This window comes from Magnolia sinica, chromosome 17 (genome assembly GCF_029962835.1).
Source record: "Magnolia sinica isolate HGM2019 chromosome 17, MsV1, whole genome shotgun sequence".
NCBI lineage: Eukaryota > Viridiplantae > Streptophyta > Magnoliopsida > Magnoliales > Magnoliaceae > Magnolia > Magnolia sinica.
Genome location: NC_080589.1, coordinates 50,735,890 through 50,807,978, shown reverse-complemented (window position 1 = coordinate 50,807,978; position 72,089 = coordinate 50,735,890). Strand labels below are relative to the sequence as shown.

The window sequence follows — 72,089 nt, the reverse complement described above, 5'->3', positions numbered from 1 at the left end:
AAAAGTCTACTATTTTATTTCGGTTGGTAAGAAATCTAGGCTAAAAGTTCATCATTTTGCCTCAGTTAGTAAGTAACTGAGGCTAAAAGTAAACTTTTTTGTCTCAATCATTAAAAACCGAGGTTAAAAGTTTACTTTTTTGCCTAGGTTGCAAATGAACTGAAGCTATAGGCCTGCTTTTCACCTCAATTACGCCTTATAAAAAACCGACGCTAAAGTTGAGAATTCTAAATAAAATTGATGAATTTCGAAAAACTAAGAATCTTGAAAACAATTGAGAATTTTAAAAGAAATTGAGAATATTGAAACAATTGATAATTTTTAAAATTTTGACAATTTTAAAAGCAAAAAATTGAGATTTTTGAAAAAACAAATTGAATTTTGAATTTTTAAAGAACTAAGAATAAAAATGATAATTACGAAAATTTAAGATTTTTTAATTGAGAATTTAAAAAAATTAAGAATTTTGTAAAAATTTGATAATTTCAAAAATAATTAAGAATTTTGAATTTGAGAATCTTGAAAAAATTAGAAAATTTTAAAAAAATTAAGAATTTTCAAAAAATCAAAATTTTTAAAAAAAAATAAGAATTTTAAAAACTAGAAATTATTATTATTTTTTTGATAATTTCAAAAAAAAAAAACTTAGAATTTTTTTAAAATTGATAAATCTCAACTAATTGAGAATCTTGAAAAAAATTTAGAATTTAAAAATTTTAAGAATCTTGAAATTCTTTAAAAATAATTTTCATAAAATTCATAAATTTGAAAATAATTAATAATTTCTGAAAAATTGATAAATTTGGAAAAATTAAAAAAAATAGAAAAAATAATAAGTGAATTTTAAAAAAATTGAGAATTTTAAAAGAAAATTGATATTTTTTTAAAAAAGAGAATATTGAAAGAATTGATAATTTTTAAAATTTTTAAATATTTTAATAGGTTTTTATGGATGGCATAGCATCATTGTTTCCACTATTTTCTGTGGTGGGGTCCTCGAGATTTGGCTTTGTCTTATTCTTTGGCTTATGACCTACAATGATTTCTCTCCAAAATGATGGACAATGTGGATACAATACAGTCATTATGCTATGCTCGCAAAACTTAACTTGGTGACGTCACTTCAGAAGCGAACCTGGCTACTCCATCTGTTCCGTGTCCTTTACATAAACGGATGGGCTACTCCCCTTCCACCAGCCAATCGCTAATGGTCGGTTCTCGGTGGCCCCACCGTGATGTATATGTTTCATCCATGCTGTCCATCTGTTTTTCTATATCATTTTAGGAAATGATACAAAAAAGAGAAATTTAGGACTGTGGACCCCACCTTTTACCCAGCTGTTTTTATGAAAGAAGACAAACCTTCTTTTGCAACTTAGACCTGCACATGCGGATTACGAATTTCAGGACGAAAATACCCCTCCTTTTCACTGTTGAATGGGCGGAGGATTTTAATGGTGGATGTCCCATCACTCTTGTTTTCTTGTGGTGTTGTCCCTCTGAAATTTATATACATTTAATTTTTTAGATGAAGCTATAAAATGATCTTTAAAAATGGATGAACAGAATGGATGAAACACATACATCATGGTGGGGCCCACAGATCAGCGACCACGAGCAGCAGCCGGTGGGGATCGTAGCTAATCCGTTTCCATCCTTTACTTGGGAGTTGATTAGGTACGCCCCGGCCTCTGGGTGAGACACTGGCCGTCGGACTCACCTTGATATATGAATTGTGAATCCACTCGGTCCATGTATTTTTCCAGCTCATTCTAGTGCAGAACCCAAAAATGAAGTAGATCCAAATCTCAGGTGGATCATACCATTCTAAAAATGACGATTGACCGTTAAAAACTTCTCATGGGACATAAAAGTTTGGATTATTCTGGTAATTTATTTTTCCCTTAACATTAATTTATTTTTACCTTATCAACAGATTAGATTGAAAATAAATACTACGGAAACATTATAGTGGGCCCTATGAAGTTTTTAACAATGGGCGTTCAATTACCACTATTTCGTAGTGTATATTACACATGAGATTTTATCTTAATAATTTTGTTCCCATGCCTTGAAATGATCTGAAAAAAAAGGATGGACGGTGTGGATATACATTACACATATCAAGGGGAGCCCCACGGCCAGGTCGCACTATGTTGGGTGAGTTATGTGCTTCAATTTTGGCTTCAACCACGGAAAACGGATGAACGGTTTGGAAAAATCACATACATTCGCGGTGGGCCCAGCAAAGTTTACTGAGTACGATAAGATCATACCAAGTAACTCAATCGGCAATCCAATTTCTTCTCTGCTCACCGCAGGAGGCGGATTGAGAAATTTGCCCATGTAGAGACCACCTTTTATCCGGTGGTTTTTATGAAAATAAATCAAACTTAACTTACCAACTTATACCTTCATGTACGGACAATGAATTTGAGAACGAAAATACCCCTCTTCACTGCCGTTGCTTTTACTTTCCCTTTACACTAAGAAAGGCAAAAAGACCTATTTTCTCCGGCACGAAAATCCCTCTACAGGATTGCACCATTCTCCTATTGGATTGCAATCTCTCCATACATCAATATTTCATCGTCTTCTGAAAATCGCCAGTCCACTGAAGAAAGCAGACACCACAAGTATATTTTCATATATTGCCTGTTAGATAAAGCTTGCATCCGGGCCGTTGGTTCATCTATGCATACATCATCTGATGAACATGAAATTAATTAGAAATAAAACATCATTGTAGGGCGTAGCAAGCAAAATCGGATTTTGGGCTCAAACCATTAATATAGATAGAAAAACGGATGAATGTCATGGATAGTCCACATACATTTAAGTCAAGGTAGGCCCAAATTAGTTAACTCAGCACGATAAAAGCATACTGATCAAAATGATATCAAATTTCAAGAGTTCTTGGTCTATTTGACCTACTTCTCGGTAATTTGCTCGAGTTGTCGCCGACATTCCCAGTTCATGATTGGTTGAATTCCCCGAGTAATACATGAATTTGATGTTTGGCTAGTTCAATTGCATTTCAAGTTCATTGAAATTCATGTTAGGCTAGTTCAATTACATTTTAATTATGTGTTAGGCTAGTTCAATTGCATTTCAAGTTCATTGAAATTCATGTTACCCTCATTGAATTTCATATTAGCATTGCTACATTTCAAGCTAGTGTCGCTGAATTTCATGTTTCTTTCACTCAATTTCTAGGTTTCCTTGTTCAAATTGCAGTTTGCCTTGCTCATTGTTAAGTTTGCCCCACTCAATTTCCAGTTTGGCCCGCTCAATTTCTAGGTTTCCCTGCTTAATTTTCAGTTTGCCCCGCTCAATTTCTAGTTTCCCCAGCTGAATTTTATGATTGCCCTGCTCAATTTCATGCTTGCCCCGCTCAATTTCTAGTTTGCCTTGCTCAATTTCTAGTTTGCCCTGCTTAATTTTTAGTTTGCCCCGCTCAAATTTTAGTTTGCCCCGCTCACTTTCCAATTTGCCCAGCTCAATTTCTAGTTTGCCCCGCTGAATTTCATGTTTCCCAACTGAATTTCTAGTTTGCCTCGCTCAATTTTCAGTTTGCCCCACTCAATTTCATGTTTGCCCTGCTCAATTTCATGTTTGCATTGCTCATTTTTCCAGTTTGCCTCGCTCAATTTTCATGTTGCTCTGCTCAATTTATAGGTCACCTCGCTCATTTTCTAGCTTGCCTTGCTGAATTTGATAGTTTGCCTCACTTACTTTGATAGTTTGTCTCGCTCAATTTTCGATATTTCCTCGCTCAATTTCTATCTCGATTTCATATGAAGCTTATTCAAATTCATGAAATGCTACAATATTTTCAATTATGTCTGATTTTGTACACTATGATTATCTTATGAATTTTATGTTTGATATGTTTTTCAATTCATCTTTGCATGTGACGAATATTTTGTTGTAATCCCAAACCCAAACTCTAGGTGTACACTGAAATGGTGGTTTGACAAGGTTAAGGTTGGAGTGGAGAAGCATGATAGGCGGTTAAATTTGTTTAGTCAATCCCCATTTTCATTTTTATTGCATATTACATCCTTTAGATTTGTAGGGGCTTTATTTCACCTTCTTTTTCTAAGATATAAAGGTGATCTAGTATTTGAGATTAGGGGGAGACGATTGCAGTTCGCGGAAATGGACTTCGCCCTTATTACGGGCATTAAGACTGGAGAGCTTACAGTACCGAAAAATCGTTGCACTATGAGTACATTAAGAGACAAATACTTTAAAGAATATCCTATTTTAAAGAAGCACTTAATGGATGTGTTTGAAAGATTAGTTGACACCAATAAACATGAGGATGTCGTGAATGTTGCCCTACTTATGGTTGTGGAGTGCTTTGTTAGGGCAACTGAGCCGAAAACCCCATGCAACATAGATTATATTCACATGGTCGACTCACTAGATGATTTCTATAGCTATCCTTAGGGTAGTTTGACATATTTTACAATGTCGCAAGGAGTTGAAGCTGGCGTTGTTGCATTAAGTGCCCATCGCTACACTGTATGTGGTTGCGTCATTCCTCTACAAGTAAGAACACTTCTTCTTTTCTATATGATTACAGTCTATAGTCAATTGTGGATTTTTAACCTGGTGCAATTTCACTATATTAGATATGGGCAGTAGAGAGATTACCGGCCTTACGAGAGTGTGTTGTTTCGTATGTTCCTCATCAAATTCCACGCTTCATTCAATACTGAGGCTGGAAGGGTTGGGGGTACAACAAAATACATGCTATTTTCGAAAGTAAAGCTGTAAGTATATATATTTCTTTGTTCTTTTGCAGACATTGGTAGTAATGAAATTAGAACCGACCCTACGAGAATGGGAAACGAACACCGTTCACTTAGTCTGTGACAGCTTCCAGGTGAGATTTTATGAAAAATGAACTATATTTTTTTTGTCATTATAAAAGTATCCTGACTCTTACATATCTATTAATACATTTTGTAGGTCATATTGACCCAGGAAGATGATGAGGAGGGTAATGAGAATGATTACGAGGAGGATGACGAAGCAGATGAAATGATGAGAAAGGCATGAAGGGAGAGCGACCGAGAGAGGTTATTATGAAGAATGTTCTTTTTATGGAGGAATTTTATGGATGAATACAGGGTTGAGAAAGAAGAGCTGCAGAAGGAGAGGGAAGAAGTGCGGAAAGAGAAGGAAGCCTTGAGAATGAAAGCCGAGAGGTTTGATGAGAGGAAGACGTTACTGAAAGAGAAAGAAGCATTGAAGAAGGAGAGAGAGGAGTTGAATGAGAGAGCACAATTGAAGAGGGAGAATGATTTATTTTTTGAGGACAAGGAAAAATTAGTGAAGGAGAGAGAAGAGTTTAATAAGGAGAAGGAAGATTGTATGAGGGAGAAGGAAGGTGAGGAGTTGAAGAAGAGAAGTAAATGATATTGAAGAGAAAGAACTTGGACATGAGGAGTTGGATGTGCAATCGTATAGTATTGCCGAGGGTAATATATTGGATGCATCCATTTCTCATCCCTTCTATCAAAGGAGAACTAAAAGGGTACTGAAGCCCTCATATTATAAGGTTTCTCTGTACTTTTCCCTGTCTGCATTTGATACAACCACCCTTGGTTCCCGAACCCGAGCAAGCAACAAATTTTGCTACTTCACTGATACCATTTCCTATACAGATGGATCCATTCAGGATGTTATCAGTGCAGGAATTAAAAGAACTAGAGGACTGGTATGAAGCGAACAAGGGCCCGATAACGTCTTCTTGGTTCAGTAACATATGGGTGAAGGATGCGTGGGTTGATAACGTGGTAAGCATTACTAATTCTGATGTTTTATGCATTGATTTACATATATTTATTTCTTATATTAATTTATGGCTAAATCATACTATCCTATTTATTAGGCTATCGACAAATATATCAAATTCCTTGAGAAAAGGCAATCTAACCTGTCAATAGTATATCCTCAGGATTTAAAGTTTTGTCCCACGTATTTTACGGTAACTGTTTAATTTGGACAATCCTTAATCTGTTTTCCATTTTTATTTTCTTATATGTATTGATCTTTGATCATGTTTATAACAGTAATTAAGACTGGAGAGCTTACGGATCCGAAAAATCGTCGCACTACGAGTACATTTAGAGACAAATACTTTAAAGAATATCCAATATTAAACCATATGCCAAGGCAATTTGGTGTTATGAACGGGTAATGCATTCGTCACAAAACATCAACTCTGGCTATAATGTGTTCTCTCGTGTTTTGACTAATATATTATTGTTTGAATCATGCACAGGTGTATGCGCCCGTAAACCATGAAAATTCGCATTGGTTCCTGATAGTCATCTATCCTAGAAAAAGAGAGATCGTTATTGTGGATAGTTTAAGCACAAATGCATTATTAAAGTACAAGTAGAAGATCAAGAATATGACCGAGGCACTACCCATTATCTTCCATGCCACTGGAGACAGCACTGCGCTTGAAGGGAAGAAGTGGACCGCCAAAGTTGATGAATCTGCGCCGAAGCAGGACAACAGTTATGACTACGGCATATTCCTAATGAAATTCATGGACATATTATGTAGTGGTCTCATCTTCACGGAAACAAACATGCAAAAATTCACCGCCGATTGGAGGAAGTCAATAGCATATGATTGCTTATTTGTATACTGTAGATAATATTTGTCAAGGGTATGAGAGGAATTTTTGTGAGATGTTGTATTATATACATTGTTTGATATACCTTGTACCATTTTAACAGAATAAAATTTCTAATCAATGAATATTTATTACGTGTAATTTATAGTCAATAGCATATGTTTGCCCCGCTAAATTTCTTGTTTGCCCCACTCAATTTCATGCTGGCCCTGCTCAATTTCATGTTTGCCTTGCTCATTTTCATGTTTGCCCCTCTCAATTTTCAACTTGCCCCGCTCAATTTCATGCTTGCCTTGCTCAATTTCATGTTTCCCCCGCTCAATTTTCAATTTGCCCCGCTTAATTTCATGCTTGCCTCGCTCAATTTCATGCTTGCCCTGCTGAATTTCATGTTTGCCTCGCTGAATTTCCAGTTTGCCCCACTGAATTTCATGTTTGTCCCGCTCAATTTCCTGTTTGCCCCGCTCAATTTCCAATTTCCCCCGCTGAATTTCATGTTTGCCCCGCTCAATTTCATGATAGGGAGTGGGTGAGTTCAAAGGATTGTGTGATTCATGACAGGGATGGTCTTTTTAATTCGTGGTTTTATGTTCTTGATAAAGATTACAAAAGTGACTTGCTTCAAATTTTCGACTCAGCTTTTGGTGTTTCAATGGTTCCCTCGACCAATGACTATGTCAACCTGTGGAACGACCAGGAATTAAATGATCAACATGAAGTGAGTTTGACGAAGTATTGCTCCTTTTGGACTCATGTAATTGAAAATTGGAACTCGAAAATCGAAGAGATTCTCAAAGAGAAAATAACCAAGCTGTCATCTTAAACTGCCTCTGGCAATGGAATTCGGTTAGTAGAGAAGGATAAGCTCTTTATATCGATGACTTACAACTGAAGAAAATTGTACAAGGTTTACAATTATCTTGGAGTGCAGAAAATTTCCAAGTCTTAGTGGCTTTTCAGTCTGAGTGCAAAAAATTTTCAAGTCTGTGTATTTCAGTCTGAGTTCTTTCTCTAATCACGATAGCCTTAAGAGGGTTGATCTGAGGGATGGATTGATTGCAAAAGGGCTGATTAAAACTATATTAAGTTATCTTGCTGGTCCTCAAATCATTATGCCAGTAAAAGAGAGGCACAAGGCTGCACAAGCTCTTATTGATCTTGTAGTTTTCAAGACAGGAGAATTAACTGTCGATGTTTACTTGTCGCTAACTTCGAGGATGAATGGCAAAATTGTCCAATAACAAAACTCAAAAAATCGATGAATTTTCGATATTATCGACCATGGTTCGATAATATCGATGTGCAAACATCGATATATCGATCAATTATTGATAATATTGAGTAAGGACATTCTTCTATACGAAAAATTTGGCTGTCGATATTATTGATCTATCACCGATAATATCGAGCATAAGTTATTGATAATATCGAGCAATGATCGATAGTATTGATAACTAATTATTTTTGTGAATATGTGATGGAAATAATGATAGGCTATAGAAATATAGATATGATGGAGAGATGGATTGTAGAATTTCATACAAGCTTAGAGATGGGTTGTAGATTTTGATACAAATAGAAAATTCCATTATGACAATTCTATCATGTTTCGAGTTTTATGACAGTTCCATATCTGAATTCCATTTACCTTCCAGCAGTGCAGCCTGTTTGTCTTGGATTATGTAATTTATCTTTTCCTTGTACTGTGAGATTTTGTTATGTAGAAAGGTGGGGTGGATGGTCTCTATAGAATGTGGTTATGTTTTAGAGTTCTCTATGCAGTCTCTTTCTTTATATGATGATACGAGATGTTCTACTCTTGCAGATAAATCCTTCATAAATATATCAGTTCTTAGTTCTATGACTGTACTTTATAATTTCTCAAATCAAAATTCAATGAAAATTCATGAATTGGCCAGTTTATGGATTTATTGAATTTATGTTCTCATTTCCTTTGTCTGAAAAAGGCCCTAACATCCAAACAGTCGTAATGCTGAAGGTGGTTGAGTAAGTCGGGTGATCATGGTCCTTGGGTTGGGTTAGGGTTGGAAAAATCCAACCCAATTTGAAATCGAGTTTCATTTGGGTCGAGAAAATTCTGGTAAAGCAAGGTTGGATTTCCAGTTTGCACCACTTAATTTGTAGTTTGCCTCGCTAAATTTCATGTTTGCCCCGCTGAATTTCCTATTTGACCCACTGAATTTCATGTTTTCCCCACTCAATTTGTAATTTGCCTCACTGAATTTCTAGTTTGCCCCATTGAACTGGAAATTGATGCTAGGCTCGCTCAATTTAATGTTTGCTTAGCTCAATTTCATGCTAGGCTCACTCAATTTAATGGTTGCCCAACTCAATTTCATGTTTTCCCCGCTGAATTTCATATTTGCTAATGGCCTTGAAATTACAGCTAATATATCATGATACTAGAATTCAGCAATAAAGAAATTATCAATTCTATGATTGTGTGAATGGCTACCCTGTGACAGATCCCATAAATCATCTCCAGATACCTATGCATGAAAGTTTTGGGTTGCTTTGTAGATAGGACTAAGATAATTTTTCTAAGGCATGCATATTTAAAAAAAAAATAAAAAAAATTTAAGTGGGGCAAAAACAGCAGCACATGAAAATATCACAAGATTATGTGAATTTGAGGATTAAAGCTCTGTCTATATACTATAAAGTTATCAAGCCAATTCCAGCAAAATGTTAGTTTTTGAATTCTTGGTTTGAGGGAAGCTTGAAAATCCCTATGAAAACTAGAATATTTCTTGAATTTTTCATATAGGTAGACATTCCAAGGTAATGAATTCCAAGTTCCCAAGCACATTTCTAGAATCTGCTGAATTTTATTCCCAGTTTCCAGACATAACCAATTGATTCAATTTCTCGGAGAATTTGTTTCCTGGAAATAAATTCTTTAGTAATTTCTAAATTCCATGTTGCCAAATGACCCCTAAAACACATAGCTAGCACAATTTGTGATGTACATGAAAAAAGAAGACTATATAAAGAAGCTAGTAGTTTAATGGTGTTTATAGGTGGTCCCCACAATTTAGGTTACTTGAAGCTTTTAAGGTGGATATTTGGTGCATTTGTAAAATTTTTGTCTTGATTGTGGTGCAAAAGTAGTGATATAATTTGGATTGGCATTTGTTTATATTTCGCTGATTTATTGATTTTCTGTTGATTCTTATGTGGAAGTCTGGTGATTAATGATGAGAATTATCTTAATTGCAGGTCAGTTTTTGTTTAGTTTTCTAACTTGGCCTTCATTCTTGGGTGAAGAGTTGGATTAGTGAGGAGAATTTTGATTACTTGCTAACACGTAGTCATTGATTTGGCCCTTTTTGTCTAAATAGTAGAAATGTGGTAGGATGTGTAGCTAAAATGAGGATGTCGAGATGCATGGTTGCAAAGACGAGGAAAGATAGAATTAGAAATGAATGCATTCATGGCAACTAATTAGCACCACCAATAGGAAAAAAAAGATGAGGGAAAGTAGACTTTGATGGTTTGGTCAGGTGCAATGGAGATCAGGAACTACGCCGATTAGGAGTAAGTTGGTGCACGTTGATGGGATCTAAAAGAGCAAGGGGAAGGCCCAAAAGGATGTGGATGGAGGTAGTAAAAAAAGACATGATGACTTATGGTTTGATTGAAGTTATGTCCCATGAAAGAATGGAATAGTGGAATAGGATTCATGATTGGTGAAATTCCCCAAGCAATTCATGAATATGACAAAGAAATGAGAAAAATATGAGCGGGAACTTCCACATATTCATGTAATATAACGGAAAATATTATGAATCACTGTCAAATTCACCAAAGAGAAACTAAATTTCATGTAAAGCTCGTTCAATTATGTGTTAGGCCAGTTCAATTTCATTTAAAGTTCATTCCAACTCATGTTTTTTGTTTGTATTTGAATTTTGATAGGGAGTTATGATTGTATAGATTGATTTTGATAATTGGGTTTCCAATGCTTAGAGAGAAGTGCCACATTCATTTAATTGACTCCTCGAGTGGAGACATCTTAGATCATGTTACTCTTTCTCCATGGACTGCCTTTCGCTTTTTCAAATGATGGAGTTCATTGCATAATTATTCTACAAGTTGAAACAGGAGAAGAATTTCCTTTTAACTCATCATGATTACTCCTTTGCACAAGGCAGCTATGCTATAGGCCCAGCGTAATTGTCTACACAATAGTGCTGCGGATGTACGGCCAGGTTGGAAAGATCCAACTTGCTGAACAGACATTTTTGGAGATGCTTGAAGCAGGATGTGAACCAGATGAAGTTGCTTGTGGTACTATGTTGTGCACCTATGCTAGGTTAGCACAGAAACGTCGACTTGCTGTCCACTTCCAAAAATTTCTTCAACCAAGGTATCAATGTTAACCTCATGGAGTTTGTTCATCAACAAAGCAAATGCCTTCATTTCTTCATCATTTATATTCCTTTGAAGAACCATGTTCCACACAATGGAGCTTTAATGATCTCCTAACACTCTTCTACCATAGAATCTTGTCTAATCGCTAAGGAGAATAGACGGGAAAGAGCTAGCAAAAGGAATCCTGTCTACCTGCACATCCTTCCAAAGCTGGACCACGTTTCCACTGACCAACAACAAACTGGGTACTGTCAAAAAAGACGCTGCTCACTTAACCTGGGATTGTCCAACCATCACAGAGGGATTTTCAACAAATGAGACTAATTGCTTTTCATGCATTTGAGCCAACTTTACAGAAGGAACTCCGGGAAAGCATCCTCTTTCCCCCTAAATTTCCAGCATTACAAGATCCATAGCTCTCAGAACTATAGTAGTTTAAGCAGTTGATAGGATCACAGAATTCTGCTAAGCGATTCAATAGTGAAGTTTCCCACTATAAAATTAAAAATTGGTATTTTTATCAGCCTCCATCAAGATTTAAAGCTGACTGGAAACCTTTTAGATAATTTCACAGAATTTTAATTCAAAAGACAAAACGAATGGAGCTTGCTGATAATTAAAAAGACAAATATAATAATGGCAAGCACCAACATCAAGCATCTGAAGAGCAGTAGAAAAGATGATAGTGCAATTGAGAAAGAAAAGAACCTGCAAGTTAACTCCTGCGGAATCCAGAAAGCACAATCCACCAGCCACTCCTTCTTGAGTAACAACTTGAGAGGTATTAGCAAAAAATCACTTCTACAAAAGACACTTGAAGCAGACTAATCAAACCAGTTACAACAAATAGAGAAAATGAAGGAAGACTTATTAAAACTTCTAACTACATGAGCACCGTTGCAAGTTTGAATTAAGTTTAATACATATTTCCTTCTCATTTCCAAGGAATCTAGAAAACAAATCAATCAGCCTTTTTGTTTATCTTCTCATTCTCAAGTAGACCTTTTCTTTTCCAATTGAAACTGAAATATAACCTCCTAATTTGGAAAGATCCTAAACCTAACCCAATTTCCCTTTCTCTATGATCTTCTCTCCAATCCAAGCTGTCAAACACATCATAGAGTACAATTCAAACCTTAATTAATCTAAATATGAATACTAGTCCAAATAAGGCTGCCACTACACATGATTTTACTAAGTTGATATCTAATAGGAAATTAGAATGCCTACATTTTCTTGAAAGTAGCATTGTCCACATCTAAAGCGTAATAGGAGTCAGTAACCCACTTAAGGCAGGCTGCAAAACTACAAAAATGGTGGAATCCAAATAGACCCAGATTGAATATAGAATCAAAAGAGCAAGTTTTTTTCTTGTTGCATCTAATGTACTCAACATTCCAAATTGAAATTGCATTACTAACCAGCTGGTCTTGAAATAAATGTAACAACAATTTGAGGATGAAACTTCAAGATTGATTTAAACTAAAAGTTTACAATTCGGCTCAATTAAAGTGCACATCATATACTAAAACGGACATTGTCACTAGTCAAAATGGAAATTCAAACATGGGTGGTTACAATTCTTGCACACGAAAACTACAACCTAATCAAAGATGAAACTGGTCATTACATGCCAAAATGGAAAGCGAATCCTAAGTACTTGAATATTAAGTTAGTAACTGTCATCAGTACTAACTACTAGTCATCAAAGTCAGGCGAAGGAGGGGGCGCTCCCTCCTTCTGGACACAACACAATATCGCTTTAATGGCGCGATACATCTTCTCACCCCTTCCTTCCAATTTCCTCTGGTTTTCTTCTATCTTGTCCATCTGAGCGTTGAGTGCGGCCAGGCCCTCGTGCACACTTGTAGTGGTGAATGGCTCCTCACCAGTCTCTTGGATTTCTTCCTCAGCTCCTTGTTCATTCCGTTCTTCCTCATCCTCTTCTTCTTCTTCTTCTTCTTCTCATCTTCCTCTTCTTCTTCATCCCTAGATTCTTCAATACGAGCCCGGGGCTATTTAGAGCTTATTTCCATACGATTTATGGTATCCCGGTTGATCACCTTAATCGGGTATGGGACCGCGTCCCGATGGTTGAATCTGTATTGACATGCCAACTTACAAATTAGACAGCCAAAAGGAAGTGATAAATTTTCACAGTGTCCTAGTGTGGCCTTCACAATCCGTCTCAGCACAAGAGTGTGGATACACACCTTTTCTCCTTGCCCCACCTGGTAGAGGAATTCTGCCATAAACCGAGAAATTTCAGAAGGGTTGGTGGATCTTAGGTACACGTTATACGTACATATGTAGTGGAGTATGCGTTTAGCAACGGATTTAATCCGTCGCTAACGGAAAAAGTCCGTCACTATCCCGTGTTTATCGAAAATCTGTAGTTCAGCGACGGACCAAAATCCATTGCTAAAATCTGATTTACGATGTATTTGCGACGGATTTTGGTCCGTCGTTAATAGGCGATGGACAAAATTCGTCGCAAAATTTGATTTTGTGACAGTTGTAAATTCCTGCCCAAAACACTAAATGGTGCGCTTTTCAGTTGCTTTTGCGACGGATCATGGTCCGTCGTAAAAGGACTTTTGCAACGAATCATGGTCCATCTTAAAAGGACTTTTGCCTTACCATTAATTTTTTTCATTTTTTTAAGAATATGGTGGAAAATTAAGTTTTTTTTTTTTTTTTTTTTGTAGTCTAATAGTTGTTTTTTAATAGAATTTCGGTGGTTTAATTGTACATATTTATATCTAAGATTATTTTTTAACAATTGATTGAATGCAAAAGGAAAATTTATTCTGTCTTTATATCAAATGAGTGGAATTTTTATTTTTATTTTTAAATTTAAAATTAATATTTAAATGGTTTGCAATATCACATGAAAAAGAATGTTGAGAAGTTAAAAATTTTTAATAATGTTTGAGAAAAAAATTAGATTTTGAATAAATAAAAATCGTAATTTAATAAAAATCTATTTTGTGGTAACAAAAGTTGATAAATTTGAAGAAAAAAAAAAAGCATTTGATTTTGAGAAAAAAATATCCTGAAAAAGAAAATTAAAAATATTTTAAAAATGTGAAATTTTTCATGATGTTGAAAAATGAAAATATTTTAAAAATAAAATGAGAGTTTGAAATTTGAAAATTAAAATAAAATTTCATAATTTAAAAATGTGAATTTTATTTTTTTTTGGAGAAGTTAGAAAGGATTGAAAATTTTCAAATAAAACGCTATTAAAAAATTGATACTTTTACAAAAAACAAACATTTTGAAACGAAAAATAAAGAACTTGAAAAAATTTGTGATTTTGAAAAATAATTACAAATGTTCAAAATTTGAAATTAAAAGAAATAGTTATTTATAAAAACACTGAGATTTTGAAAAAAAAATATCATTTTAAAAAAGAAAATTTGAAAACAACATGATGCTTTTGAAGAAAAAAAAAATCGGCATTTTGGAATTTTTGGGAAAAAAAAAATAAAATTCGTGAAAATTTTAGATATTTTAAAAATAAAAATTTAGAATTTGTATTTTAATTTATTTTTTGAAATATTTTATAATAAAAATGATATTTTGTAAGTTTTCAAAGAAAAATTAAGAGCAAAAAAATATACATTTTGAAAAAAAATGTTATTTTTAAATGGAACTTGAAATTTATTTGTGAAAAAAAAAATTAATAAATTATTAGGCACATCCACTAATTGAAGATTTAATCGTTTTTGGATAATCGAATTAGTCCAGATTGAAGAGTAAATATGTTTAAATCAAATTTCACTCAAATTGTTGATCAATTTTGTATGCCCAATATCTTTCTCACATGTAGTTAGCCTAATTGGGGCGAGTAACTAGTTAAATTGAGGGTATTGATCACTAAAATAGAGTGAATGGACTAGACATATAAAATGGGCTAAATATTGTTGTCAAAATTGTGACCCAACTTATTGACCTTGCGAGAACCTAAGAATTGATGTTAATAAGTTTTGTGGGCCCCATCATGATGTGTGTTGAACATCAACACTGTGCATTTAATGTGCATTATGTTCATCCATTTTTACTGATCATTTTAGGGCTTGATCAAAAAAAGATAGGGATATAAACCTAAGGTGGACCACATCATAGGAAAATAATATTGATTGGATATCCACCATTAAAATCCTCTTCTACAGGTGGGCCCCACTATGATGTACGTGTTTCATCTCTTCCGTTCATCCATTTTTTCAGATTATTTTACAGTTTTATACAAAAATTAGCGGGACATAAATCTCAGGTGTACCACACCACATGAAAACAATGGTGATTGGATATCCACCATTAAAATCTATCTTAAGGCCCATTGTACTTTTTATTTGACATCCAATCTGTTGATTAGGTCATACAGGACCAGATGAAGGGAAAAACCAAAGATCAGCTTGATCCAAAACTTTTATGGCCCCCAAAAGGTTTTTAATGGTCCACGCTCATTCAACACCGTTTCCTGTAATGTGGTCCATTTGAGATTGGGATATACCTCATTTTTGGTCTTATACCATAAAATTTTTTGGAAAAATAGATGGACAGCGTGGATGAAACACGTACGTCATGTTGGGGCCCATAGAGCACCGACCACCAGCCATTGGCTGGTCGCCACTTTTTAATGGGACACGGATTTCCTGCTAAAGCCCTTGGCGTCCTGCACAAGGATGCTAGGTGGGGCCCACCACTATGTGTTTGGAAAATCTACTTCGTTAATCCGTTTTTAGAGATCATTTTAGGACAAGAGACAAAAAATAAGTTGGATCCAAAAATCAAGTGGGTCACACAAGAGGAAACAGTGGGGAAACAAATACCTATAGTTGAAACCTTCTAGACTCCACCTTGATGTTTATATGCCATCCAAACAGTTTATAAGGTCATTAACACTGGGAATAAGTGAAAATACAAAAGAAAGAAAAAAGCCTGAAAATGGCCGTAAGAATGTTTCAACGGTTCTCACTGAATCCCCACTGTTTCATCTCGTGTGGCCCACTTGAGTTTTGGATCCACTTCGTTTTTGGTATCTTTTTCTAAAATGATCTCTATAAACGGATTAATGGAGTAGATTTCCCACAAACATGGTAGTGGGCCCCACCCAGCATCCATACGCAGTAACTTATCTGCGAAAGGCTTTAGCCCAACGCGTACGGAAACGGATGGGCTACTCCCCCGCCACGGCCCCGTGGCTGATGGTCGGTGCTCTGTGGGCCCCACCATGATGTATGTACTTCATCCATTCCGTTCATCCATTTTTACAGATCACTATAGGGCTTGATTCAAAAAATGATAGGAATATAAATCTCAGGTGGAACACACCACAGGAAAACAATAATGATTGGATATCCACCATTAAAATTCTCCTAAGGCCCACTGTATTGTTCATTTGACATCCAATCTCTTGATTAGGTCATAAAGACCCAGATGAAGGGAAAAAGTAAATATCAGCTTGATCGAAAACTTTTATGGCCCCCAAAATGTTTTTAATGGTCAAAATTTATTCAACATTGTTTCCTATAATGTGGTCCACTTGAGATTGCGATATACTTCATTTTTTTAATCATATCATAAAATGATATATAAAAATAGATGGACGGATTGGATGAAACATATCCATCATGGTGGGGCCCATAGAGCCCTCCCCTTTCCAAAGCTTTGTTTACCCTTTTATTTTTCGGTAAAAAAATTGTGAGTTTTGTACAGAATGTAAAATAGTGGTGACTCGTTCATGAAAATGGTGGCAATGATATCAAGTTATCCAGAACATTGAAATAATCCTTCTAGTTGTATTTGTTTAAAATTTATAATTTTCTTATGTAATACGATCTTAACCATCCAGAAAATAGTCCTTCTTGCATGTACGATTGTTAATAGGGTATTTGTTATAAACAGTGGTAAACGCATACTATTTCGTATTTCAAAATTTTATAAAATTCAGAAAAGGATTTGCAAAATAACGAGCGCCTTCCTCTTCTTTCACATTTTCACTCCTTCCTTCGAGCGGCGAGGCGTCTTCTTCCTTCGAGTGGCGCGGCTTCTTCTTCCATCGAGTGGCACTTGGAGACGGCCATTGCACTGACCCCCACCAACAGGATCCACCTATCATAACTGTTGGTGCTTCTACATTTACTACTGGAAAACACACATCTACCTTCCAAAAGGTATGTACGCTCCTGATCCTTTTCTCTGTGGGGACCACTTCTTTTTCTTGGTTGGGATCTTCCGATTGGTGTGTTTTTTCGGTTTGTGGTACATTGTAGAGGGGATTGTTGTTTTGATGGTGTGTATTGGTTTTTCTATTTCTGAATGTGTTTGGCTGATGGGGCTGTGATGGTCCACTGGTGAGCGGGTACCTCTATCTGAACCATCCAAATCCCGATTCAGAGTGGACGATCATAAATACACGATCAGTTGCAGTTGAATGGGTGATTGAGATGAAAAGCAGTTGATCGTCTGGATTTGACAAACATATCTTTGTTAATCAGATGTTAAGGTTTCTTTTTTCTAATGTGGTTGTAAAAATCATTCATCAATATCCATATTCGATGGAGAAAACTACCCAAATTGGATGTGTAGGATCTTACACCCAGATTTTTTGGGGTGTGGTCTATCTTTGGAGAGCGAAATCATAGACTCCACTTTTTAGTCTCAAGGCTCTGGTATAGAACGCATACCTTCAGGCAAGAATAATGCAAGTCCTATGTGGGGAGTTCTATTAATACTCTGGTAGAGTGTGATGGTTCACATGCATGCACTCAAAATTATGGAGTACATGTAAGTAAATCAGATCAAACATTCCCAAGTGGACCCCACTGTTGACTGGGCATGACCCCCAAATCAGATTGACCCAATAATCCTGACCTCTAATTAGTGGAGATCGGAGAATTGGGTGAAATTAGGGAATTTTTTTTCTAGGATCGCGGTTCTTTAACAATCTTAGTGAAGGTACTTCCGAGATTGATGCCTTAGCTCAGAGGGAATTGTTTGTTTGTCCCTCCTCTGTTCTAAACAGGGGTGAAAGTGGGCCCAGTTGGCGCGCTCAGCTGGATTTGGTCTGATGGTGAAATTCCAAGGGCTGAACTTGGGCATGAGTTTTGAGGCCAGAGAACTAAGTCGAAGGGACTGTCATCTTGATGTGCATAAAGGCTTGACATGATAGCCTGTTCGGGCCCGACTCATTTAATGCCATTCGAAGGCATACTCAACTAATGGGCCAGATCGGGATTGCTTGTTGGGCTTGACGTGGACCAGAATGTCTTGCCCACGTGCTAGGCTGGGACCGGCGTTGGCCTGTCCATCTTGGCTCATTTACACCCCTAGTTATAAATGTCAATCTCTTCTTTTTAGTGTGCACGAATTGGGATAGCTCTCGAAGATCTTCCCGAGGTGGGAAGTCAACTGATTCCTGTGAGTTATATAAATTCCTATAACAAATTAAAACTGCTGATAGCCATGTTTTTCTTAGTTTCCAGTCATGCTTTCATCTTATTTTGCTAATTCCCACACGTACCAATGATTCCCACACATCAAGAACATCCAGGCTGCCATCAGATGGGCAAATGAGCGGCTACAATCTTATCATCTGTTGCACATCCACACATGTGCCTGCATTGGCCATGTATGGAATTAGCAAAACAAGTCTGTCATATACGATGTTTGCTGTTATCCCAGGCTGGTACCTCAGCCCGCAAACTCGACATAGGATGATTTTTGGGGCACCTCCTGTCCATTGTTGGATCCCCATTTGAACGAGTTGGATCCTCTTCCCAACCCATTTGAACGAGTTAGATCCTCCGCCCCTCCACGGGATAGGCATTGTGTGTGTTAGTGATGATCAATCACACTAACATTCTATGCATGCACAAGGAAAATGATAAGGGATCCACCTTTCCTTTTCCCAACATTTGAAATCCATACTTGCTTGGGGTATTTTTGCACCTTTTAATACAAGTTGGTTTTACAAACTCAAGTACTTCCATTTACACTTGTCCTTTTGGTGATGCTGTTAACAAAGATAAACTATTGCAAATGGTGAGATTTGGTGCTGAGATGGTTTTCGGTTTAAGGTAGCACTATGAGAAAGTACAAGTTGATTTCCCTAATTTTGATTTTTGAAGATGGGCACTATGAGTTGCTGCTGATGTATTTACTTCTTTCACGAGTTTTGTTTACTGTTTTGTGTGTCTATCATCTATTTGCTTTATTTTCTTTTATAGGGTTTAGAAATCATATCATGACCTTATAATGGTTGAATGTAAACAATGTGTATTGTTGATTTTAAATCTAATGCAATCATTTCTTGGGTAGAGAGATTTCATGGTATGTTTCATCTTTCAGTTTGTACATGAAGTGAGCCAAGCTCCTGTTCATAAGTCAGATTGATTGAATAATTCTGACCTGATTGGGACACTTGTTTGTCAAGTAAGACCATTGGACATATTTCAGTTTTGACTGCCCAATTAGGTTTGTTTTGAATCTTATATATATATATATGTATATTATCACCCTAATTCTAAGTTCACCCCAATTGCAAATTGCACCCTTTAAGTTCCTTTAAGTTTCTTTTTGCCATTTAAGTGTCTGGTCAACAGGAGAAATGTTTCTTCTACTTCTACAGCTCATGATTCCAGCTCATTGCCCATTTGATTGCAAGAAATAACTATTCCAGTTCTGCAGGTTTTTATTCCAGATTACAACGTCTCTGTTGCTGAATTAGTAATACCCGGGAGTGACCTTTCACAACACATCAGGTCTGAGAAGAATGCTTGCAAGACTCTTTTTTATTCATTTGATGGAAGATTGACAATTAGTAGGAACCACCAGTATTTAGCAAATATTTTACCATTTGTTAATTTCCGTGAGGAAAAAAAAAAAAAAAAAAACAACGCATCCTATAATGGAAGGTGTATCCCAGGACTCTTTCTGTTCAGGTGACTCTTATCCATTGCCTTAGTGGATAGAGTTCTCCCCCTTTTACCAAAAAAAAGAAAGAAAAAAAAGAAGAAGAAGCATTGCTTATCAAAAGGGAAAAGGGAAAGAAAATAAAAAATAAAAAGAAGGAAGGACGTATGTTCTCAATCTGCTGTGTTCATTTTCACCAGTAGCCTATCAAAGTGTGGAAATACTTACACTGAGTGAAGTTCCCAAGCTAGTAAACATAATATCTTTCACTTTTAGGAGTACAGTAGCTTCCAAAAGGAACAATTTTGCACATGTTCTCTATGCTTCATGCATTCTTCCTTTGACATGCAGTGTTTTCATAACTGTTTGGCAGTACTGCTGGTCATGAGGCATCAGGCACTGGCAGCATGAAATTTTTGATGAATGGGTGTTTACTCTTAGCTACATCTGATGGTTCCACTATTGAAATCATTGAAGAGATTGGAGAAGATAATATGGTAAGTTCCATGAAATAGACTTGTTAAATCGTTATCTACATGGATATGTCGATGAATGCAGTAGAGGATGGGAATTCCTACTTGTCTTTAAGTATAGATTCTTGCTTCTGTTGTCAATATGAATCATTCTGGAATTCACCTACCTCAAATAGAACTTAGAACTTAGTTAACTTGCTGGACTACTGAGGGCCTTTTAGCTATTTAAGCAGGTATGAGGCCCTTTTGCTCCTATATGTCTTCTATTTGCTTGTTGATGAGAATGTATTTGCATGATATGCATGTGGAATACTGATGAAACCCCAGCTGCCCATGGTTTCCCATAAGGATTATTGTCTCCGATAAGTCTATAACCTATAAAGGGTAACAATCTCAGCCAGTCTCCTTGTCCATGCCCTTAGTCTGTTTTTTTTGTGCATATCTAATGCATAAACCTCTATTAAGGGCAACGGCCATCCAAGATCTGAAGAAGAACAGGATATTGTGGATCTCAATAAACATACTCATTACCCTAGATAACGCCAGAGATGGCATCCAATGTGTTGGTAGCGAGCTGGCAATGATGTGCTGAGGCCGAGTAACCTCAAACTATGACGCTAATCCAAACTACTTTCTATAAACCTTAAATTAGAATATTTATCTTTAAGTAATAGAAATGTGATCACTGGCATTTGATCCATCAATGTACTCTTCCCGGTTTGTTTATAGATTTTATCTCATACTCTTATTTCACATTGTTTAGTTTGTGACAATCAAAACTAGTCAAACTCCTTTTCCAAACCGTTAGGTGACGACGAAGGAATTAAATTAGTAATATGGACTGTCATGAATGCTTCCAAAACACTTGATGTCCTATGGTCTAACTGAGGGTATGGCCCTTGGTAGAGGGGAAAGGTGGATTCATGTAGCCGACCCCAATTAATTGGAGTAAGGCTTAGATGATGATGATGAAAGAATGCTTCCAAAAGATTGCCAATAAACTCTCTTTGGATCCACTATTATAACAATGACAAACTGCTATTCAACTCATTTGTTTCCTCTTGATAATTATTATTATTATTTTTATATTCTAATTCGTGTGATCTTTGTGCTATGGACAATTAAGAGTCTGCAATTACAAGACTATAAAACACCCCATCAATTCTAAAATAATTATAAGAGGTTTCCAGGTATGTTAATCTTCCTTTTTGCTGCACACACAAAAAAATGGATCAGAACAATCTTGCTTCTTTTGTTGTCCACATCAAGTGACAGGGTTTTTCCGCTTCTTAAAAATCCATCTGCTTAAACATTTTTCTTTTCAATTTTTTCCACTAACATCGTTAGTACCATGCTTCCTAATGGCTAGCTGCTTATCGCTTTTTATTGTGCTGCAGAAATGGATTGAAATTATTGGACAGGCACGCCAAAATGTTGATTTTCTAACAAATCCAGATGTGATCAAAACCGTGCTCAACATATTGCAGGTATTAAGCATGGTTACACATGACACTTTCTCATTTTATTAGCCAATCTCAGATTATTTTTATTTTTATTTTTAAAGCGAGCAGGATAATAGCCCACCCTAATAAGTTATAGGATAAGACAATGATAGCAATAAGTGACGCTGTGTGTATGCGTGTAGCCCACACCGACTATCTCGCTGTGTGTATGCGTGTAGCCCACACCCTCTCCCTCCACGTGTTGCATTTGTCATACCCACCAGTTCCTATAAATCAAGCTGTTATAGTTCCTTTCTTACTAGTTGCTTTATTGCTGCAAAATAACTTTTGGTTGGTTGCACTGTTGCGGATCTAGCAATTTTATTGCCTTTTATTGTCATGTGTATGGCTATTGTATCTTATACCTTGTGACTTGTGATTATCATACATGAGTAAAATGAAGTGTCTCTACTTGGCAGACTAACACCAGCGTAGCCAGTGCGCTTGGAACGTACTTCTTATCACAAATATCATTGATCTTTCTGGACATGCTTAATGTGTACAGGTATGTTATTGGTGTGAAGAGAATCTTATGACACTTGTTTGGTTCCATGGGTTTGTAGATGCTCTAGTTCTTAATAATGTGTATATTTGTTTTTGAGAAATACTAATAATGCGCATATTTTCATGACTAATGCTTGAAACAGAATGTACAGCGAGCTTATATCAAAGAAATTAGCAGAAGGAGGGCCCTTTGGCTCTAAAACATCATATGTAAAACTTCTGCGGTAAGATCAATGTTTGGGAATTATTTTTTTTCTGGGACAACTTCAATGTGCACAGTGAGCACTGAGAATTCTACACGTTATCTTCCACCATTGAAGGATGGATGGAAACTAGAAAGCATTTCAAAATTCAAATTTTCAGACGCCTATGCCGAGATTCCCGCCCACTAATATTTGATTGTGACTCTGTGAGAGATATTGTGCATCAATTCTCGGTGCACACTGTGCATACACAATCTTTACGCTTCTATAATGTGCATACATCCTTTTAAGGAATGATAAATGTATTATTCTGGCAGTACTAAATAAGATTTATGTCTAAACAGATCGGTTAAGCGGGAGACTCTCAAGCTAATTGAAACATTTGTGGACAAGGCTGAAGATCAACCGCAAATTGGAAAACAGTTTGTGCCACCAATGATGGACCCTGTTCTCGGGGACTATGCTAGAAATTTACCTGATGCCAGGGAGTCTGAAGTTTTGTCACTCTTTGCCACAATTATAAACAAGTAAGCTTGGCCATATATCATGGTTATTGTTCCTCTTCATTTTTTATTGTATGTAAAATGATATGAAGTTATATCTGTGGTTAGCCATTTGGAAAATCCATTTGTTATATCACTTAGCTGGAATGTGGAGGACTTCAACTTCTCAGCCCAGGTCTCTAAAATCCTCCCCTCAGGGGCCTCTCTTGCAATGTATCCGACAATTGGACTATCAGACAGAGAGTGGACAGCCTGGAATATCTCATCCATTAAAGCACTCCCATCATCACTCTTTGCCTTGATGTGTATCATGATCTCAAGGTTGACAGCCTCCCTAGCAGATTTCTTCAGGGTTCCTAACAAAGAAGCCTTCTTCTGAGTACACAAGAAATGAATCTGTTTCTCCATGAAGACCATGATTGTTTCTGGGAACTCATATCCGAGCAACCAGACGTTCAACGCTGAAGATTTCAGATAACGTAGATCATCAGACGCTGGGGGACTAGCAATTACAAGCACATCAGAAGCACCCCAGAACTCAGTTTTGTGTTCCTTCCAATGAGAGTAGAACACTTTCAGCCGCTTCTAGAAGTTATCAAGATTGATCATGTAAGCACTGGGTGCCCCAACAACATTTTTGTCAGAAGGTTTTGCATTGCCATTTCGGTGTTCCGCCATTGAAGCTATGTCGGATCTAGAACAACTGAAAGCCACAACAAACCAAACAGAAAAATGCAGAGATAACCACAAATTTCAGAGAAGGTATGTCTCTTCTTTCCTTTCTCTTCTATTTCACGAACAGAATGTAGTTCATCTGCAAATTACAGTTCTTTTTTAAGGATTTAGAACTATTAAAAAAAATGAAAACCATTGGTTGAAAAGAAAAAAAAATAACATTTTCATTATATATATATAAAAACCCATGATCCAAACTTCAATTCCTGGTTTCCAAATTCCTGTTATACAATCATCATCTGAGCCTTTCTTCCATTGATTTGGGGTTGGCTTTAAGTGGTAGATTGGCAAAAAGAAATTATGATTGGCTGCCAACTAGACATTCACCTTCCTCTTTACCAAGGTCTTGGAACCGGAAATGGCAAAGGTTCACATTGATACTGACTCACATGCCAAACATAATTCCACACTACACAATTAAGACTGCTAACAAGCTACTCGCATATTGCAGCAACATTTTAAAACAGCAAAAATGCCCCTATTCCCAGTGGAGGTAAACTCCACACTGTTGATGGGGCTGACAGGTACAATCTGAAACGTTGGTTGCTACACACGCGTATGCCTCCAAATTACCTAAATACATGTTACATTTGTTTCAAATTCCTCCCCATGTTCCTTGAAAATCCAAAGTTCATGATCCTCTGAAAACTATTTGCATGGGAAAAATTGCCCCTGGCTGATGCATAAAGAGCTTTGCTAAGCCCACATGCATGTTCAAGTCAGCTAATGCACATGCCACCACATATTCTAGCAAGACGAACAAGTGGAATGTCCAAGCCATCCATCATCATGAGATTCCCTATCCCAAGAATCAGGTCAGTCCACTAGTCAGGTGGGCCACAATCAACTGAACGAATGTACGGTTGTGAAAAAAAAATTTAGCCAAAGTTTTCTAATCCGTTTGGCTTATTTCTACTATCATGGCACACCAACTGAATGGGCCACCTTTATCTTTGGGCTCTACACGGTGAACTCCACCTAGTGGATGGCTTGGATGTTTCACTGGCCAACCATACTAGCATATACAGTGGGTGGTGCATTCGCTGACTTGTAGACACGTGTGGGCTTAGCAAAACTCCATACATACATATATAGATTTACACTAGAATTGCTCTTTGCCGATACGTTGTTGTCCACCCAGCAGATAACCTCCAGTATATCTGCTGATAAATAACAAAATAGTAAGTGTTGTCTACCTGATGAGTGGATGGGGCTGAATTTTACACAAGGTGGTCCTCAAAGTGGGGTTAACCAATTAGACAGGTTGGATGTTGCACACAAATGCATCTTGAAAGTTATATCCGCTGGCAGATAGTAGCCTATCATCCAACCATACATAAATATGTATGTACATATGTACAGACATAAAAACATACAGACGGTAACTTTTCAATATTTTCCAACCGGTTGGGTATGAGCATTTGGGTATGAGCCTTGTCGTCCTGGACCGAGTCACAATCGTAAGCGAGTTTCTCTTGGCTTGGTGTCTCACTGAGTGGTGTTTCAGTTGAATCACAGAGTTTAGAACTATGTTCTAATTAGGCATCCAAGAAAGGAGCCCTTCTTGAAGCATAATTCCAACGTATCTGTTTTCTATTGTTCTGATATTTTATTCAATCAGATCCATTCTCACTCTAAAGTTTTATTTCTTAACCATATGCATCATATATGCAGATGATATCCTAACCATATGTACAGCAAGTCCAATTGGGAATGGACCGCTAAAAAAAGAAGATCAGTGGTTGGAAAATCCTGTTTAACCAGTTTTGTATAAATGGACACTAAAGACAGGCTAGCAATGGCTCATCTTGAATGAAAAGTTCATTGATAAGACGGTCTAGAATGGGTAGGATTGTCCAGAAAAGGCAATTTTTATTTTTATTTTTTGGTTTGTGGCCAAATAATGGTAGAGTGCATTGGATGAATGGTCTGAAACAAGTCCATCCCTGCATATGTATATAACTGTATGATGGTTGAATGGATGGATGGGGGAATCAAAGATATGTTTTTTGGGTCTGGTTTCATGGACCAAATGGTAATAGAGATGCAGTTTCATAAATGAAAGCAGTTACAAGCACTGACAAGTTGTGATCTTCTCATTGTGAAGGTGTATCTTGTTGGGAAATAGGAATTTCGCAGTTCCTACACTTTCATTTGGTCATTTTGTTAGACACTAGTGCATTAAATGTAGATTGCATTGCGCTGTTGTGTATTGATTCAAACATCTAAAGATCTTTTCAAACTGTATTGTGCTCTCCCGGTGAATGCTATGAAGTTAAGAAATGCTCTTACCTGAACCTCTAATGGCTAGGAAGAATTCTAATCTTTTATTTTGTTAATTGGTTTCAGTTGATTAAACTATTCACTTCATGGATTTGAGCGGGTTATTTGTAGTATATGAAGGGTTGACTAAACTAGTCTTTTCTTGGATTGAATCTGGTTGTTTGTAATATATGTAGGAAGGGCTCAAAAGAAGGTCGAACAAGAGAAGATACTAAGTAGCCAATTCAAGGCAAGGCATAGCCAACAGTTGAAGTTCCGGGTAATTTCTTTTGTATGGGTCCTAGTTTAGGGTGGGCCACTTGGGCCATTTCCTCTTTTATTGAATTGAATTGTTACCAAATTTGTGAATAGGATTCTTATCAAACAATAGTGTGAATTGTTTTTTGAATGACTATCAGGTGCAAGACTAATAATAATAATAATAATAATAATTTACAGATATTTTAGTGACGGTTACTAATAATAATAATAATAATAATAATTTACAGATATTTTAGTGACGGACCAAAACCGTCGCTAATTTCTGACCGTTGCAAAATCAATGACGGATGAGGTCCGTCGCTTACTCATATTCGCGACGGACCTTATCCGTCGCTAATATTTTTAGTAGAATACTGCCGACGGATTTTTATTTTTTACGACGGATTTTATCCGTCGCTATTAGGCGACGGACCTTATTCGTCACAAATTAAATGACAGATTTTATCCGTTGAAACAATTGTCTCAGCACAAGAGTAGGGATACACACCTTTTCTCCTTGCCCCACCTAGTAGAGGAATTCTACCATAAACCAAGAACACTCAGAACGGTTGCTGGATCTCAGGTACACGTTATACGTGCATATGTAGTGGAGTAGGCGGTAGTCATGTGTCAATTTCATGGATTTGATGCTGCTACCCCTTCTCCATTTGATGAGTTTGCCGCATAACTCGCGTGCACGCTCATCCCGTGCCCCCTTATCCCTTAGGCTACCTTCCTTAATGTGCACATTGCCGAGCTCCATACCGAGTAGGGTAGCGATGGAGTTCACATTAACGTGGGTCATTTGTCTGCGAAGGCTAAAGTCAAATCCAAGAAGTTTATACATGGCATCTCGAATTTGTGCATAGAATGCTCGCACTACATTCTCACTTGCCCGCTGCTTTGCTTCAAACATCGGTCCTCAACCATTGTCTAGGAGGCGGTCAAGCAAATCATACGTGCCAAAGATTTTCTTATCCACCTTTGCCTCAAACACGACCTTTCGATGCTTGAATCTCCCATGTTCAATGTCAGCCAACAAGACTCGCTTGGGGGAAGCTAAAGGGTTAAAATCTCTCTTCAACCTCTTCTCGATGATAAGTCCCCCATGATCATTGTTGTACCTTGTCAACCTTCTATCACGACTTGGCCTCTCTTGCTCGCAATGTTTTCCCTTCGATCTTCTCCCAAGGAAGAGAGGGTTACAAGGAGGCTCATCCTTCTTCCTTGGTAGGTGGTGGTTTAAGAAGAAAGTATGGGTTAAGGTAGGATGGCTTTTAGGGAAGATGGGTTTTAGGTGTGCAAGTGAGGGAGGGATATTTGAGAAAATCCGTATTTGGGGGAGAAATGGGAGAAATAGGGTTTGGAAAAGCTTAAAAGGGTTATCAAATGGGCCCTCATACGTGTTAGAGGGCCCCACAGTCATTTGGCCCTAGCGTGGGCTTGCCAAATTAGCGAGCAACCCGCCACCAGCCCATAAAAATAAGAAAAATGGATCTTGTGAGAGTACAATTTTAACTTGGAATAAGATGGTGGAAACTCAGATTCCAAGGTAAGCATGATATAATTATAAGATTCAGTTGTTTGATACTATAACAGATCATCAATTCCTTCTAGTTGCAAGGTAGACCTAAACAAGCATGTAAACGAGTTTCGATTTACTTTGGGGCTAGGGTGATTTACCTTTCCATGGCTGGAATTTGGTTAGTAGAGAAGGATAAGCTCTTTATACCAGATGACCTGCAACTGAGGAAAATATTTATGGAAGCTAGCGAAGATAGTAGTCTATTTATTTAGTACCCGCGGTCCAGCTTACAGACCATTGATTCAAGTAATAGGGAAGAATCTCCTCTATGCCTTTGCAATCCCACCCACTTTCAGAAACCTCCATACATTGCAATCCCTTGATCTGAGCCATAACCTTCTCTCTGGAAGTATCCCTGATTTGGTAGGACAGCTCCAAAGCTTGACCCTTTTGGACCTTTCAAACAACCAATTCTCAAGACAGATGCCCATTTCCTTGTGTAACTTGTATAATGTTATGGACATGTCATTAGAACACAACAATCTCACTGATGCAATCCCAAGTCAGATTGGTAACCTGAAATCCCTTAGCAGCCTCTCTCTTAGCTATAATTTTCTGGCAGGCCACATTCCTGAATCCATTATCAGGCTACAAAATTTGTGGCACTTCAATGTTTCTAGAAATGGGTTATTAGATGCATTGCCTACTGCCCTTGTAAAGGACACCCATTCCATCCTGTCTATAGGCCTGTCCTACAATAACCTGCATTTGGGGATTGTTCCTGATTGGGTTAGGAATTCAGGCCTAACAGCTGTCTACCTTGCTAGGTGCAACCTCAAAGGAAGCCTCCCAATCTTCACAAAACTTGATTCCTTGATCTCCATATACCTCTCTGAAAATTCTCTCACAGGGGGGATGTGAGAAGAAACCCTCTCCTTTAACCCATGTTAAATGTGTTTAAGATATACCTACATATTAACCATGTGATTAATAACATGCACCACATATGTGAAGAGGCTTGCTAGATTCAGGCCTTGTTTTACTTGCAAATGCCAAGGAAAATGCTATATATGTGGATGGATTCAATGTTCTCTATTTACCATTTCCTATAATGGTTAATGGTAAATGTGTCAATCAATCAGTGTGCTCTATATGTTATCAACCTATTAATTCATAAGCTTGGCAAATGTGTCAATCAATTAGCTTGACCATATGATAGATCATATCATCATGGATGGACCAATGAAAAGATAATTGCTGCAATTGGATGTTTCCAACAATTCAATACATGGATATTTTTTTTCTAGACCATTGATCTAAACTTTGGGTGATAGATTAGATGTTAATGAACTTACAATCGTAATTGGTTTTGTGGTTTAGCTCATCCAAGAAGCATTCCACTAATTGGATAGTGTGTTTTCATTGTCCAATTGCACCAATCTAGGATTTATAGGGTCCATTCCATTTACTAAATGGCACACGATTTGGTTTGCATCCTAAACCTTCTGAATTCATTCCATTATTATTTTTTTTTTAAAAAAAAATTCAAATTGAAAGCTTGTATGGCAGAGAGATACAAGGAACCAATATGGAAGGGTCAATTCCTTCTGACATTTCTGGTTTGGAGAACTTGATCCAATTGTAAGTACAATGCTTGAATTCCCATCTTTAGTAGTTTTGTGTGAAGCACATCCTTTGTGATCTCATCATCATCATCATCTAAACCTTGTCACAACTAATTGGGGTTGGCTTCTTGATCTCGTGCTTAGTAAAAATAAAGTGAATAGATCTGAACTTTTCCTTGTGGACTCTTTATATGCAGAATTATCAGTGACATAAGTGGAATGGAACTGTGGTTCCAATGCTGCGTCTCGTATGCTGATGCGATACCCAAGCTGGGAGTTGTGGACCCTCATATATTTTGAAGAAACGCTGCGCGTTGTAAATTTCGAGAGAATCTCTATAACCCATCACATCAATCAATCAATCACAAGTTAAGTACACAACCCATATTCTTACCAACAAGGCATAGCTCCCATCTCTCTCCCATTCCCAAAGTCAACTCTCTCTCTCTTCACCCATCCCTTCTTCACACATCCATCCCTCTCTCCCATGCATCACTCCATCCCATCTCATTCTCCACCATTTCCAAGCAACTAAGAAAGAAAAAGACTAAGGAGAGAAAAGAGAACCCAAGATCAAGGCCCACCTTCCTAACCCCACGTCTCACCATCTAACCCTTCAATCTTCATCATCCACCCTTAAAGAAGAAGCCAAGGAGCTAAGGAAGCCAAGGGATCAAGAAGGAGTACAATTAGTGGGTGATTATAGGATATCCACCGTTGATTTTCATTAGAAGGCCCACTTGTGATGGGACCCATTTTGATATGTGTTGTAAACAAAGAGAGGCCCATAGTGGCAGGGTCCCTCCACTACGCCGTTTTTTGCTCTCTACCTCTCTCTCTCTCTCTCCTTCTCATTTCATTTTCTTTCTTTTATGACTGTCCAATGGATGAGATTGCTGCCTGTCTGTCTGAACAGGCCCGGATGAAGGAAAACACAAATATCAGCCGATCCAAATCTTTGGTGGGCCACCACGTGGACCCACCTTTGATGTATGTGGTGTACCCACACCATCCAAACCCTGGACGGTGGGTCCCATGCAGCTATTTAGCTGCTGTATTATGTCAGCAAGTTCTGTGGGTCCTACCAGCTGCACACTAATGTATTGACGTCAGCAGTTCCATGGTCTGATCATGAGGCATGTGTTATATCTAAATTGTCCATTTGTATGGACGTCAACAAGTTCTGTGGGTCCAGTCATGAGGTATATGTTATATCCCAACCATCTGTACATGTGGGACCCACCTCACACGTGTGGAGGTGGGGCTCACCAGGTGTATGTGTTGTATATCACACCGTCCATTCCTAGACGGGATAGGTGGGAGCCCAGCATGATGTATATGTACATCCATGCTGTCCGATTCATTTGCCAGTTGTGGGCCGACCCCACACGTGCTGCACGTGTGGAGGTGGGGCCCACCTTGTATGTATATATTATGTATCCAGGTCGTCCGTCCAGCTAGGACGTGGATGCCCTACCATGATGTATGTGTTCTATCCAACCATCCTTCCCTTTTTTTTGGGCGTGGGACCCACCCACACGTGCTGCACGTGTGGGATGGGGCCCACCTTGAGGTATTGTTACATCCACACTGTCCAGACCTTGGACGGTGGGGATCAGATCGACTGGTGTACCTCACACCAGCTATGTAGTTGCTATTTAACGTCAACAATTCTGTGGGTTCCACCGTGAGGCATGTGTTATATCCCAACCGTCCATCTACACGTGGGACCCACATGCCACACGTGTGGTGTCCACACCATCCAGGTGGGACAGTGGGACCCATCGTGATATGTGTGTTATATCCAAACTGTCCATTCACCTTGTGAGCCCATCTTAAGGCTTAAGACAGGAAATAAGACAGATCTGTTTATCAAGTGGACCACACTGCAAAAATTAGTGGAGGATTAAACGTCTACCATTGAAACCCATTTGGGGTCTCAGAAGTTCTGGACCAATATGAAATTTGTTCTCCTCTTAATTCATGACTTTATGACCTTATGAACAGATTGGATGGAAAGTAAACATTATGGTGGGCCCTGTGAATTTTAAACAGTGAAAATCATTATCTCCACTGCTAATTGTGGTATGGTCCAGATGATCTTTCGATCATTATTCATTTTTTTGGGTAATGCTCCAAAATGATCTCTAAATATAGATGAATGGTGCAGTTAGTCCAGTTAGGACGATGGGTCCCACTTGATGTATATGAAGCCCATTGATGCGGCCGACTTGATGTAGGTGTTGTACACGCATGTTGTTCATCTGGTGGGCCCATTTGGAATGTGCAGGGCCCACCCCAATATGATGTATTTGTGGCCCATTTAGTGAGGCCCAATATGATGTATGTGGGGCCCATATAATGAGGCCCAATATGATATATGTGAGGCCCATGGATGTGGCCCATTGTGATGTATTCGAGGCCCATGGGATGTAGCCCATTGTGATATATTTGAGGCCCATGCGATGTGGCCCAATCCAATGTATATAAGGCCTAATGTGATGAATGTGAGGCCCATGAGTGAGGCCCTTGTGTGCGGCCCAAAGTGATGTATATGAGGACTGATGTGATGTGTGATTCCACCATGATGTACGTAATGATGTTTATGATGGGCCATGCTTTGGGGGCAATCATGCTTTGATGTCCACATTGTACGAGCAATGACGGTTAAATGTCCACATTGTAACTCTTCGTAGGGCCCATCGTTAGGCCTATTCTGACCTCCCCTTGGTGGGCTAACCCAAACCATTGGGCCCCTGTGATTGTTAGGCCCATTCTTAATATGAGTAGGCCTTCTAGGCCCATCTTTGATATGCGGAGAGTACATTATCATCATATAACATGCTTAGTATAGCTCTACGATGCATGCCCATACGCATCATATGTATGCTTGTTATGAGGAGTGATTGATCATAGCACATGCCATTAAGCGGATTATCATGGGACTCCCTGAGAGATGGAGTTGTCCCACATGAGCAAGCGGTATGCGCATGATTGGTCTATGTGACTCATGCATCTTGCATTTTGTGTGATATGATTTATGTACGCCCTAGCGACATCAGGGCCATAGTCTCCACAAGCATATTGTGGATGACAGGATTGGATATCGAAAATATTGACTCTAACATGGATGAGACTTTTAGTGACGAAAATTTTCGTCGCTAAAGGCTGTAAACAATTTTTCAAAAAAATCGATAGGTTTACTTTTAGCTACGAAAATTTTCGTAGCTAAAAAACGTGGATGAGACTTTTAGCGATGAAAATTTTCGTCGCTAAAGGCTGTAAACAATTTTTCAAAAAAATCGATAGGTTTACTTTTAGCTACGAAAATTTTCGTAGCTAAAAAACGTGGATGAGACTTTTAGCGATGAAAATTTTCGTCGCTAAAGGCTGTAAACAATTTTTTTAAAAATAAAATCGAAAGGTTTACTTTTAGCTACGAAAATTTTCATAGCTAAAAAAACGTGGAATCGACTTTTAGCGACGAAAATTTTCATCGCTAAAGGCTGTAAACAATTTTTGAAAAAAATCGGAAGGTTTAATTTTAGCTACGAAAAGTTTCATCGCTAAAAAACGTGGATCAGACTTTTAGCGATGAAAATTTTCATCGCTAAAGGCTGTAAACAATTTTTGGAAAAAATCGGAAGGTTTACTTTTAGCTACGAAAATTTTCGTAGCTAAAAAATGTGGATGAGACTTTTAGCAACGAAAAGTTTCGTCGCTAAAGAGTGTTTTTAGTTTTTTATAAAATTTGAAAGGTTTACTTTTAGCTACGAAAATTTTCGCAGCTAAAAAAACGTGGATAAGTCTTTTAGTGATGAAAATTTTCGTCGCTAAAGGCTGTAAACAGTTTTTTATAAAATTCTAAAGGTTTACTTTTAGCTACCAAAATTTTCGTCGCTAAAAAACGTGGATGAGACTTTTAGCTACGCAAAGTTTCATCACTAAAGGCTATCAAAAGGTTTACTTTTAGCTACGAACATTTTCGTAGCTAAAAAACATGGATGAGACTTTTACCTACGAAAAGTTTCGCCGCTAGAGGCTGTAAACTACTTATGAAAAAAATTGAAAGGTTAACTTTTAGCTACGAAAATTTTCGTAGCTAAAAAACATGGATGAGACTTTTAGCTATGAAAAGTTTCGCCGCTAGAGGCTGTAAACAACTTTTTTAAAAAATAAAAAGGTTTACTTTTAGTTACGAAAATTTTCATAGCTAAAAAACGGGGAAGAGACTTTTAGCTACAAAACGTTTCGTCGTTAAAGGCTATAAACAGTTTTTGAAAAAAAAATCGAATGGTTTGCTTTTAGCTACGAAATTTTCGTAGCTAAAAAATGTGGATGAGACTTTTAGCTACAAAACGTTTCGTCGCTAAAGGCTTTTTTAAAACTACGAAATGTTTCGTCGTTAAAGGCTTTTTGAGAAGTTTACTCTTAGCTACGAAAATTTTCGTAGTTAAAAACTGTGGATGAGACTTTTACCTACGAAATATTCCGTAGGTAAAAGTCTCTCTTTTAAAAAAATTTTCCATCTCAAATTTCCTGATATACACCTGTTAGAATATAATTCATCATATTCTTCTTGATATACACCTGTTGTATAATATATTTCATCATATTCATATTCACATCCGTCTAAACCCAAACTACGTAAATCTATATAGACATAAACTGCATTCATCCAAACATAAACTGCATCCATCCAAACACAAACAATCCTATGGAAAAAAATAAATGAAAAAAGAGAGAACATATGAGAGGTGATCTAGACAAATAAAAAGAAAAACAACCTTAACCTAAACCTAAACCTATAACCTACACTTATAGGTTTAGGTTTAGGTTAAGGTTAGGTTATAGGTTATAAGTTTAGGTTATAGGTTTAGGTTTAGGGATTTGAGAATACATTTAGGTTTTAGGTTTAAGTTAAGGTTATAGGTTTAGGTTTAGGTATAGGTTTAGGTTATAGGTTATAGGTTATATGTTATAGCTTTAGGGAATTAAGAATAGGTTAAGGTTTAGGTTTAAGAAATCAGGTTCTAGTCCGGGTTCGGTATCGGGTTTAGGTTTCGGTTTTCAAGTTTAGGTTTAGGTTTAGGTTAGGGAGTTGAGATTAGGATTTTAGGGATTTGAGAATACATTTAGGTTTTAGGTTTAGGTTTAGGTTAGAAGTGTAGGTTATAGATTTAGGTTTAAGTTAGGTTATAGGTTAAGGTTTAGAGAATTGAGAATAGGTTAAGGTTTAGGTTTAGGAAATTGGGTTCGGGTTCGGGTTTAGGTTTGGGGTTTCAAGTTTAGGTTTAGGTTAAGAGTTGAGATTAGGATTAGGTGTAGGTTTAGGCTCAGGGATTTGAGAATACATTTAGGTTTTAGGATTAGGTTGTAGGTTTAGGTTTAGGTTATAAGTGTCAATTATAAGTTTAGGTTTAAGTTAGGTTATAGATTAAGGTTTAGAGAATTGAGAATAGGTTAAGGTTTAGGTTTAGGTTAAGGAGTTGAGATTATGATTAGGTGTAGGTGTAGGTTTAGGGATTTGAGAATACATTTAGGTTTTAGGTTATAAGTGTAGGTTATAGGTTTAGGTGTAATTTAGGTTATAGGTTAAGGTTTAGGGAATTGAGAATAGGTTAAGGTTTAGGTTTAGGGATTTGAGAATACATTTAGGTTTTAGGTTATAAGTATAGGATATAGGTTTAGGTTTAAGTTAGGTTATAGGTTAAGGTTTAGGGAATTGAGAATAGGTTAAGGTTTAGGTTTAGGGATTTAAGAAAACATTTAGGTTTTAGGTTATAAGTGTAGGTTATAGGTTTAGGTTTAAGTTAGGTTATAGGTTAAGGTTTAGGTTTAGGGATTTGAGAATACATTTTGGTTTAGGTTTAGGTTTTATGTTTAGGTTTATGTTAAGGTTATATGTTTAGGTTTAGGTTTAAGTTTATGTTATAGGTTATAGCTTTAGGGAATTGAGAATACGTTAAGGTTTAGGTTTAGGAAATTGGGTTCGTGTTCGGGATAGGGTTTAGGTTTAGGTTAGGGAGTTGAGATTAAGTTTAGGTTTAGGTCTAGGTTTAGGGATTTGAGAATACATTTAGGTTTCAAGCTTAGGTTTAGGTTTTAGTTTGTAAGTTTAGGTTATAGGTTTAGGTTTAGGTTTTAAGTTTAGGTTAAGGTTAGGTTATAGGTTATAAGTTTAGGTTATAGGTTATAGGTTAAGGTTTAGGTTATAGGTTTTGGTTAAGGTTTAGGTTTAGGTTATAGGTTATAGGTTATAGCTTTAGGGAATTGAGAATAGGTTAAGGTTTAGGTTTAGGAAATCGGGTTCGGGTTCGGGATCGGGTTTAGGTTTGGGTTTTCAAGTTTAGGGAGTTGAGATTAGGATTAGGTGTATGTTTAGGTTTAGGGATTTGAGAATACATTTAGGTTTTAGGTTTAGGTTTAGGTTTAGGTTTTAGTTTATAGGTTTAGGTTACAGGTTTAGGTTTTGGTTTTAGGTTTAGGTTATGGGTTATAGGTTATAGGTTAAGGTTTAGGTTATAGGTTTTGGTTTAGGTTAAGGTTATAGGTTTTGGTTTAGGTTTAGGTTATAGGTTTTGATTTAGGTTAAGGTTATAGGTTTTGTTTTAGGTTTAGGTTTAGGTTTTAGGTTTAGGTTAAGGTTATAGGCTTAGGTTATAGGTTTAGGTTTAGTTTATAGGTTATAGCTTTAAGGAATTGAGAATAGGTTAAGGTTTAGGTTTAGGAAATCGGGTTTGGGTTCAGGATCGGGTTTAGGTTTGGGTTTTCAAGTTTAGGTTTAGGGAAACGGATGCGGTGAGATCGGTTCGTGAAAGTTTCCATCACTACAAGAAAGAGGGTTTTTAGCGACGAAATTTTTAGCAACGAAACACATTTTCGTCGCCAAAAGTGTACTTATAGCGACGAAATTTTTAGCGACAAAAATTTTCGAAGCTAAAAATCATGGATGAGACTTTTAGCGGCGAAAATTTTCATCGCTAAAGGCCGCAACCACCTTTTCCACTAAAGCGAATAGATTACATTTAGCTACGAAAATTTTCGTAGCTAAAAATCATCGATGAGACTTTTAGCGGCGAAAATTTTCATCGCTAAAGGCCGCAACCACAAAACGAGTGGATTACTTTTAGCTACGAAGATTTTCGTAGCTAAAAAATCGCCACTAAACGGTGCTACTTTTAGCCACGAAAATTTTCGTAGCTACAAATCGTGCATGAGACTTTTGGCGACGAAAAGTTTCGCCGCGAAAGGGTGCAAACGATTTACTTTTAGCTACGAAAAATGTCGTAGCTAAATATCGTAGATGAGATTTTTAGCCGCGAAAATTTTCGTCGCCAAAGGCTACAAACAAATTTTCACATTATTCGAATCGATTACTTTTTGCTATGAAATTTTTTGTAGCTAAAATTTGTGAATGAGAATTTTAGAGACGAAAATTTTCGTTGCCAAAGGCTACAAACAATTTTTCAAAAAATTACTTTTAGCTACGAACCGTTTCATAGCTAAAAGACCTAGATGTTACTTTGATCAACGAAAAGTTTCGTCGCTAAAGGCCGCAACAATTTTACAAACAAGGATAAGACTTTTAGCGAGGAAAATATTCGTCGCTAAATACTTTTACCTACGAAATATTATATAACAGGTGTTATATAATATATTTCATCATATTCACATTTACATCCATCTAAACCCAAACTATGTAAATTCATCCAAACATAAACTACATTCATCCAAATATAAACTGCATCCATCCAAACACAAACAATCTTATGGAAAAAAAACAATAGGTTTAGGTTAAGGTTATAGGTTTAGGTTTAGGTTTAGGTTTAGGTTATAGGTTATAGCTTTAGGGAATTGAGAATAGGTTAAGGTTTAGGTTTAAGAAATCAGGTTCTGGTTCAGGTTCGGTATCGGGTTTAGGTTTGGGTTTTCAAGTTTAGGTTTAGGTTTAGGTTAAGGAGTTGAGATTAGGATTAAGTGTAGGTTTAGGTTTAAGGATTTGAGATTACATTTAGGTTTTAGGTTTAGGTTATATGTTTAGGTTTAGGTTATAAGTATAGGTTATAGGTTTAAGTTTAAGTTACGTTATAGGTTAAGGTTTAGGGAATTGAGAATAGGTTAAGGTTTAGGTTTAAATTAGGTTATAGGTTAAAGTTTAGGGAATTGAGAATAGGTTGAGGTTTATGTTTAGGAAATTGGGTTCGGGTTCGGGTTTAGGTTTGGGGTTTCAAGTTTAGGTTTAGGTTAAGGAGTTGAGATTAGGATTAGGTGTAGGTGTAGGTTTAGGAATTTGAGAATACATTTAGGTTATAGGTTTAGGTTATAAGTGTCAGTTATAGGTTTAGGTTATAAGTGTCGGTTATAGGTTATACCTTTAGGGATTTGAGAATAGGTTAAGGTCTAGGTTTAGGAAATCGGGTTTGGGTTCAGGATCGGGTTTAGGTTTGGGTTTTCAAGTTTAGGTTTAGGTTTAGGTTAGGGAGTTGAGATTAGGATTAGGTATAGGTTTAGGTTTGGGGATTTAAGAATACATTTAGGTTTTAGGTTTAGGTTTAGGTTTTAGGTTTTAAGTTTAGGTTAAGGTTATAGGTTTAGGTTTGAGTTTAGGTTTATGTTATAGGTTATAGGTTATAGGTTATAGGTTATAGCTTTAGGGAATTGAGAATAGGTTAAGGTTTAGGTTTAGTTTTGGGAAATCGGGTTCGGATTGGGTTTAGGTTTGGGTTTTCAAGTCTAGGTTTATGTTTAGGTTAGGGAGTTGAGATTAGGATTAGGTGTAGGTTTAGGTTTAGGGATTTGAGAATACATTTAGGTTTTAAGTTTAGGTTTTGGGATTTGAGAATAGGTTTAGGTTAAGGTTGTAAGTATAAGTTATAGGTTAAGGTTAAGGTTTAGGTTTTGGCTATAAGTATAAGTTTTGGGATTTGAGAATAGGTTTAAGTTAAGGTTATAAGTCTAGGTTTAGGTTATAGGTTATAGGTTAAAGTTTAGGTTTAGAAAATCGGGTTCGGGTTCGGGATCGGGATCGGGTTTAGGTTTGGGTTATAGGTATAGGTTTTAGGATTTGAGAATAAGTTTAGGTTAAGGTTACGAGTCTAGGTTTAAGTTATAGGTTAAGGTTTAGGTTTAAGATATAAGTATAAGTATAGGTTATAGGTTAAGGTTAAGGTTTAGGAAATCGGGTTTGGGTTCGGGATCGTGTTTAGGTTTGGGTTATAGGCATAGGTTTTGGAATTTGAGAATAGGTTTAGGTTAAGGTTGTAAGTATAGGTTATAGGTTAAGGTTAAGGATTAGGTTTCGGCTATAAGTATAGGTTTTGGGATTTGAGAATAGGTTTAGGTTAAGGTTATAAGTCTAGGTTTAGGTTATAGGTTAAGGTATAGGTTTAGGTTATAGGTATAGGTTTAGGTTATACGTTAAGGTTTAGGTTTAGGAAATCGGGTTCGGGATCACGTTTAGGTTTGGGTTATAGGCATAGGTTTTGGGATTTGAGAATAGGTTTAGGTTAAGGTTGTAAATATAGGTTATAAGTTAAGGTTAAGGTTTAGGTTTCGGCTATAAGTATAGGTTTTGGGATTTGAGAATAGGTTTAGGTTAAGGTTATAAGTCTAAGTTTAGGTTATAGGTTAAGGTTTAGGTTTAGGTTATAGGTATAGGTTTAGGTTATAGGTTAAGGTTTAGGTTTAGGTTATAGGTATAGGAATTGAGAATATGTTAAGGTTTAGGTTTAGGAAATTGGGTTCGGGTTTGGGACCGGGTTTAGGTTTGGGTTATAGGTATAGGTATTGGGATTTGAGAATAGGTTTAGGTTAAGGTTATGAGTCTAAGTTTAAGTTATAGTTTATGGTTTAGGTTTAGGCTATAGGTATAAGTTTCGGTTATAGGTTAAGGTTTAGTTTTAGGAAATCAGGTTTGGGTTCAGGATCAGGTTTAGGTTTGGGTTATAAGTATAGGTTATAGATTATGAGAATAGGTTTAGTTAAGGTTATGAGTCTAGGTTTAGGTTATAGGTTTTGTTTTAGGTTTAGGTTATAGGTATAGGTTTAGGTTATAGGTTTAGGGAATGGTTTAGGAAATCGGGTTCGGGTTTGAGATTGGGTTTAGGTTTGGGTTATAGGTATAGGTTTTGGGATTTGAGAATAGGTTTAGGTTAAGGCTGTAAGCATAGGTTATAGGTTAAGGTTAAGGTTTAGGTTTAGGTTTCGGTTATAAGTATAGGTTTTAGGATTTGAGAATAGGTTTAGGTTAAGGTTATAAGTCTAGGTTTAAGTTACAGGTTAAGGTTTAGGTTTAGGTTATAGTTATAGGTTTAGGTTAAGGTTATATGTTAAGGTTAAGGTTATAGGTTTAGGTTTAGGTTTAGGTTAAGTTTATAGGTTTAGGTTTAGGTTAGGTTATAGGTTATAGGTTTAGGTTTAGGTTATAGTTATAGGTTTTGGGATTTGAGAATAGGTTTATGTTAGGTTATAGGTTATAGCTTTAGGGAATTGAGAATAGGTCAAGGTTTAGGTTTAGGAAATTGGGTTCGGGTTCGGGACCGGGTTTAGGTTTGGGTTTTCAAGTTTAGGTTTAGGTTTAGGCTAGGGAGTTGAGATTAGGATTGTAGGTTTAGGTTTAGGCATTTGAGAATACATTAAGGTTTAGGTTATAGGTTTTGGGATTTGAGAATAGGTTTAGGTTATAGGTTTAGGTTTAGGTTTAGGGATTGGAGAATAGGTTTGGGTTATAGTTATAGGTTTAGGTTTAGGTTAAGGTTATATGTTAAGGTTAAGGTTATAGGTTTAGGTTTAGGTTAGGTTATAGGTTATAGCTTTAGGGAATTGAGAATAGGTCAAGGTTTTGGTTTAGGAAATCGGGTTCGGGTTCGGGACCGGGTTTAGGTTTGGGTTTTCAAGTTTAGGTTTAGGCATTTGAGAATACATTAAGGTTTAAGTTTAGGTTTTGGGATTTGAGAATAGGTTTAGGTTATAGGTTTAGGTTTAGGGATAGGGATTTGGGTATAGGTTTAGGTTATAGGTTTAAGTTTAGGTTAAGGTTATATGTTTAGGTTTAGGTGAAGTTTATAGGTTTATGTTAGGTTAGGTTATAGGTTTTTGGTTAAGGTTTAGGTTATAGTTATAGGTTTTGGGACTTGAGGATAGGTTTAGGTTATAAGTATAGGTTTAGGTTAGGTTATAGGTTATAGCTTTAAAGAATTGAGAATAGGTCAAGATTTAGGTTTAGGAAATCGGGTTCGGGTTCGGGACCGGGTTTAGGTTTGGGTTTTCAAGTTTAGGTTTAGGTTTAGGCTAGGGAGTTGAGATTAGGAATAGGTATAGGTTTAGGTTTAGGCATATGAGAATACATTAAGGTTTAGGTTTAGGTTTAGGGATAGGGACTTGAGAATAAGTTTAGGTTATAGGTTTATGTTTAGGTTAAGCTTATAAGTTTAGGTTTAGGTGAAGGTTATAGGTTTAGGTTAGGTTAGGTTATAGGTTTTTGGTTAAGGTTTAGGTTATAGTTATAGGTTTTGGGATTTGAGGATAGGTTTAGGTTAGGTTATAGGTTATAGCTTTGAGGAATTGAGAATATGTCAAGGTTTAGGTTTTGGAAATCGGGTTCGGGTTCGGGTTTAGGCTAGGGAGTTGAGATTAGGATTAGGTGTAGGTTTAGGTTTAGGCATTTGAGAATACATTAAGGTTTAGGTTTAGGTTTTGGGATTTGAGAATAGGTTTAGGTTATAGGTTTAGGTTTAGGGATAGGGACTTGAGAATAGGTTTAGGTTTAGGTTAAGGTTATAGGTATAGGTTTAGGTGAAGTTTATAGGTTTAGGTTAGGTTAGGTTATAGGTTTTTGGTTAAGGTTTAGGTTATAATTATAGGTTTTGGGATTTGAGAATAGGTTTAGGTTAGGTTATAGGTTATAGCTTTAGGGAATTGAGAATATGTCAAGGTTTAGGTTTAGGAAATTGGGTTCGGGTTCGGGACCGGGTTTAGGTTTGGGTTTTCAAGTTTAGGTTTAGGTTTAGGCTAGGGAGTTGAGATTAGGATTAGGTGTAGGTTTAGGTTTAGGCATTTGAGAATACATTAAGGTTTAGGTTTAGGTTTTGGGATTTGAGAATAGGTTTAGGTTATAGGTTTAGGTTTAGGGATAGGGATTTGGGTATAGGTTTAGGTTAAGGTTATAGGTTTAGGTGAAGTTTATAGGTTTAGGTTAGGTTAGGTTATAGGTTTTTGGTTAAGGTTTAGGTTATAGGTATAGGTTTTGGGATTTGAGGATAGGTTTAGGTTATAAGTATAGGTTTAGGTTAGGTTATAGGTTATAGCTTTAAGGAATTGAGAATAGGTCAAGGTTTAGGTTTAGGAAATCGGAAACAAACATTATTCGTGTGTTGGTTACGATTATCTATGCTTGTGATGGTGGGACATGTGTAGTGAGGGTGTAGGTTTAGGTTTAGGCATTTGAGAATACATTAAAGGAAAAGGTTTAGGTTTTGGTATTTGATAATAGGTTTAGGTTTAGGGATAGGGACTTGAGAATAGGTTTAGGTTATAGGTTTAGGTTTAGGTTAAGCTTATAGGTTTATGTTTGGGTGAAGGTTATAGGTTTAGGTTAGGTTAGGTTATAGGTTTTTGGTTAAGGTTTAGGCTATAGTTATAGGTTTTGGGATTTGAGGATAGGTTTAGGTTAGGTTATAGGTTATAGCTTTAGGGAATTGAGAATAGGTCAAGGTTTAGGTTTAGGAAATCGGGTTCGGGTTCGGGAACGGGTTTAGGTTTGGGTTTTCAAGTTTAGGTTTAAGTTTAGGCTAGGGACTTGATATTAGATTAGGTGTAGGCTTAGGTTTAGGGATTTGAGAATAGGTATAGGTTATAGGTTTAGGTTTAGGTTTAGGGATTTGAGAATAGGTTTGGGTTATAGTTATAGGTTTAGGTTAGGTTATAGGTTATAGCTTTAGGGAAATGAGAATAGGTCAAGGTTTAGGTTTAGGAAATCGGGTTCGGGTTCGGGACCGGGTTTAGGTTTGGGTTTTCAAGTTTAGGTTTAGGTTTAGGCTAGGGAGTTGAGATTAGGATTAGGTGTAGGTTTAGGTTTAGGCATTTGAGAAGCTTTTAAGGTTTAGGTATAGGTTTAGGGATTTCAGAATAGGTTTGGGTTATAAGTTTAGGTTTAAGTTTAGGGATTTGAGAATAGTTTTAGGTTATAGGTTTAGGTTTAGGTTAAGCTTATAGGTTTAGGTTTAGGTGAAGGTTATTGGTTTAGGCTAGGTTAGGTTATAGGTTTTTGGTTAAGGTTTAGGTTATAGTTATAGGTTTTGGGATTTGAGGATAGGTTTAGGTTAGGTTATAGGTTATAGCTTTAGGGAATTGAGAATAGGTCAAGGTTTAGGTTTAGGAAATCGGATTTGAGAATAGGTTTGGGTTATAGGTTATAGGTTAAGGTTTTAGGTCATAGGTTTTGGTTTAGGTTAAGGTTATATGTATAGGTTTAGGTTTAGGTTTAGGTTTAGGTTTAGGTTATAAGATATAGGTTTAGGGAATTGAGAATAGGTTAAGGTTTAGATTTAGGTTTTGGATTTAGGTTTAGGTTTTAGGTTTTAAGTTAAGGTTTATGTTTAGGTTTAGGTTAAGGTTGAGGTTTAGGTTATAGGTTAAGGTTTTAGGTCATAGGTTTTGGTTTAGGTTAAGGGTATGGTCCCTGCAAAGCAAATACAAATATAAACAAGGCCATCCGACGCAAATGCCAGGCCCCTTCCAATGCTGTCCATAAAAAATGGACAGCTTCATCATGGTCATAATAGCGGTTCCCTCTTTCCAGGGAACCCCGCTCTTCCGAATAGCTCCGACGCACATCCGGGTCTACTCCATTAATTTCGATCAAATACATAAACACGGTCTGTCCAAATGGCCAGGCCCCTCCAATGCTGTCCATAGGAAATGGACAGCTTCATCATGGTCATAACAGTTGTTCCCACCTTCCAGGGACCCCCGCTCATCCGGATAGCTCCGACGCACATCCGGGTCTGCTCCATTAATTTTGACCAAATACATAAACACGGCCTGTCCAAATGGCTAGGCCACTCCAATGGTTTAGGCTTTCTTTACCTTCCATTGAATGCTTTCAAGGTGCAGATGGCCATTGAAATACACATATATATTGTATTAGAGAAGGGAAGGGATTATTTAAATCATTAACAAAAGAAATATATGAATATTAAAAGATGTTGACTTCTTCATAAAATGCTCAGGCCTATAAAGAAATGGAACCAATGTCACCCATGAACATCTACTATATAGAATTTCTTAAGGGCCATAGAAGTTTTGGATCAAGCTTATTTTAATGTTTCCCCTTTGCCCATGCCCGTATGATCTTATGAATAGGTTGCATGACAACTAACCATCTGCCAAAGGTTCATATAAAACCTCTATTTTAAGGAATGGCTAGAGGTCGGTGCTCTGTGGACCCCAACATGAAGTATATGTCCCATCCATGCTTTCCATACATTTTTTCAGATAATTTTATACTATGAACCCAAAACTGAGGTAGATCAAAATCTCAAGTTGGTCACACAGTGTTGATTGAAATCTCACCATTAAAAACTTCTTGGGGTAAGCTGATATTTGTTTTTTGCCTTCATCCAGGTCTGTATGGCCTAATATACAGGTTGGATGTCAAATAAACATTACAGTGGGCCTTATGAGGTTTTTAATGGTAGACATTCAATTACTACTATTTTCCCATGGTGTGGTCCAAATGAGATTTTGATCCACCTCATTTATAAAATAAATATTTAAAATGACGTGTGAAAATGAATGGACGGTGTGGATAAAACACATAGATCATGGTGGGGCCCACATAGCACCGACCACTAGCCATCAGGCTGATGGCAGCATCACTAGCCAAACCACGTCCCTATTTTAAATGGTTAGCTATCTCATTTATCTATATATAAACAAAATGTATTTTGCTCAGAAAGTGGAACTATCTCATTCAAAATTTGGCAAATAATCTACCTCAAATGTACAACATCCCACCTAAATAAACTATCTGTAAGCGAATACTTGGTTCATATCATTTGTGACCACTCAGCAGCTCTTTAACAGAGTTTAAGATCAAATGTCGTTTTTACTTGGTTCATACTTGGGCTATCTGTAAGCACATACTTGGTTCATATCATGCGACCTTAGCATGTGTGACCACTCATCAGCTCTTCAATAGTGACCTAAATAATCTAACATGGTTTAGTCCAACAAAACTATGTTGATTGAACTTCCTAACCACTGAAATGGTGTCCATCACATGGGTGGATAAAAATCACTGGTAACTATCAATAGGCAAGTCAGATGTTTAAGATCAAATAATTAGTGTGATATTTAGGGACATCTCCATCAACAATAGGGCCAACTACCTAAGATTTGGACAGTCTCTAGATTGCCAAATATGACTGTCATATGTATAGTCAATGAGTGATGACACTTAAAACTAGAATATGTAGCAAGAGAAAAACCATAAGACGAATGGAACTCACCTAGCTCTTGGTGAAACCCAACGAGCAACCTACTTCCCAATGCCACGAGCTCCTCGAATTTTGTAATCCTGTGATAGAAGGGCATTTTCTTACTCACGGCATTCAACAAACAAATGACATGATTGCATAAGATTAAGAAGGGAAAAAGATAAAATAAATTAAAAAAAAAAAAAAACACACACCAGATGGAAATGGTTTATGCATCACAGATATGTCCAAAATAACCCAAAATCGCAAAGCAGATATTGACTTGTATCTAACTAATCTCATCAACAAAAGTTTCCAATCTAACAAATAGATGTTCAAACCTGGTACAGTTGATTGCTTTTAAAAACAACCCATGTATCTTATGCTTGTGGGATGTAGAATCCGTGGACCTCCATATGTACCAATTTTTCTTTTCATTTATGAATAGTCTCCTACCAAGAATATTCCACTTTCTTATAAATCTGTCAACAATTAACAGAGTTACTTACCTCAAAGAAGGTTTTTTTTTTTTTGCTGGATACCTTCATTTACAAGTTACAACCGAGCCGAAACATTACAAAAACCACCACATCCAAAAGCATTTTCTCCACCCTTCCGCCAGCCAAAAGCACTATGAAAACCACATCACATAGATGAGGCCTGATGCCTTATTCGATGCCAGCCATCCCTGTCTAAGCCAGCTCATCAACCGTTGATGCTAAGGCTTGGAATAGGGCTACCACTGCTAGGATGATGGACATCCTTCCAGCTGGATGAAGGCTTTTGTCGGTAGCCTAGCTATGGAAATTCGCTGAGACGATCTGCTATCAATACATCAGACCCAAGCCTGCTCATAAGAGCCTGAACCTTAAGACCCAACCATCAGACACAACACCTCTACACTAATCCACAATTAGGGAATCGACACTACAAATCCCTAATTAGGGATTCGAAACTCAAAAATTCCCAATACACAAATCATTGCACAATGTTACTTGAAGGATTAAAAAATGTTTAAAAAAATGCCCAAATTGATATGAATAGATAAGGGGGGAGAGAGAGAGAGAGAGAGAGAGAGAGAGAGAGAGAGAGAGAGAGAGAGAGAGAGACTTGATGGAGGGGCCCCGCCACTATGGGCCCCACATGATACAACTCATACATCAAAATGGGTCCCACCCAGAGAGAGAGAGAGAGGGAGAGAGAGAGAGAGGACTGGGGTTTTGAGAGAGAGATAGAGAGATAGGGAGAGCGAGCGGAGAGGGAAAGGGTGAGGGAGAGGCAGAGAGAGGGAGGGAGGGAGAGGGAGAGGGAGAGGGAGAGGGAGAGGGAGAGCGCGCGCGAGAGAGAGAGGGCCGGAGATGGAGAAGGAGAGGTAGAGAGGGCGAGAGGGACAGGGAGCAACAGAGAGAGGGAGAGAGAGAGAGAGAGAGAGAGAGAGAGAGGGAGTCGCGTGAGAGGGAAATGAATTGGCTACTCGCGCTGACACCGGCGCCAAGGGCTGGTGGTCGGTGCTCTGTGGGCCCCACCATGATGTATGTGTTTCATCCCTACCGTCCATCTATTTTTCCATATCATTTTATGGTATAATGTAAAAAATGAGATATATCCCTATCTCAGGCGGACCACATTATAGGAAACAGTGTTGAATGAGCGTCCACCATTAAAAACCTTTTTGGGGCCATATAAAGTTTTGGATCAATCTAATATTTTTTTTTCCTTTCATCTGGGCCTGTATGACCTAATCAACAGATTGGATGTCAAATAAAAAGTACAATGGGCCTTAGGAGGGTTTTAATGGTGGATATCTAATCACTATTGTTTTCATGTGGTGTGGTCCACCTGAGATTTATATCCCTCTCATTTTTGGTATCAAGCCCTAATATGATATTTAAAAATGGATGGACGGCATGGATGAAACACATACATCATGGTGGGACCCATAGAGCATCGACCACCAGCCACGGGTATGATGTCAAGGGCATAGCCAATCTGTTTCCCTCTTGGACGCCATATGGTGATGACACCAAGTTTTGTGGGCCCCACAATGATGCATTTGTTATATCCACACCGTCCATCCATTTTGAGATATCATTTTAAGTCATAAGCCAAAGAATGAGGTAGATAAAAATCTGTAGCGGACCCCACCATAGAAAACAATGGGGAGAGTGATTCCCACCGTTGAAACTATCTTAAGGTCCATCGTAATGTTTATTTGAAATCCGACCTGTTGAAAAGGTAAATATGAAGAGAGTTGTAATCTTCTTTAGATTAACACCTGGCCACTGAAACTACAATTTTCTTATGTTATAGAAAATCACTGGACTCCATTTTTAGCATTACTTACAAGAGGTAATTGCTTGTGAGAGAACCTCTTGTTATTCATGTGCTTTATCCTCAGCCATCTACGAAGACGATGTCTCCTTCACTAGGTATGGATTCCCAGGATTGGTAACAGATTGGGTTGGCCCGTTGGATTTCATTGGGCTTACAACAAAAGAACTGGTCCAAAATCCAAAACTGCGTTGAGTCGTTTTTTTTATTTGAATCGGGGTTATGAACAGATTGAATGGGAAAAAAAATGTTATGGTGGGCCCTACAAAATTTTTAATGGTGAAAATAATCATCCCCTACTGGTATTTGTGGTGTGGTCCATTTAATTTTGGGATATTATTCATTTTGTTGGATAGTTCTCTAAAATGATATCATAGACTTAGTTGGGCCCACCGTGAATGTATTTGTCTTATCCACTCCGTCCATCCATGTTTTCAAATCATTTTAGTGGTTCGGCCCAAAATTGAGGTATATCTAAAGCTCAAGTTGATCATACCATAGGAAACCATGGGAATAATGTTTCCACACTGTCAATCTCCACTTTGTAGTCCACGTGAGCCTTGGACCCGTCCCTTTTTTTGATTAATATCTTAAAACAATCCGAGAAAAGCGTTAAGCGATATGAAGAAAGTCAATCCATGACTCGGGTGCGCTAAGAGCTTAAAAATAAACTCAAACTCAATCCATAACTTAGGTGGGCCACACCACATAATATAGTAGAGAGGGGTAACATTCATAATCATATATTGGGCCCACCTAAATGTGATTCACAAATCCAGCCTATTCACCTGGTGCTTTTATTTTTTTCTAGGATATCTTCACATAGTTTTAGATGGTATGGCCCACTTGAGTTTCGTATACGGATGTTTGGGTCCACTCGAACTTTGAATCTCCCTCATACTTTGGCTCAATCACAAGAAGTTTTTAATGTTGGATGTTCAATCAACACCATTTCATGCGGTGTGGTCCAAATACTTGGATGAATAGGAAAAACAAATTTCGTATTGATCCGAAACTTTTGTGATCCCCATAAGGGTTTCAACGCACATTGCGTCTTACTCTGCCGTATCCAGTTAGCAATGACATAGTGAATGTAATTGGTTTATCCACACTGTCAATCTATTTTTCCAGATCATTTTAGCGGTTGGGCCCAAAATTAAAGCATATCCAAAGCTCAAGTGGACCATACCACTAGAAACAATGGGAATAATAATTTCCACCGTTGAAATCTTCTTATGGCCCACAATGATTTTTATTTGTCATCCAACCTGTTCAATAGATCACAAATACATGGATGAAGGAAAAACTAAAATATTAACTTAATCTAAAACTTCAGTAGCCTCCCAAAAATTTTCAATGGTAGACGTTCAGTTTATACTATTTCTCATGATGTGGTTCACTTCAGATTTTTATAAGCTTATATAATAAAATTATATGTTAAAATAAATGAATGGAGTTGATAAAATGAATAAATTATGGTGGCCCACAGGATTTATTGAGTACGCTTGGGAACGGATTGGCTACTTCTTTGACCGAGCCAATGGCCGGTGGTCGGTGCTCTGTGGCCCCCACCATGATGTATGTGTCTCATCCATGCCGTCCATATATTTTTACAGATAATTTTACACTATGAGACCAAAAATGAGATATATCCAAATCTCAAGTGGACCACATTACAGGAAACAATGTTGAATAGTGTCGACCATTAAAAACATTTTGGTAGCCATAAAAGCTCTGGATGAAGCTGATTTTTGTTTTTTCCCTTCATCTGATCCTGTATGACCAAATCAACATATTGGATGTCAAATAAACAGTATAGTGGGCCTGAGGAGGATTTTAATGGCAGATATCCAATCACTATTGTTCTCATGCGGTGTGGACCATCTGAGATTTATATCCCTTTAAGTCTTGGCATAAAGCTCTAAAATGATCTTTAAAAATGGATGAACGGAATGGATGAAACACATACATCATAGTAGGGCCCACAGAGCAACGTCCATGGTCCCGCCCAAAATTGGGCGTGTGCTCAAAACAGAGCCGCGCCCAATCTCCCCCCATTTCTCATGGTCCCGCCCTCCCTCTGCCCTCTCTCTCTCTCGTCATCCCGGTCCCAGACACCCGTAGCCCGGAGACTGTGCGTCGCCTTCCTTCCGATGACGGTCTGACCTCTCTCTCTCTCTCTCTCTCTCTCTCTCTCTATCTTCCTCACTTGCATCATCTCCAGATCTGGTAACTGGATTTGGGGTTTCAATTCGGAATCCCCAAATCACAAAATTTTGGATTCGCATCCCCAAATTGGGTAATTAGGGTTTCCAGATCTGGTTTTGAAATAGACCTGATTCGAATTTTAATGATAGCAGGATCCATGATTCATGCAAGGTTTGTGTCTCCTCAAGTTCAAATTTCTAACAATATTAGTGGTAAAGGTGGGTTGCATTTCACATACATTCATACACTAAGTGGTTACAGATAGAAGGATATCTTCCTTTGCTGAAAAAAAAGTTTCTTTTCTTCCTTTTATTTATTATTATTATTATTATTATTATTATTATTATTATTATTATTATTATTTTTGTTCTGTTTTATGTTGGTAGAGAAGAGGTGCTGAAAATGGCTTTCATTTTCATTTTCTTTTCTTCATGTTTTTGTTGGACTTTTTATCTCACTTCATCCGTTTGGGTTACGTTTGTGTTGATGAAAATGGAGGTCATCTTTCTTATTACTCCATCTTGGCTGAAGGGACAATCAAATAAGTTGAGTGTATGTGCTTAAGTGCTCTTTTAGAATCAAATATGCTCCCCGACTGCGTGTTTAAACATGATGATGTGGATTCACTTGTGAATTTCAAATTGTAACCTTTTGTTGCTAGAGATAATCTACTATTTGTGTTGCGATCCTTGAAGATGAGGATAGCTGAAATGAATTTGAATGCTATTTTTCTTTCATAATTTTTTTTTTTCCAAAAAGAGCTTTCTTTAAGCATTTTGTTGATGAGGAACTGTATGATTTGTAGAATTTCTATAGGTTTTCAATTCCGACAAGTGGGGCTCATGGTTTGGTAATCTAGACTATTGGTCTATGCTCCCAACTATACTCAATAGGACAATCTTAGCATTTCCAATTCGAGGCTGACAGTTAGTTAAGAAGAGAAATACACAGCACTCTACATTCAACTTAAAGAAAAATTGCAAGATTGGTTCAATCTGGGAGATTCTTAGGGCATGTTCCATTAACAGTGGCACACAACACATCAATGGTTGGGCCTTGGATTACCGAACCATGGGGCCCACCTGTGAGAATTGAGATCCCATGTATACTGTGCAAAGACTTGGGTCATTAATCATATAATTACTTTGCATTGAATGTCTTGTAATTGCCAATGCACATATATTATGTATAATGGAACCTATGTCGATAAGATGTCTAGTATTGTTTAACTCTACTGTCTATCCTATCTTAATTTGCAGCTCTATGGTTTTGCATTTAGAGGGCCTTTTGGTCACTTTCTGCACAAGCTGATGGATGTTATTTTCAAGGGAAGGAAGAGATCAGGAACATTCATTTTAGTTTCAAATCTACTGTCACATTGACTTGCTTTGTTCTGTTCTCATCTGCATTCCATAGATCTTCTTTTTCATTCATTTATTCTATCTGCATTGTGGTTTTGATGAACATATTTTATTGTAAGGAATCCGCATGTATACATCTCCACATGCATTTGATGGAGAAAGGACAAAAGAACAACTTTTTTATATCCTTCTGTTTCATGGTGTGTGATAAATAATACCTTGCTCTCTCTTTGTTTGATTTTGAAATGTGACTAACATGGAACTTCCCTATTGTGTGTGGATTTTGTACATGCTCTGTTTAGGTATGAATTTGATGATCATTAATCATTTGGACAAACTCTTTGTTACAAATGATGCTGCAACTATTGTGAATGAACTTGAGGTACAACATCCTGCTGCCAAGATTCTCGTGTAAGCAGGCAAAGCTCAACAGGAAGAAATTGGTGATGGAGCTAATCTGACGATATCTTTTGCTGGGGAGCTTCTCCAAAATGCGGAGGAGCTTATTAGGATGGGATTGCATCCAAGTGAAATCATTAGTGGCTACACAAAAGCGATCAATAAGGTCCTTCATTTCTTTGCTGAATGACCTGTCAAACTGTATTCCGAACCTTTTGCTCATTAGGCATTGTGCATATGCTGATTTCTGCTCTGTTGATGCCTAGACGGTTGATATTTTAGATGAGTTGGTTGAAAAGGGCTCGGAAACAATGGATGTGCGGAACAAGGATGAAGTTGTTTACCGAATGAAAGCTGTTGTGGCCAGCAAGCAGTTTGTACAAGAAGATATTTTGTGCTCTCTTCTTGCGGATGTGTGTACATGGATGTTGGTGTTTATTTATTAATATTATTTTTGGTCCCTTGGTTATGAGAAAACTTCAAAAGTTGGACTTCTTTTATATTACAGGCATGCATCCAGGTTTGCCCCAAGAACCCAGTGAACTTTAATGTAGATAATGTTCATGTCGTAAAGCTTCTTGGAGGAGGTCTGCATAACTGTTCAATTGTTCGTGGCATGGTCCTGAAAACTGATGCTGTTGGAATTATAAAACAAATGGAAAATGCAAAGGTGTGCCTTTGGAAAACCACCTATTGTTTCTTATACCAATACAATATTCTTATACTATATTTGCTTCCTCACTTATTTTCTGGTTGTAAATATCATAGAGTAGAAATACATTCCACCAAGTGTGTTGTATTTTTTCTGTCAAGGATCTTTTGTGTTCTTAAATCTCTCTTTCTCTCTCTCTGTGGTTTTTTTGGTGATGCCTTGTATTGGATGCCTTTGTCTGATTTGGATTTGGTTGTTTGATGGTTACTTGCCATTTAGTATTGAGTGGTTTTTTGGAAGGCTTAATGTTGCTGAAAATGAAAAAAAAATATTTTTCTACTCTCTAGGAGTATTTTCATGCCATTTGGCGTTGGGTAATTTTGCGCTTTGGAAGGCTTACTGTTGTTTCCTTCTTAGCCAATTTGGTTGAATTGATTTATGTGAGCTTACTATTGATTAAAAGAAATAATATACATGAGCTTACGTGTCCCTGTGTGTGGTCAAAGGGGCATGGGATCCATTGTTGATGGAACAAAGGTCATTGTTAGTACTGAAACTGCCCCTCTTTTTTTTGCTGTTGAGATTTTATCATGGTTCCATGATATTTGTTTATTCTAGAGGAATTTCAATCTTTGCTGAAATCATCTGCAAATTGTTGTGGTCTTGTATCATGGATAGAATTTGTTTCCACAAAAGAAGATTTTGGATCTGAACTAGCTATAAGTACTATAAGCAGATTTTGACATTTTGCTTGTAATCTAGTAAAATGGACCATTACTCACTTGCATTTGTGTATTGTATGTTAATATCCCATTACTCTCCCCTGCATTTATGTATTGTATTTTAACGCATGTTTAGATGTATTCCAGAATGAGAATGAAATTGAGTATGCATCAGCTGGTGCACATTCACTGGATTTGAGCTGTTTGGTGCATCTAGAAAAATATTAATAGTTGGATGTGCTAATGCTCATCTGCAAAATGTGCCACAAAAAACATTTCTGTTACAGGTTCATTATCTATCATTGTGCTTTCTCCATGCAAAGACCCCAGCTTTAACAGCTTCATTATCTATTATTCTTCCAAAGATGTCACAATCCATGCATTAAAATCTGTAAATATATATGAATGCACTGTTGTGTCTTGGAATTCTTGTATATGGTTTGGTTGATTGTTCATTTCTAGCCACAAGGCCATTTTTGTTGTATTGAGGTGGATATGAACTTATATCATCTTACAGGTTGCAATCGACTGTATGGTGGAGAGTTGCAATGAACCTGCCTGGGTTCTTTCTGACTAACCAAAGAAGTCAAACAATTAACGCCTAATAGAACACCTACATGAGAAATTTCTAAGCACCATCATTGACAATAGGTATGAAAATTTTCCCACCCTTTATATAGATGTGAAAAGTCAACATTAGCTCTCAAACAGTTGAGGTTTGTACACTACATCAGTTCTCTTCTATTTGTTTTCTTTTCTGATTTCTTTCCTCGAAAGTTTTTGCTTTGTCCAACTTTTTCATACATAGTTTGATCTGCAGACGGTTGGATTCGCTTCTTTCAAAGTGGGGATTATGTTCTTCTAGCGAACATGTTTGCAAGTGCTAGCCAATGGAACAAAGTGACAAGAGTGAGAGAGGCAATGAGAAATAGAGGAGTTCAGAAACCAGATCCAGGTAACAGCCTCATCGAGCTACATCCAACAATTTAGCTTGAATCAGAATTTTCAAGGACTGTTGTGGATGCATTTCTCTCTTGTGTAGCAGATTTTCTATGTTGTTAGACTCCCCTCTTCTCTTTCTGTACTTTTCTCTCCCAACTTTTTTTTTTTTAATTTTCCTTCTCCACCTGATTTGAAAATAGAAAGGGAATTCATATTTATCAATAGAGCTATTGCATCTATTTGTTTTTTTTTTTTTGGCACCATTTAAAAATTGGCAGTGACTCATCCACCTTACATATCAGATTGATTTACAGGTATTCACACCATCCAGATTGTGGATCTCATTGTTGATGGAGCATTTCTAAAATCAGACATTTCTAAATCACACTGATCAAGCAATCCTAACCATCCAATTAAAGGATATCATATGGATAGATGGTTAAAAATAAAAGTAAATGGTCCAAATTTGGAAGGACAAATCTGATGGTTAATGTTATCTTCTCAGTGAAGATTTTTTATTATGCACTTGTGCTCCATCCATAGATTTGGATGGTCTGGATTGCCATACAAGCATGCCATGTGTATTTCTAAAGTCTCACCACCATTTTATAAATGGTGCAAAACTAACACTTGACTCCCCTTGCTTAAGACCGGACAGATGACTTTTTTTTTTTTCCTTTTTAAATTTATGGGCAGTGAAAATTGTAATGATGGAGAAATTCCAAGTATCGCATGGTACTTATGCTGAAATGAAAAATGAGATAGTGCCCATATCTGATGATCAGGATTCCTTTGTTGTGAAAAATGAGATAGTGCCCATATCCGTGAAATGTTCTATTGAGGGTAGGCTGAACAGTAGGACAATTTTTTGCGTTTACCAATGATTGCTAGGTTGAACAAATTCTTGTTCAATGACCTTTATGGATATTGATCCCAAAAACATTTTAGTGCACTATTTCTAGTCTTCGTCACCTACAACAAGTATAGGGACAACTCCCATATAAGGAGATTTATTGTCATTTGAGAAGAATGGAGTGGAATTGAAGAAAGCGATATCTGCGCACACATATTGTTTGCGAAGTGAGGGGTTGTAGCAACAATAACCTCTATGTTCGAGAGTATATGAGAAAAACATATTTGATGGCTCTAGGATCCAATTTATCATGGCCCGACTCCAACAAGTGAACAAAACATATACATTTAAAGACTCTGGGAGGCAAAGAGAATGGTGGAGCATCTGGAAGTAAGATGTCATGAGGTGACTTAGCCATTAAGATTGTTGAGGAAATTCGATTTATCTAGAAGCATGCTGTAATTAATGCACCACTCTAGAAACTTTTGGGAACATTCATGTCAAGTAATAAGGCTTGAGTTACTTCTAGCAAGTGACGATTTTCCCATTTTGGTACACTGTTTTGTTGTGGGTTATGTGCACATGAAGTTTGATGCGCTATACCTATTTTGGAAAAATACAAATGAAAGGAATCTGACATATATTCCCTGGCATTATTGGAAGGAAATATAGGCACCTTTGAATTAAATTGATTTTGTACCTCCATGTAAAAGGTCTTAAAATTAAAAAATAATTCAATTGTTCTTTTATGAAATAAATCTAAGTCATACATGAAAAATCTTCAATGAATGTAACTAAGTATTTATGCCCCGTCCTACTAGGAATTGTAACTAGTCCCCAAACATCTGAATATGTACTAGAGAAAAGGGAACTAGATTACGTTTTTTACTATGTAAGAGTAACCATCTCTCTAGATGTATGTGGTGGTTCCGCTGTAGAAGTGGAACCAGCTGGATGAGACCTACTATCTCCAATATGAGATGCTTGATTCGCCATGCTTGCTTTCTATGAAGATCCCATGACTTCTCAGCTGAATGATTCATAACACTGCAGAGGTCCCACTTCACCACGAGCTTCTTGATTTCCTCTACCACCATGACTACCACATTTGCCTCGTCCAAAGAAAGATATAAGAGCAAAGCTATCATTGGTTCCGCAAGTAAACCCTAGAGATACACATTGGAGATGTGCATAGATCTCATTCAGGGATGACACCACCTAAAATCTGCACAGGAGCTGGCTTCTATTCAGGTTTTAACATGGATAAAAAATTAGTTAACTGAAACTTTTCACATTGCTGACATTGTTTGTCTAAATCCATAGGCATTCAATTCTTCCCACATCCATTTTAGTTTTGAGTAATATTCACCTAGGGTTTTATCTCTCGCATACATACAAGAGATGTTTTTGTCAGATAAATACATCTCCTGTAATGCATCCTATATTTCTTTTGCAGTGTCCAAAAACATTATGTTTGAACTTATTGATGATTCCATGCTATTCTAAAACTAGGTCACAAATTAAGCATTATCTTGGATTCATTGATTCTCATCCAGTGTCTCCGTGGTCAAATAATTTAATATGCCTTTGATTGTTTCAAACACTTGAATTGATTTAGACCATTGGAGATAATTTGTTCCATTCAATTTAATAGAGGTTATTTGGCCCCCTAAAATCAGATGGATTTATGAATCCAGTTCTCAAATCACTGGATTCAAAAAAAAAAAAAAAAAGTTCTCAAATCACTTTTCACCTCCATTAAAAACAAGGGAAAGAGGAGTACGATACGCTTTGCACAAACATGGGCTGACCTAGCACGACTCACAAACACTTTCCTTGCACACTTCCCATGGAGTGAACACAATGCTTTGGAGATATCAACCCACACGTCTTCATGCCACACAAGGGGTGATGTTCACATAAATCTCAAACATATGATGCACGAGACATTACATGAAACCTTATGTTTTTTATGATAGTTTTTTTTTTTTTTTTAATTATTCTTTTGCACAAGACATGAGAAAAAAGAAGGATAGGAGGGAAGAAAAGGAATTAAGAGAAGATGGATCAAGATCAAGGCTGCTTTAATAGCATGTAAGAGGGAGGGTGGGAGGGTATGGGTTTGGACCAATTTGAAATGACCAATTTGAAACTATCATAGTATTTGTATTGTGTGATCATTACTCCAAGTTCAACTAGAAAGGAATGTAATTGCAATTTGTACTCCATTATGAATAACACTAACCATTGATACAGTTCAATCATTGCCACCTAATTAAACTGAACAATTGCAATCCAACTCAGGTGTGTTTCAAAATGCAGCGTAAAAGATGCATTTAGATCAATGGATTATTTCTAGCCTGGTGAACCTGTGATTAGCTCTGTTTTGAGCTTGTAGATTATCTTCGCATTAAGTCGATGAAACTCAATCAGGCCTTGAAAGATTTGAATTTTATTTTGTATTGTGACTTGAATAAAAGATATGATGTCATTGAGAAAACCCAAAAGCCACAACTCAGTTTTTCAATTTTTCTTTTTGCAGTGGCTATTAGTACATGCCTTATCAACTTTTGGCTTGCCACGTCACGATGGAGGTGAGTTTCTTGGCTATTAACTGGTAGCTCTTTGTTGGAAAGTATTCTTCTTCATCATGGTTATCAAATAATTCCTGTTATAACAAAAGTGGCTGATGTGCCAGTCCATGTTGGCATTGAGTTGTAGTTTGACCACCAAGTGTGTCAGGTTTTTGGGTATCACTCTGTGATTAGAGTTCATAGAGAACCCACAGACATGTTATGGAGTCACAAATCATATGCCTGTTTCCAGTGACTGGTAGAAATGATGTCACATGATTTTCAGTTCAATTGGCAGGTGTATTACAGTGCAGAAACACTCAGTGTGCCAGTGGAGATGATAGAAGGGAAGTGTGAAGCTAGAAAGAAGCATGATCTTCCATCTCTGGATGACCCTGCAATCTTTGAGCATATCTTCTTCAGTGAATACATGTATGATCCTTCCAAATGTTGGGTGGTGTAGATAAAAGAGAAAGATGGCGATGATGTTAAGATGCAAGGACAAGGAAACAAGTGTACATGGCTATGGAACTTGACTAGAAAGTAGGTGGTGGTAAGGAAGTTGTCGAAATAGGAAGAAGACGATGATTTTTTGTATATTTGTTTATTATGTTAAACTTATATGTATTTATGCGTAAATGAGTGTGATGCGGATAAGATTGTTTGTGTTTGGATGAATGTACTTTTATGTTTGGATGGATTTTCTTGTTTGGGTTTAGATGGATGTGAATGTGAATATGATGAAATATATTATATAACAGGTGTATATCAGGATGAATATGATGAAACATATTGTTAACAGGTGTATATCAGGAATTTTGTGCGGAATTTTAAGCTAGAATAATTTTTTTAAAAGAGACTTTTAGCGACGAAAATTTTCGTAGTTAAAAGTTTTGTAATTTATTTTTTAGCTGTGAAAATTTTCGCTGCGAAAAGTCTTATACAATTTTTTCGCGACGAACATTTTCGTCGCTAAAAGTAGAACAATATTTTTAGTCGCGAAAATTTTCACTGCTAAAAGTCTTGTACAGTTTTTTTAGCGACGAAAACTTTCGTCGATAAAAGTGGAACGATTTTTTAGGAGCGAAAATTTTCGCTGCTAAAAGTCTTGTATAGGTTTTTTAGCGATGAAAATTTTCGTCGCTAAAAGTGGAACGAATTTTTTTAGCAAAGAAAATTTTTGCTACTAAAAGTCTTGTACAGGTTTTTTTTGCGATGAAAATTTTCGTCGCTAAAACGCTTGCATTTAGCGACGATTCGATTTCTTCATTGATAAAACGCTTTGACATCGGTCTTGTAGCGACGAAAATTTTCGTTACTAAAACTTTTTAGCTACGAAAATTTTACTTTTAGCTACGAAAACTTTCGTCGCTAAAAGTGAGATTTCTTGTAGTGGGATTTGAGAATACATTTAGGTTTTAGGTTTAGGTTTAGGTTTTAGTTTATAGGTTTAGGTTATAGGTGATAGGTTTAGGTTTCGGTTTTAGGTTTAGGTTAAGGTTAAGGTTAGGTTCGAGGGTGTAAGTTTAGGGTATAGGTTGTAGGTTAGAGGTTTAGGTTTAGGTTATAGGTTTTGGTTTAAGTTAGTTTATAGGTTAAGGTTTAGGGAATTGAGAATAGGTTAAGGTAGGTTAAGGTTTATGTTTAGGAAATCGGGTTCGAGTTCAGGTTTAGGTTTGGGGTTTCAAGTTTAGGTTTAGGTTAAGGAGTTGAGATTAGGATTAGGTGTAGGTTTAAGTTTAGGAAATTAGGTTCGGGTTCGGGTTTAGGTTTGGGGTTTCAAGTTTAGGTTTAGGTTAAGGAGTTGAGATTAGGATTAGGTGTAGGTTTAGGTTTAGGGATTTGAGAATACATTTAGGTTTTAGGTTTAGGTTATAAGTGTAGGTTATAGGTTTAGGTTTAAGTTAGGTTATAGGTTAAGGTTTAGGGAATTGAGAATAGGTTAAGGTTTAGGTTTAGGAAATCGGGTTCGGGACTGGGTTAAGGTTTGGGGTTTCAAGTTTAGGTTTAGGTTAAGGAGTTGAGATTAGGATTAGGTGTAGGTGTAGGTTTAGGGATTTGAGAATACATTTAGGTTTTAGGTTTAGGTTATAGGTTTAGGTTTAGGTTATAAGTGTCGGTTATAGGTTTAGGTTTAAGTTAGGTTATAGGTTATAGCTTTAGGGAATTGAGAATAGGTTAAGGTTTAGGTTTAGGAAATCGGGTTCGGGTTCGGGATCGGGATCGGGTTTAGGTTTGGGTTTTCAAGTTTAGGTTTAGGTTTAGGTTAGGGAGTTGAGATTAGGATTAGGTGTAGGTTTAGGTTTAGGGATTTGAGAATACATTTAGGTTTTAGGTTTAGGTTTAGGTTTAGGTTTAGGTTTTAGGTTATAGGTTTAGGTTTAGGTTTAGGTTATAGGTATAGGTTTAGGTTTAGGTTTAGGTTATAGGTTTAGGGAATTGAGAATATATTAAGGTTTAGGTTTAGGAATTTGAAATGGCCAAGCTATAAGTCCTAGAGGGGGTGAATAGGACTATGCCAAATTTAAAAATAAATACTGTGGAATATGAAACAAAGAATAGATAGCACTATACACCAATCACAGTATAGGAATGGAAAGCAACCTAAAATAGAGAAATTGAAACAAAAATTATTCTAAGGACACCTTACACCAAAAACTAAAGTTTATGGTAGGACAACCTTATTTCTAGAACAAATAGAGAAAATGAAGCTCAAACTAATAAAGTAATAGTAAGAGATAAATTGCAGAAATATAAATCTTAACTATTACAACATTCACCACTGAGCTTGAAAGGAAATGATTACAACATTCGCATTCACACATACATCCCACATATGAATAATTAAAAATATGAAATATAAACCACACAGCTACAAAACACAAAGGATTATAGTGGTTCGCTTGTGTGCACACCAATTGTTCAACAACAGCCACACAGCTACTCCACTCCTAATTTCCTCACACAGGGGATATTAGTGTTCACTATCAAAAATAGGTTTTCTCAGGTTCACCTAAAAACCTTCACAATTGTGTCTTTCTCTGTGGGCTTACGCAATTAAAAAAACCCCTCTTCTGAGTTTTCCTGGCTCTCCTCAGATAACCAATACAATGAGATTTTTCTGGCAAATCGCAAAAGAAAACCAAATGAAAGTAAATTACACAAATGTAAAATACTTAAATTTCTCCTTTGTTGTAGCAGCCCAAAAGAACCAAGTTGGAGTAGAGATTTGAATGTTCAAGATCAATGTCCAATACTCACTTTATAATGGTCCTAGTTCCTATTAGAGTTTAAATTCAAACAGAAGTGCTAACTTTAATTGATTTTGATTTTAAAAAAAGGAAAACAACAATTCCTCTTTTCAGATTAGATTGGAATGCAAGCAACAAAATCAATTAACAAATCTAAAGAAAGAGAATATTAAATATGCACACTTAGCTTAAATGGAGCACAGACTTATCTCTCAGAAGGCTGAATTAAATTAACTTGAATTGCTTAATTTATTCTAAGATTCGTGCTCTATTTATATGTAAGCAAATCACGTCTTCGACTGGTCTAAGGACCTCTATGAATGGTTGTAGAACCAAAAGATATTTGAAATTTTGGGCGCGATAAGATTTAGCAGTTTCACGACTAGTCGTAGGTCTCCTTCGATTGGTTGTAGGTTGCTCACGACTAGTCGAAGCTAGCCGAATTTTAACACTGTACTTTAAGTCGTAGGTCTACGACTGGTCGAAGAAGCAGTCGACACTGTTCCTACGACTAGTCGAACAGTCCCTAGGACTAGTCGTAGCCTAACAAAAAATATCCAAATTTTGCAATAAACTTACGACTGATCCAGGAATTTCTTAGACAGGTCGAAGTAGTGCTAGGACTAGTTGAACAAAGAACAGGACTAGTCTTAAAACTGTCCAAACTCACTTATATAAAACATATGAGTTACGTATCTAAGATGGCCTACTTTAAAGGTCAACCTAAGGTCAGTCATACCTCAATAGTGAAGTAAGGACATTGAAACTTAAAGACGCGTGACCGTGAAAGTAGTAAAGCTTAACGTCTTGATGTAGCTCAAATTTGAAAGCTTCTTGAGATCGAACTTGAAAGCTTCTTGAGATTCTTGACTTGTGAACAGTGCTTGTCAAACAAAGCTGATCTTGAGTAGAGCATTGTTCTTTACAGATGCGAGCTTCATAACAGTGTCTTTGGCACCACAAATTTGACAACAATATTCAACATAACATACATGATCCTGCAAACCTGTAAATCAATATTCAACATAACATACATGATCCTACAAACCTGTAACTCAATATTCAACATAACATACATGATCTTGCAAGCCTGTAACTTAATATTCAATACAGTCCACTTCTACACATACTCCCCCTGAGTATTCAATACAGTCCACTTCTGCACTTCTGCACATACTCCCCCTGAGTAACATACAATGTTACTCCCTCCTCATAACATAATCATTCATTAGACACACATGACATCTATATCCATTCTCTCCCTTTTTGTCACAATAAGACAAAGGAAGCATAAAACGAATGGCTGAGGAGAAATAAGGAAAGAGATATATGAGTGGAAACAAGACATGATATGATAAACAGCATAAACATCCCACATAATTCATATATAGAGCTAAGTCAAAAATAGCTACAGTCTCAAAACCAGTTAAGCTAACACAACAGTAATAAAGTTATAACAAACCAGCTAACTTAAAATAACTAATCTGAACCAGATGAAGGAGTAGGGATGGAAGGATCAAGTTGATACAAGCACTTGTTCAAGCACCTAAGATATTTACGCATATACTTGAATTGTAAATCATGGGCAACAGACATGTTTTCCATCTTAACATTCATATTCTCAACTTTATCTTCCAATGCACGCAGACGTGCATCAAACTCGGAAGGCTCATAATCTAGATCATTTCCAGAATCGGATTCAAGTTCTTCAAATATATCATCCATGTTGATATTATCAGGAGGAAGATCACTAGCTTCTTCCTCATGTTCAGCGTCAGCATTGCCACCACCAACACATTGACCAGTAAGGAAGTAAAGCTTCATCTTATTGATATTAGAATTGTTAAATATCAAATGATGGATAAGGGCCTTTCTAACCGGCATATCGACTAACATATGCGTAGCTAACATAGTCATTAAATAACCAAAAGGAATGTCACTGTGACCTGGATGGAGTCGAAACTGAATAATGGAGTGACAAATCAAGAATAATAGATAAACATGAGCACCGTTAGTAACAACATGAAGAACACGGACCATGAAGGAAGTCAATTCAGATTTATTACCCGATCAAGGATACAAGTTAGACACAAAGATTTTGTGAAGAACTCTGTATTTGGGTAACAGATATTTTGAAGGAAGCGCATTCCCTTTATGAGTCCATTGAACATCCAAATTGCATAAATCTTTAGTGAGCATATATTTTTCAGATACAAAGGGTTTTTCAGATAAGTTATGGATAGGAATGCCCTCATCATTCACAGGAATTTTCATAAGAGCTGAAATCAAATGACGATCAACGTCAAATGGTCCTTCTCTTGTGGCTATCTTAAAAGATAAATTTTTCAATGAAAAATCACATATGCATGCAAACATGGACTGGGCAATGGACCGGTATGCTGGCCCACCCCAATGTAATAAGTTATCCCAACCTACAGCTTGGAGCATAGGAAGGATCTCAAATGGAGCAACATGATTAATGTCAACAGGATGTTCAACAATAACATTACGTAATCTGATGTCCCGAACATAGGATGGATCATCCTCGGGAGCCCGAAGATGACGCTTAGTAATAGGGGCTGATCTAGAGGAAGAAGAAGGACCACGGGATGTTGTTTTTCTACCTCTAGATGCCATTTGCAACAAGGATTTCAAGGAAATAGAGAGTTGCAAAGGATTGAGAAGTGGGTTTTCTCAAATCAGATTTTACCCAAGAAAAACCCCAAATCTCAACGAAATTTGAAAATAGAAAACTTCAAGAGTCAAATAGAAGAAATCTAGACTCAAATCTACAAGAAAAATGCAAAAGGAGCACTAACCTTGAAGATTTTGAAGGATGGGTTCGACTGGTCGTGCGTCGGCCTGTTGGAGAGTGAAGAAGAAATGAAGAAGAAGAAGCATTTTCCCCAAATTAAAGTAATTCATGCGATTCACGACTGGTCGTGGATGTACACGACCGGTCGTAGTACGACTGGTCGTGTAGATTCACGACTGGTCGAGTACTGGCTAAAAAAATTGATTTCTAGCATGATATTCAAAATTTTGAAAACAAATCAAGCAATTATATACACTATGATACAAATAGACATAAATAATCACTTTAAAATGCACATGCCAAGATCAAATTTTATTTTGTTAAACCTGCTTTTGTCGAGCAATTTAGTGAAAATATCAGCACGTTGATTCTCGATAGGAATATATTCCAAGGATATAACTTTTTCTTCTACTAATTCCCGAATATAATGAAATTTAATGTCAATGTGCTTAGTATGAGAATGCTAAATTGGATTTTTTAAAATATTTATGACACTGGAATTATCATAATATAATAACATAGATCCTGTTTAATTCCCTAATCACTTAGCATATGTTTCATCCAAACTAGCTATGTACACGCATTACCAGCTACGATATATTTAGCTTCAGCTGTTGAAAGTGATATAAAACTTTGTTTCTTGCTAAACCAAGAAACTAAACAATTTCCAATATAGAAGCAACCACCACTGGTTGATTTTCTATCATCAAGATTACCAGCCCAGTCAGCATCCGAGTACCCAGCTAATTGAACACTAGTCTCATGAGGATACCAGAGACCGAGATTAACAGTACTTGCGACATATCGTATAATCCGTTTGACAACAGTCAAGTGCGACTCTTTAGGATCAGACTGATATTTAGAATAAATACCAATACTTAAAGCGATATCGGGTCTACTACCAGTTAAATACAATAGACTACCAATCATACTCCGATATAATTTCGGATCCACATTTTTACCTGCAGAATCTTTTGAGAATTTTAAGGTTGTACTCATAGGAGTATCAAAATTCTTACCATTCTCAAATCCAAATCTCTTAATCAAATTCATAGCATATTTAGATTGAGAAATAAACATTCCGTCAGGTTTTTGCTTTACTTGCAACCCAAGGAAATAATTCAATTCCCCAACCATGCTCATTTCAAACTGAGATTTCATCAAATCTGCAAACTCAATAGTCATGTCAGTACAGGTAGATCCATAAATGATATCATCAACATAGATTTGTACTAATAAGATGTGATCATTATGTTTTTTAATAAACAGAGTTTTATCAACACATCCCATTTGAAAATTATGGCTTAATAGAAACTTTGTTAGTTTCTCGTACCATGCCCTAGGAGCTTGTTTTAAGCTGTAAAGTGCCTTTTTAAGGCGATAAACATGATCGGCATTCTTGGGGTCTTCAAAACCCATCGGTTGTTCAACATAGACTTCCTCATACAGATCGCCATTTAAAAACACACTTTTCACATCCATTTGGTAAATCTTAAACTTTCTGAAACACGCAATGGATATAAAGAGTCTAATTGATTCAAGACGCGCTACTGGTGCAAAGGTTTCATCATAGTCAATACCTTCAATTTGAGTGTAACCTTGTACCACTAGCCTAGCCTTGTTTCTAATTATATTGCCAAGTTCGTCAGACTTATTTTTGAAAATCCATTTGGTTCCAATGATGTGTTTATCTTTAGGTCTAGGTACGAGATACCAAACATCATTTCTCACAAATTGGTTAAGTTCTTCTTGCATCGCAGCAATCTAGTTTTCATCAGTAAGAGCTTCTTTTACGTTAGATGGTTCTATCTAAGATGTAAAACATACATAATTACATATATCCTCAAGTTATCTACGGGTACGAACACCAGTGAGAGGGTTTCTAAGAATCTATGTGGTTGGATGATTTTTAACAATCCTTAGTTTAGAATCAGTCTGATTAAATAAAGTATCAGGTTTATCAATTACAAGAACTTCATCATTATCTGAACTTGAAACAAGCATGTTTAAGTGATCATCAATGACCACATTGATGGACTCTTGAATCACACTGGTCCTTTTGTTCAGAACCCTATAAGCTCGACTGTTTAAAGAATATCCTAGAAAGATCCCTTCATCACTCTTCGTATCAAACCTTCCCAGATTTTCATGATCTCGTAAAATATAGCACTTGCTGCTAAAAACTTGAAAGTATTTGATAGTAGGCTTTCTATCGAACCACATTTCATAAGCCGTTTTATTATTACTTTTACTAGTGTAAACTCGGTTAATAATATAGCAAGTTGTATTGACTGCTTCAGCCCAAAGATTCTTAGAGAGCTTTATACTGTTCAACAAGACATAAGCCATTTCTTGAAGCACTCTATTTTTCCTTTCAACTATTCCATTTTCTTATGGAGTTTTGGGCACTGAGAATTCATGTAATATTCCCTGGTCGCTACAGAACTTCTCAAAACCACTATTCTCAAATTCAGATCCATGATCACTACGAATCTTACTGACTTGAGAACCTTTTTCAGTTTGAATCCTTTTAAGAACCTTTTTCACTTCTTCAAAAGTTTCTGATTTGTCCCTTAAGAAGACTACCCAAGTATATCTGGTAAAGTCATTTACAAATACTAAGATATATCTTTTCTGCCTGTTAGTGGGCCACTGTGAGACCCGACCCGAGTTCGCTTGTGTGCATGTATGTATGTGAGTATGCATTTCATTCATTTTGGTTCCGTGGTCCTACCGGTCAAATTTCGGTGACCCGCGACCTTCGGATAGTGTTTGCGGTTACCTTTAAGTTCGGTCATGTAAACTCGACTCGGGTTGACCCGAGACCTATGCCATTGCATCCGTCTCGTCGCCGCGATTCCGACGCCGTGTCCTGTGCGTTAATCCGATATATACATCTCAAGTTATGATCATTGATTGATATGGGCCATTGATTGCATGATTAGTGAACACCACCATGGGTTACACATTTTCCCATGCCATCATTTCACCGTAGGCTGAGATTTCTAGAAAGGCTATGACCCTAAGCCTTGTTAATATCACCACAGGCCACCATCATTGCCTAGGAGAGAGAGCTCTTCATTACAAGTCTTAAAAGTCTCTCTCTCTCTCTCTCTCTCTCTCTCTCTCTCTCTCTTTCCCTCTCATTTCTCTCTCTCTCTTCTCTTCTTCCCTAGCAACTTCCCTTCTATCTTCCTCTCTTCTCTAGCCCCTTCTCCCTCAAATCCCCTCCCATCTAACCTTCAACAATCCATCTCACCCATTGAAATATGTCCCTTGGAGTATGAAGATTAGATTGATGTAACTTTGGAGTGGGATCCATTAAGGTGGGTGCTCTTCTTGGCTTCATCTCTCTTTCTTCTTCTTTCCTTTCTTCCCTTCCTTTTTCTACATACATGGGAGCATGTAGGGCCCACCAATCCATGGTGGAGACCCTATATGGTTCCTAGGATGAAGGCCAAGGGCCTAGATCCTTCACAATCCATTCCATGGTGGGCCATTTTCCATGGACCCACTATGATGATTTCCTCTTAATCCTTGCATCACATGGGCCACCTAGGCCTTTGCATGCATGTAGGGAAGGGATCCCTACCATCCAGCAACTTATTTTGATGTATCTTGGCTTGCATGTAAGTGTATGATATAGTGATGGTGTGGATTTGTGTGTGGGTGGCCCATTAGTGGCGGGACCTCCCACCTATGGCCGATCTTGCTCCTTCTCTCCCTCCTTTCCCTTGTATACTTCTATATATTTTCTAATGATATTTTTCCCACCAAAGTAGGTCAACAACATCCCAGGCCCCCAGCAAGATGGGACGTCCAAGCCCACCTTGATTGGACGTCCAGGCCCAATCATGCATGCATGGTTTGGATGGCCTCTAAAATGGATTTTTATAGAGGCTTGAGAGCTCTGATGGGTCTGAAATTTTGTGAACCTATCAAGGTGGACCCCACATGAGGAAACAGGGCTATGGACCCCTTGATTTATTTGCATGGGCTGAAATATGGACAGCCTATGTTGCTGTCCAGATTTCAGGCCCAGTTGGAGCATGTATTTTGAGTTACTGTTTAGACTTATTTGCAGACCTTTTAATCCCAAATTTCTTTAGGGGTTTTGTAGTGTGTGGACCCTACTTTGATGTGGTATAGGGCCCACGCCTTACCTCCCATGATTGAGGCCCACGGTTTGGGTCAAAGATGGCTAACTGCCCAGAAATTTCTGGACAGTTCAGCAATACAGTATGGAGGAAAACACTATATTCACCTGACTTTTTGGAAGAAATGGCCACTCCAGTAGATCCCACTTATTTTCCAGATATAGGGCCACATTTTCCCCCAATTTTTCAAGGGTTTGGGTGGGTCCAGGCCCACCCCATGTGGTCCCAAACATAGGGACAGATACAATTCCAGCAACAATCCACCCTGGATAGGTTGGAATTCTGAAATGTATTAAAATACTTTTAGGTGTCTAAAAATTATAAAAATTTATAGGGAGGTATCCCACTTATTATAGGACCCACCTAATAAATTTTAGGGCCAATTAACCCCTATGTACACCGTGGCGAGGGCCGGACTGGCCCACCACGTTGGGACATCCAGGTCTGTCCGATTTTCTGGACAAACTATTTTGTTTAAATTAATTAAAATACTTAGGAATATCCAAAAATTCTAAAATTTTGTGTGGGTGTGGCCCATATATGGAAGTATTACCTTAAAAATTTTTAGACCCAATAGACACTTGATCTGACCGTGGTGCAGCGGCCCACTAGGCAGGGACGCCCAGGCTGGGGCGTCCAGCCTGCTTCGTGGGCCCACCTTAATGTGTTGCATATCCCACCACCCATCCACGTGGGGTCCTTATGGGATTGATCATCCTCCTTTTTTTTGGTATTCAATTGGGGCCCATTGGGTGGATTTTTGGGGCCAGATACCCCGGGCCCATAGGGCTTCCTATACATGGGACATCCCTGCCTTAGGCTACTGTTGGGCTTGCATTCCAATGGCCGAGCCCACTTGATATATGTGTTGCATATCCTCTCTCATATGGTGGAGCCCACAGTGATGTGTGTGGGCCGTCAGAGATTAAATATACTAAGAAATACTTCTATGGTTGAACTCCAACCAACCCAGAATTTGGGTGGGCTGAAATTTGGCATTTAGCCCAATAATTGTTGCCTATAAATGTTCTTTTGGGGCAATATGGCCCACTAGATTTGAGGAGGAGTTAAGACAGCTATCTTACCATCTTAATTTTATTTTATTTTTTGGGCTTAATTAGGGCATGATTAAAGGTCCATCCCAATTGGATTCTTCTTAGGCTAGTCTCTTAGTTAAGTATGGGCCTTATAGCCTTGGTTGGGCTGGAACTTTTGATAGGCCCATTGAACCCTTGGGTCTTATATTTACCATGCCATTGTGATGGGTCTTATGGGCCAAATACTCAAGTAGTTGGGTCCTTGTTTGCCCACTATAATAAATCCATACTTGGGCCGAGATGTGAGGCCCAACCTACTTGTGTTAAAAATTTAAGAATTTTTCATATGTTGGGATAATAGGCTGCCCATTAGGCCCACCACAATGAGTGAACCTATGACCCTTATAGTTGGGCCCTAACCTTGCTTAAGGGCCCACCAGGTTGCCTTTGTTTTTGGGCTTAATGTATGGCCCACTAGGCCATGGATTGATTGGACCTTGGACTTTTCCTTACATATGTAGCAGGCTACCTTTTGGGACCCAGTTGAGGTTGGATGTCCTCCTTGGTAGCCCTAAGGTAGGCCCATAGGGGCCCTTATAGGTGGTTGAAGGCCCACCTTGGGCCTAGCTAGGACCGTTCCTCCTTAGGATTATAATTCTCTTAGCTTGTGGGCCATCCCAAAATACTGGGCCCCACTAGAGGATTTCTCTTCTCCTTAAAACACCTATTTATGTGCCTAGACCTTGTCCCTCTTAGGACGGAGATTTCAGATTCTACAGGTAGCACACTTATATGACCCATACGCATCATTTGTGTGAATTGATTGCATTATATGGTGGTCATAAAGGGACAGGGTTTCTCCCCTTGTGCACGTTGAGTGCCTGAAGCTTGTGCATGATCTGTATGTGTGACTTATGCATTGGAATCATATTTTATGATGATACCGCCCTTGCTTCATCAGGGCCTCACCTCCACAGGGATATTCGTGGATGGCCGTATGAGTGGACACCAGAAATATTACTTTAGCATACCGGGTGCATAGGATGCCCATGGGTGAAAATTTTTAAAACTTCCATGGTACCAAGGATCTGCTCCAACGCCGTGATCGAGTGAAAACTATGAGCGCACGAGGACCTTATACCATTAGGTCGCGACTCCCACTATCGTGTAGTCAATTGGATAGGGGTGTGGCCTTACCTACCTAGTGTGAGGAGGCATTGCTAGGCTGAGTTTGACCAACTTGTAAATGGGTCCACTACCTTCAGGCCTTGTTGGTGATTGACTATCCACAGGCGGGTAGTGAGGTCTCTTATGCTCGTTTGACTGTGCGGGGTCTGTACAGCGGTAGTCATTCGGAAGTGTAATGGACCCCAGTGATTTCCTTATGAATGGAAATGTACTTGACATATGGTTTGGATATGAGCACTGACATTACTTGCATCACATTAGCATTGGCTGTGTAAGCCCCTTCATGCATTGCCTTGGTATGGCGTCCAGTACTCATTACATCATATTCATGATAAGCCTTGGTAAGGCTGGTGATATCCTCATTGAGCATGTTTCCCTTCTTGCATCTCCTACTATTCTTCTGTGCACCATTGACACACACTTACACCACCCTCTAAGCTTCTATAAGCTTATGCACGATTGATGCGTGCAGGAGACTCTAGGCAGACGTTGTAGCAGCAGATCGTGGAGTAGAGCTGAGCATTTGAGGACTCCAGTGTTGCTGATTTCTCTCTCTTTCCTTATTACCTTATGTATGTTCTTTTGAACCCGATGTAAACTTGTAAAAGTTTAAATTCTTAGTGGATTTTGTGGTGTGTGCCTTTGTTATTCTCAGATGCACTTGCTGTGATCTTGGTTATGCTCATATTGAAAATGATTATGCTATTATGGAAATCCTCCTTGTAGGATCCCAGGATCAAAACCTGTCTCAGGAGCCGAGAATAAAGTCATCTATTATTACCAAGATATATCTTTTGTCACCTCGACTTTCCGTCCTGGTAGGTCCTACAAGATCCATATGGAGAAGCTCGAGTGGTCTTGATGTGATATTGGAATTCACCTTTTTGTGTGAGTTCCTTGTTTGTTTGCCAATTTGGCATTCACCACATATTTTATCTAATTTTTGTAGTTTGGGTATATGCTCTGATACCAACTTCTGTCACGCCCCAAACCCGGAAATCGGATTCACAAGAATCCCGATCGCCAAATCCGGTGCTGACAGCCTCCGTAGTACCCCATTCTCGGCTCATAGTGTCCAGACGCTAGATTTACAATCCTGGGATCCTACAAGGAGGATTTTTTTTTTCAACATATATTTAACTCGTAATAAGCATAACCATAAGATTACCCAATTCACAAAGGCAACATTATCATCACATATCCACTAATATAATCATTTGAGTACAATGCTAAAAGAAAATACATAAATTGAAAATCAAGCTCCCAAAGGTTGCTGCACGCTCCAAGCTCAACACTGCTGCAACCTAACATCACCTGCACGCATCTATCGTGCATAAGCTTATAGAAAGCTTAGAGGGGTGGTGTAAGTGTGTGCATAAGGTAAGTGCCAAGTAAGCAAAATCAGAGTATTCAGAGTAAGCGGAAATACTGATAAACCCATAATCAAACAATATCAGAAACACTAGCAAGATCATAAATCATGCGAAATCAGAGAAATACGAAAACATACTGATAGGCCCATAAATACCATCAGTCTTATCTAGGCTATGGGACGCATAAATATAATAAAAACAATATCATATACTGATGAAGCAATGTAGATCAACTATACAATGCGGAGACAACAAACCAAATATCAAATGCCGCTGATGCAATGCAATATACAAATCCTGATGAGTCCACGAATACCGTCAATTGTATCTAGGTCATATAAATGTATAAACATAGTAACCCGAAATGCCATATGCATCGGATGTAATGCGATATGTGGTGCGAATGGAATGACCATGCTGGAGTGTGAAGTCGGGATGATAGTACGTAGTATCGTAGGTCACGGGGTCCATCACAAGGGACTTCTATCCAAATCAGTCCCATACCTAAATTTGGATAGTCAGATTCAATGTGGTAAACTCCAGATCTCAGGTTAGTCGCGCGCCTAACCGAAATCCTAGTCATGCGAAAGTACACAACAATTAGTTGCGCACCACCAGCCCGAGTGGATAGTGAATGAATGAATGAATGAGCATACAACTCTTACTCAATAAGTCCACATATCAGTACCGTTCCTCTCTCTGGGAAATCACCGAGGTCTATTACACTTCAAACTAAATTGTCGCCCTTTCGCGCGCAACAAGGTGAGTGGAAGAGACCTCACTATCCGCTGCCAATATCGGGCATGGCTCGTCGATAGCGGACCCATTCCTCGAGCTAGTCAGACTCAACCTAGCATTGCCCCCTCCTCTCGGGCAGGTAAGGTCGTACCCCCTTCCAACCGACCACGACATAGTGGGAGACGCGGCCTAACGGTATACGGCCCTCATGCGCTCATGCATCCACTCGGCCTAGACGTTGGAGCAACCTCTGGAACCAAGAGGGTTTAGGGACTTTCACCCAGGGATATCTATAGCACCCCATGTAGAACAGATTTTCGGTGTCCCATCTGGCCATCTACGAAATACCTGTGGAGGCTACGACCCTGATGTCGCTAGGGCGTACAATAATCACAACACACAATGTAAGATGCATGAGTCATACAATCCAGTCATGCAT

The 72,089-nt window shown here is 37.6% G+C and overlaps 2 protein-coding genes across 2 annotated transcripts; both read left to right on the top strand.

Annotated features, from left to right (window-relative positions):
- Positions 1-21,737: 21,737 nt before the first annotated feature.
- LOC131230505 (protein EXPORTIN 1A-like) lies at positions 21,738-23,191 on the top strand. The gene is made up of 4 exons (XM_058226418.1): positions 21,738-21,938; positions 22,373-22,458; positions 22,601-22,681; positions 23,005-23,191. The coding sequence occupies exons 1-4, from the start codon at positions 21,813-21,815 to the stop codon at positions 23,189-23,191; spliced, it is 480 nt and encodes a 159-aa protein (XP_058082401.1). The 5' UTR covers positions 21,738-21,812.
- Positions 23,192-51,268: 28,077 nt separating this feature from the next.
- LOC131230504 (T-complex protein 1 subunit theta-like) lies at positions 51,269-53,300 on the top strand. The gene is made up of 5 exons (XM_058226417.1): positions 51,269-51,515; positions 51,616-51,762; positions 51,858-52,044; positions 53,011-53,114; positions 53,241-53,300. The coding sequence occupies exons 1-5, from the start codon at positions 51,462-51,464 to the stop codon at positions 53,298-53,300; spliced, it is 552 nt and encodes a 183-aa protein (XP_058082400.1). The 5' UTR covers positions 51,269-51,461.
- Positions 53,301-72,089: the final 18,789 nt, after the last annotated feature.

Excerpts from the sequence above, each read along its gene's own strand:
- LOC131230505 (XM_058226418.1), top strand. The coding sequence starts at position 21,813 with ATGGCTAGCTGCTTATCGCTTTTTATTGTGCTGCAGAAATGGATTGAA. Across the intron at positions 21,939-22,372 it reads CCGTGCTCAACATATTGCAG|ACTAACACCAGCGTAGCCAG; the intron begins GTATTAAGCATG and ends TCTACTTGGCAG. Across the intron at positions 22,459-22,600 it reads GACATGCTTAATGTGTACAG|AATGTACAGCGAGCTTATAT; the intron begins GTATGTTATTGG and ends TGCTTGAAACAG.
- LOC131230504 (XM_058226417.1), top strand. The coding sequence starts at position 51,462 with ATGGGATTGCATCCAAGTGAAATCATTAGTGGCTACACAAAAGCGATC. Across the intron at positions 51,763-51,857 it reads TGTGCTCTCTTCTTGCGGAT|GCATGCATCCAGGTTTGCCC; the intron begins GTGTGTACATGG and ends TTTATATTACAG. Across the intron at positions 52,045-53,010 it reads CCTTTGGAAAACCACCTATT|GTTCATTATCTATCATTGTG; the intron begins GTTTCTTATACC and ends TTTCTGTTACAG.